Source organism: Melopsittacus undulatus, chromosome 2, assembly GCF_012275295.1.
Source record: "Melopsittacus undulatus isolate bMelUnd1 chromosome 2, bMelUnd1.mat.Z, whole genome shotgun sequence".
In the NCBI taxonomy this organism is placed as follows: Eukaryota; Metazoa; Chordata; class Aves; order Psittaciformes; family Psittaculidae; genus Melopsittacus; species Melopsittacus undulatus.
The window spans coordinates 76,104,507-76,176,595 of NC_047528.1; the positions used below are offsets into that span (position 1 = coordinate 76,104,507).

General features: G+C 39.5%; 1 protein-coding gene across 1 annotated transcript; it reads right to left on the reverse strand.

Moving 5' to 3' along the window:
- Positions 1-5,297: 5,297 nt before the first annotated feature.
- VEGFD (vascular endothelial growth factor D) lies at positions 5,298-35,559 on the reverse strand. Its single transcript, XM_005151458.4, has 7 exons — positions 34,951-35,559; positions 18,050-18,260; positions 14,377-14,567; positions 11,975-12,123; positions 10,579-10,676; positions 7,983-8,178; positions 5,298-5,959 (listed from the first exon to the last, which is right to left on the reverse strand). The coding sequence occupies exons 1-7, from the start codon at positions 35,038-35,040 to the stop codon at positions 5,833-5,835; spliced, it is 1,062 nt and encodes a 353-aa protein (XP_005151515.1). The 5' UTR covers positions 35,041-35,559; the 3' UTR covers positions 5,298-5,832.
- Positions 35,560-72,089: the final 36,530 nt, after the last annotated feature.

Genomic DNA, 72,089 nt, shown 5'->3' on the forward strand with positions numbered 1-72,089 from the left:
GAAAAAAGAGCAAAAGAGGCACATGAATGTGCTTAGACAGTGGGATCTGGGTTTTGGATAAATGCTTTGCCAGTGAGTCACCTAACAGAAACTGATGGGTTAGCCTTGGTATTTGCATCACAGTTTCAGCTGGACCTGTGATAAGTCACACATTAGAGGTACAGTGTTCATTGATTAAAAATATCACTGCAAAACAAGTTGGGCAGAAGAGTAGGGGGAATGCTTCCTACTCTGTTACTTTCTTTTCTTAATTAGTTTGTAATCACACTTAACAACTGGGTATTTTTTATGTAGCCACTGTTACATTTTAAAATATTTACTATGAACTAATGCAGACTGCATTTAAATGATTGATTACTCAGCTATAAGCATTTTAAAGGTAGCTTTTGATGTTTAATAAATTAAGAAATTCATACTAAGTCATGGATCCTCAATGCTCTCAACCTGGGAGGACCTTTCACATTTAGTAGTAAAGTATGATAAAAGTGGAAACAAAGAAGGGTGTTAATGGCATAGAAGTCAAAATACAGACCAAGCCCTGACAGCATCCCTTTATGTATTCATTTTGCTTTATTGGCTAAAGGAGCAGTTTCCTTTTAGCTTAATTTAAAACAGACTTTCTCCCCCCCCCCCAAGTGAAAATTCTTCATTGATGTTTTTGAGTAACTGCCGATGTAGGAGTCTGACAGGAATAAAATGAATGGCAGCACACCATTTGTAACGCCTGACTTGTTTGTTTTTTAAAGTACACTGTAATAAATGAGAACATAGATTCATTTCTCCTGGTAACCGCTTGTAGATCCAGAGAGACTAATTCACTCCTTAAATCCAGAATTGGAAGGTGAAAACCTCTTTGGTATTTTAAAGTGGAAACACATTTATCAGATATTGAGAAAATACAAGGGAAATGGGCATTTGAAGGATGATCCACAAATTTTGTGTTGGGTTTTCAAGGTTTCCCTTTTTTTTATACCACATAGAGCAAAATAGTAAAATAACTTTATTTTAATAGTGTAACTTCTGACTTACAATGATACAAGAACAAACAAACAAACAAAAAAACCCTAAAAACATAGATGAAATTTTTTCTTCTCCCTGGCTGGAAAACAGGGACCTTAAAAGTCAGCTGGAGTTGATGTCCAAAGGTTACATACAGATATATATGTTTGCAGTGTATATCAGTATGACAGATTTATGTGGTCTGTCAAACTTCCTATGAATAATGCTTGCTATGGGCAATGTCACAGTCCCATATATATGATAGTTTTTGAAATAAATGATAGCAGTACTTTCAGGATTTGCTTGAATTTCTTCATTATCACTGGCATTTTGTAGGATCACACATCCCTCTCTCCTTCTGGAAGTCAAGTATAATTTTTTGCAAATGTATAAATATCTAGTCTTTCAAATGCAGTGTGCATATTTTGCTGTTATTCTCATTCAGTCTTTTCTTTTGCCCCCTACCTGAAAAAGCACATGCAAGTGAAAACTAGCTGGCAAAACCGGATGTTTTTAACACTTAATGTGTATTCATTTAGAACTAACAATTACTGTGTAAGTATTCTCATTGCTATTATAAGCAAGAATATGTAGAGGCCATAATCCAAATATCACATTAAAGACTTCCCTCATATATAAAAATTTAAAAGCCACCATAGCAGGAATTTTTAGCGTTATTATTCTGGCTATGATGAAATCTGTAAATCATGTCCATATGCTTAAAAAGCATGTCATGCTGAACATGGTAATAAAAGGCATTTCAAACTTCAAAGAGACTATTTCTCTGCTCAATAACCTTCCCTCTGAGAAGGTCATTTAGCCATAGGTTAAGAGCTAATGACATCAGTCAAAAAAAAGATCTGCAATGAATTTTATATACCTCATTTAAGTCTTCTGAATTGTTATAGTAAATATTAAATTCTGATGTGTCGATATGAAAGATAACATAAAGCATTTCTATTTTAAAGTTTGTTGAATATTTTTAAATGGATAGAAGAATCTACAATTTCTCAAATAAAATAACATTATGGGTTTTTTTTTATATCCTCATCTAATTCTCATTTTCTGCTCATGTTTCCATTTCCACTCAGAGTCTCCTGTTAGCCCTCATTTTCCATGTAAAGGATTTATGGTTATGCCACAGTGTTAGTGATATCTGGATCTTCTTGGGGCTGTAGCAGTGAAGATCACTGAGCAGCACTGGCATTCACAGTGCTGTGCTTAAACTCTTGATCTTTTCCACATAGTATTTCAGTGAAATGTTACAAATATGCAGTATATACTCTAGCTTTGGTCATCTTCTAATCTTACAGGAGAGTAGGATGAAAATAGTGAAGTGTGCTGCAATGCAGAGGCTGCCACGGGGCCTAGGGAGTGGAAGATCTGCTAGGATGGGGATTTATTGTAAAAGAAAGAAGCTGTAAGATGCCTGTCCTGCAAACACAGGAGTACACAAATGCAGCTTAAAAAGTAGGTGGGTCAAGTTTTCCCTTCCATATATGTTTCCCTATCCTTTCTTCAAGAGGAGCCAACAGAACAGGAGGGGAAGAATGGCCAGTACTCATACTAAAGAAATTAGTTTACATAGCTAGTGAAAAATATTTTCAAGTTCCTATGCAGATTAAGCATAAATCTGGTCATGCTGATTTTCAGGGGAAGGCTACAGGACTGCAACACTGTCCTGATGTGTGTGGCATCATTGAGTACAGGATGCCAGCATGAGCAAGATTTTCCCCTTCCCATACCAGCTCTGGCACAGTGTGGGTGATTACCTCCATGTCATTTTGTGACCTCTTGGGCTGGAGGTAGCTGGGTGACAGATTTAATAGGTCAACAGAGAGAGAAGTAGCTGTGTGAGGTCCTGTGCTACATCGGGAGGGAAAGAGCTGAGGGTGAAGTTGTGTGTGCATATTCACACATGTGCATGCACACATGCCTCCCAAGATTGTTACCCTGCAGAGGTCTGAGTGTGCATTTCAGCTTTGTGTACTGGAGTTGACAATCCTATTTAAAGCATAAAAAAGTGCACTCATAAGGCTTCTGGAAATCAGGGCTAACGACCTCTAAGGAGCAATGAAGTTATAAACTAGATAAGTATTTAAGTGTGCTGGCTGCTTAGGTCACTCTTGTTAGTGAATGCCACCATGAGCACTTTCCTATCTTTGCGGTAAGCCTAAGACCTGTTCTGAATCCACAAGCTGTCTGGCACACTGCTGCTGCAAAATGGAAATCCCTCACTGGTAAAAGACACTGTAGGGGATTAAATATAGAAATACCACTGGATTTTATGTAGACCTTCAGGTGTGTTTTTGAAGATCACACTTTCTCTTTTGAGCATGTTTCTACCAAAAATATTTGCACAAACATTTAACAAAGTTAAGCACAAAATGTTGCTGTGCACAGTAAGATCTCACTCTTTTCCCTTGGGATCTTCAGTCCTGAGTTAGACGTCGAGGCACAGGTCTGTTTTTCAGTGGACTAGGCATGAAAACCTCAGAGGAGGGTTCACGGTGGTGGACGGTGATGGTACCTTTCCAGCCTGAGTATCCTAATGGCTATAGCACTCTCCTGGGTGTAAGGTGGCTGGTGTTCAAATCCCTCTGTGCCTCAGTGAGAAAGGTTTTTGAACATGATTTTCAGCCTTTTAGTAACTGCTTTATCTAAAAGTCTTCTGGACTTGAAGCATATTTATTTGTCTCTCGTGTTGGAGTCATTCTGTTTTATAAAAGAAGTTAATATTAACTAGTCAGGACAGAAAAGTGAGGAAGCCTCCACAGATCAATGCTGATGAAACTCAGGTATGATTAATACAGGGTTATAGTTGATGAATTCCAATATAGTAAAAGCTTGGAGATGCAAAAGCTTAAGCTCTTTCCATAGAATTTAGCTGTGCAAATACTGTTGTATAGTTTCATGCAAAGGTATATTTTTACTCCATATGCCTCTGGAGCCACAAGTTAAGTGTCTGGTTTACCTCTGCAGTTCCCTTACATTTTGAGGAATATCCTAATGGTTTAGCCTGTTATCAATCCAACCACAAAACTGGGATGCCCCCAGCTGAGCTGGGTGAGAAGTGATGGGCAGTTTGTTCCTTTTATGCACCTTTACATAGCTCAGGGACTTCACCCGCCATGTACGTGTGTCAGAATTTAGAGCCTCTCGGAGGAGGGAAATGTGCGAGGGTGTACTGTTAACAAGCTGATTCACCTGGGTTTGTACTGAGGTCACATTTCCCTCGTCCATGCAAAGTGCATGCTAGTTGCATGTGGCCTTTCCCCTGGACGAAAACCCTCAGCAGGCAAGCCCAGTGAGGACCAGGAGGTAACCTTGCTGCAGGGGCTCCACCTAGCATGTTCACAGGGCAGACTGTGTTGCTTGGCCAGAGGAACCCAGGCCAGTTCCCACCAGAGATAAGAAAAGCAGCCTGCCAGTGTGTTTGCACAGACCTGGATCACTAATGGCTTAGGAAGTGCTCAGAGCCCTCATACAGGGCCAAATCCTAAATGGCTTACTCAAACAAAAGACACATTAAATTACTTAGTGCTTTGCCCAAAATTCAATCAATTTTACAGGACTGAGTCTTATATTATTTTAAATCAATCTATTTTTTCCCTATAGAAATATAAAGAAGAAATCTCAGGGGCACATCAAAACCCCATTTTCTGTTCACTGTATTGTGTCAAGTTTTCCATCTCTGAAGTGGTTGTTTCATTTGCTCTATTCCCTCCATTCACAATGCAATGTAAAACAGGAGAATTTGGCAAAGTGGAAAAATTATTCAGTCATCAGACACCATCCAGTTCAGGATTACTGCTGACAATATTTTCTCTGGGCTGGCTCAGTCCTGACTTCAATGGCTCAGAAAATAATTCTGTCCTTGTATTTGATTTGGGTAAAACACTGTTACTCAAGCCTCACACTGGTGGAAGGAATTTCAGTGCAAGAGAGATTTTCGTAGCATGGTAAGCTAAAAGCAAAACCATCTTTTAGTGAAATATGTGTTTCTAAAAAACACTGAAGAGTTAGTACTAGTGTGGCTGTTACCCCCTTATGGAGATTAACACATTACAGCAGAAACAAATAAATAAATCACACATGACTGTCAAACAGACGTGGGAAAAATGACTCTTTTTTACTGAAACAATTTGATCAAGTGGCCTTGGTTTGACCTGGGTTTGGGCAGAAGCCAGTCCCAGTGGGACAAACATAAGAAGGCTGTACTTGAGATGGCCTTGGGGTTTTGCTTGTTTTCTTTTTGTTGGGCAGAGTTTTAAAGTAACAGAGGAAGATCAAAACCATTCGAATAACTGATGTATTTATTTTCTTATATACACTTAAATATGGCACATCTGACAGTAGTTGTACAATAAACTCAAAATGATAATCAAAGCTGGACAGTAGATCAAATAAGTCAGTGCTGAACCTACTAGAAGCCAAATCCTGTACACTGAATTTCTGAAGAATGTTTCACCCAGGAACTGCATTAGCTAAGGATTCAGAGGCTAATATTATCTAGTCTTAATCTCTGAAAAACTGACTAGTGACCGTGACTCTTTACCAACAGCTTCATCTTCCATCATGTAACACTGAACAAGCGCTTTCCAGTCTTTCTTCGACACAGCCAATACTTCATTGGTTGTTGCTGCCTCTTAGAGAACAATTGCCAATGACCCAAAGGATTCACCTGCAGTTAGTGATTAATAAATAAAAGCAGACTGGATTCATTCTTCTGCTAATAATGTGGAAGATATTTGTGTTTACTATGGTTTGAAAGTCAGTCAGTGACAGCTACTTTGCAAAGCAGTGTATTTTCAGAGAATAGAGGGAGCTCAGTCAAGGAGTTTCTCTGCTTTGGGACCCATGAGAACCCCTCTTCTCCTTTGGACAACGACAATGCCTGGGACACACTGGTTTTGCAGTTGGGCATGTTCTGGGTTGGGATGGACATTTGTCCTCACAGCTGTTTGATAAAAGAGAGAAAAGCAAAAAGAGAGAACATTGTAAAATGAAAATCCTTCACTGTCACATTCCTCAACTTTTTAATCTTTGAACACTGCAGTGCTGTCTAGACAACATTTAGGAAAGCGTCAACACCCTTACAACACAGGAAGATAAGACTGCTGCCTGACAGTTTTTGTCTACAGCAGTATGTCTTGCTGTTGTCCATTTTTCCACATCTAAGCAATTCTTTCATTTCTTGAGATCAGTGAAGTCAAGAGTGTTAGCAGTGGATAGTGCTCCCCTCAAATTCTATGAAGGACCTTAACTCACCTAACACTTCAGCTTTGGTTCTCCAGAAACAGTGGTCATAAAAGTCCTCTGTCCAGATGACAGTAATTTCTAGAAGCCAAATTCATGGCTTCTAGAAACAACTGATTTCATCGATCCCCTCCCACCTGTCTTAAACACAGAAGTGACTACATCTCATATTCTCACTTTGAGCTCTGCTGATTCTTTTAGCTATTTTTATACTTTTTGCCAACTATTTTATGCTTGTCTTTATTTTCAAAGCTGAACCTAAAGATGCAAAGTTTACTTCTTCCACAGCTTCTTCTCCATACATGAACCTCTGAAGTTAATGAGAATGGACCTTGTAGGTGACCAGGTACTCAGAGAAACTGCATGCTGACTATCCTTACATAAACTTTCAGACCAAGTTACCGCATGCACCGGGCTCTCTACATGGGACCAAGGCTTTCTGAGAAATTTACAAACTAAACTAATGCATCCTGGCTTGTATCAGAACTAGCATGGCCAGCAGGACTAGGAAAGTGATTGTTCCCCTGTACTCAGCACTGGTGAGGCTGCACCTTGAATACTGTGTTCAGTTCTGGACCCCTCACCATAAGAAAGACATTGAGGTGCTGGAGCGGGGCCAGAGAAGCTGGTGAAAGATCTGGAGGACAAGTTTTATGAGGAGCAGCTGAGGGAACTGGGATTGTTCAGTCTGGAGAAGAGAAGGCTCAAGGAAGACCTTGTTGCTCTCTGCTACCTGAAAGGAGGTTGTAGTGAGATGGAGGTCAGACTCTTCTCCCAAGTAACAAGTGATAGGACAAGAGGTAATGGCCTCAAGTTGCTCCAGGGGAGGTTTAGATTGGATATTAGAAAAAAATTATTCACTGAAAGGGGGATCAGGCACTAGAACAGGCTGCCCCAGGCAGTGGTGGAATCACCATCCCTCCAAGTGTTCAAAAAATGTGTAGATGAGGCCTTTAGGGACATGGCTTAGTGGTGGTCTTGGGAGTTCTAGGGTAATGGTTGGACTTGATGATCTTAAAGGTCTTTTCCAACCTAGTTGATTCTATGATTCTATGAAAACGTGTTTTTAAGAGGGCATTTTCTACTGGAGTTTTGTCAAAGAAACCTCAAAATTAGTTACACAAATGGGTTAGGGAAAGGCATGTAGTATAACATCTCCAGAACAATTTTCCCGCTTCTCAGTGGAATCATGGCTGGTTGAGTAGGTTTGTATGTATACAAAATTGCATTATCTCTAGACAATCACTTGCTCTGAGGACAAAACAAATAAGGAATGTATAGTGTGGGTACCAACTTCGGGAACCTTTGTCCCTAGATGTTCATGTGACTGAATTCAGCAGTCACAGAGAACATGGGATGGGTTCTACCTACCAACAAATGCAAGACTCAGTATCTCACTCTAAATCCTCTGTGTCACACAGTAATTTCAGTTATAGTACAGTTGCACATCATTCCCTTAAGAGTGGGGAAAAAATAATAAATACTGGTAGTTGAATAGCATCCTTGTCCAGATTTCTTTAAAACATGTTAATTAAGTAAATCTTAGACTATTTCTATGAGGTAAATACTGTAAATATCATCTCTGCTGTTATTATCTCTCAAACTGCAGGAAGGTATTTTATTCTGGGTGGAGCTCCTAGGTAGTTCAGCACTTGCACCTCCAGTGTCTATGCAAGATAATTCAGCTCTTGGAGTGTAGATACTGAATGCCGAGGAACACTTACCTGCAGGTTTCAGCATGAAATATCTTGTGTTTTAGAGCGCAGCTCTCCTGGCTCTCCCTACACAAATAGCAGCTGCAGTTCTCTTTACTTTGAAAGAAATCAGTGGGACACTTCTGTCTACAGATGCATTCACAATTTTCTTCATCAAATTCCATATGTTGCCCACACATAGCCAGCTCAGCAAGAGGGGGGAGTCCTGCAATAGCACATACCTCATTAGTGGTAAGCTTTACTTATCTAAATCCTGCTTTGGAAGAGACTAACTCTCTCTTTGTAATCACTAGGATTCACAGGTGTACTATCTGACACATTCTAGTCTTCAGAATTTCTGTTGTAGTTTACTGTGCAAAAAAGGACTTGAGAGGATTGGACTGATTATTTCACTTACTCTAATACCGCCATTTATTGTGGGTTGAATCCTGCAAAACAAAATTTGGGGGCCATATATTAAAAGAGTCTAATGTTAGGTTTTGGAATGCACAAATCTTTACTGGACAGCAGGTTTTAAAAACAAAATCTCAAAAAGGATTTAGTCTGTGCCCCAGACAAAAATGTACATCCATGCAAACTGTCCCACTCACCATGAAACGTACTTCACTATTCATATACTGGGGAAATTTTGCAAAAGTAATGCTGTATCTAGTAAGGTGCAAGCTGGTCGAGCACTTCGGTAAGGAGCATAAACACACTTCTCAGTGGAATATGGAAGAAAATACTTTGGTTCAGAAACAAAACCCCAGTCAAATGATCGCACTGTCTAATACCTCATTTATCTGCTCTCAAAATACACATCTGGAATACAATAAGAATCTGATCCTTACGAAATGGGACCACAATTTATGAAAGCTTTATTAAAATGCTAGCAGCACATCCCCAGTTAAAGGTCATGGCATATAATGTGTCATTGGGAAGGTAATTTCCTGTAGTTTTACAATTAGCTTTTAGATTTAACCTATGGAATGTGGAATGTAACCTGTGTCTGCGACCTCTGCAGCCTGAGCTCTGATCTCAGTGGCCAGAAGAGGCTTGCACATTACTTGAAATAAACCTTCTTTATTATTTGCTTAATGCTGGAAAACCAATATCCAGACAGAATAAAACCCATGTCCTATTGGAAGGGAGGAAGGAATCTGCCCAAAATTCTTGGAAGACAAACACCTTCCTTGGGGTGATAAAGTCTGGCATGTGTGAAGTGGTATAGAGTGTTTTGGTCTCACTTTGTTTCAACATCAAAGACAGATTTTAAATTATTTTGTCTCAGTCACTGCCAAACACAATGTACTTTAGAGAATGATATTTAATCTGGGGAAATATTGAGTCTGTGTCAACAAAAGCTATAATTCAACAAGCCACAAATTTTAAAGCTCCAAACTGACCTTACAAAAGGCTAAGAGTTAAGAGGTCTTGGACTATTCACAGTCCTTTGGATTTACTTATAAAGTACTAATCCTTTCTGGAGTGAAAAGTCTAACTTGAGTTTAAGTACCTAACCTGATGTTCAGATGATCTAATCCAGAGTGAGAACAGATCCTCCAGAAACCACTATGAAACTGATCTCTTGCTTATTAAAATTAGAGATTATAATCAACAGTCCACTTTATAAAGTTATTTAGTTTTATTTTAGTTTGCTAGTTAAGGAATTGCTTGCCAGCTTGCATTTACTGTTGCCTTGGATGGTTTATTCTTTTGCTTGCGGCATGTAGGTTAAACTGCAAAAGCAAGGCTTCCTTCTGTGTCTGTCTGCTCTAGTGCTGTGTTAATTTTATTTTGACCAGTACAATTTCCTGAGAAAAACAATTTTTTAAAAACCTTTTACAGGGCTTGGAGAATTTTTATCTACTCTTAATGTTTACTGCTAGTATCTTTAGACTTACACAGTTACCCGCAGAATATTTCCTACAAACTTCTTTAGCAGATTACAGTTTTCCAGGAAAAGTGGAGGGATAAGGGAAGTAGTCTATACTTCTATAAATTTTACCATTTTGCATATCCTTCCGCAGACCTGAAGAGTTATACATGCATACTCCTGAGTATGTATGGCATATCAGCTTGAAAGCTTCCTACAGAACTTATTATTATTATAAAAACTAGTCAAATACTTTGAAAGGTCATATAATCTTTTGCACTGACTACAGCTAACAGGCAGGATGGATTTTGCCTATCTTATTCCTGGTTAAGTATGTTCTTAAGAATTTCCCACAATAAAAATTTAACACCTTCTCCATGCAATATATTCCAGGGTAATTCTTTTCAACAGTTCAAAAGTTTTTGCTAAGTCACGTTGTGCAATTTAAGGCCCATATAAAATAAAAAATTATCCAGGGTATCTACTTCACTTTTTTTAATAATTTTCTATTTCTCATTCAGATTGCTTATACAAAGAGAATAAAACATCCAAGCAAAAAAGTAGGAGATGGGGATAAGCAAATACAAGTGTTTATTTTCAGATGAGTTTCTACACTCTAAGCCAAGTCTGTCTAGGGATGTGGAATCAAAACTTAACCTTCTCAATTAAAAAATAAGACAAAAACATAATGAAACAAAATCAGCATGAAGACAGTAAGGCATATGTGTCCATCTGTAATTTCATCTTTACCTTCTCTTCTGTTGGGGTGCTGTACATCTACAACACATTCACATTTGTCACTATCCCAGATCCATCCATTATGACAAAGTTTGCTGGTAAAGGGGCATCTAGAAAAAAGGGGGGGAAAAAAAATAAACCAAAAACCCCAAACCCCATAGGAATTAAAAAAAAAAAGGAGCATCAGTGTAGTCATTTGGCAAAATGAGCCTGCTGATACGCAGTGAAGCTATGGCATCTGTGTGTATTACTGCTACAAAAAGAATACCTTGGGACTGGGTGGTTTTGCTGACAGTTCTGAGCTGTCTGGCTCCCAGCAACTAGAAAGAACAGGTACAGCACCTATTTTAGATTACATCCCTAGGAAACAGCTACAGTTTTGCAGCTCCCTTTTTCGGTAAAAGAGCTCTACCCCACCTAGGGTAGTCTTTGTCTTACACTGTTTCGGACATGTAACTGTATTCGATTTTGTCAAGCTGCCAGAAAGTGCAGCTCCAGCTTACAATTTGCCCATGCTTAAGGATGTGCAGTGGACTTTTCCCAGTTTTGGAGGGACCAGTTTGACTTTCAGGCACTTTGCTCTGGAAGAGGAACTCACAAGCTGGAAGAAGAAGGCTGAGGTTTATCTGTATTCATGTAGGAAGAGGACTCTGAGGGGCCAGCAGTCTGTTTGAGCAAGTGTCTTTCCTGAAATGCCACCTCTCCCCTAGTCCAGATGTCTACCTGAAGGGTAGCTGTGGTGGCAAGCCTATATGCAGAGCTAGACAGACATCTGACTTTCAGTGAGTCACTCAAGCTATCTGTATTTCTAGAGTCTTTGTTAAATTAACATAGCCTGTTCTCACCAGGACTACAGGTATTTTATAGCATATTTTGGATTAGATGTGAGATGACTTTTCTCCAGCCAACAAGCCTGAAAGATGCAAACCAGGACTGGACTAGAAAGTGAAAAGCCATGATTCACACTGACTCTTACCTGACATGCAGGTTTGGCAGAGGGCTTTAGTTTGAGCACAGCACAGCACTCAAGCCCACTTGTGCCTTGCCTAAATAATGCATGAACAGAGTTGCTCATGTCAGGTTGAAAAAGTATATGCGCACATACCTAAATAGCCCCAGTGGAGCATAGTGGTAATATGTGCACTTGAGCTCCCACTCAACCACCTTTATGTCTTAATGCCTCCAGATGCTGCTGAACTAGCCTGTTGTTGAATTCTGGTGTCCATTCACTTCTAATTCACAAGGTTTAGTTGAACCTTTCTAACTGAGAGTGACAATCAAGTTATTTATAGGTACTGTTAGGATAACATGAAGTGAATGGACCATTATAATGACCAAACCAGAGCAAAATAATTTTCATACTTTGGACTACACAGGATGTGCAGAAATTGTAAATGAGGGAACTTACCCATCTTCTTCTGGGTACTGCACAGATCTTCGTATGATGGCATACTGATGGCGCTGGGTATTTGATAGACACTTACAGCCTGTGTGATTAGCAATTTTGACTGGTACGGGCTCAGGAACACTTGTCAAGGGAACCGAGATCTCAAAGAGCTAGGTGGGTGAAACAACATTTTCAGTTTCTATTATACAGTCAGAATTTGGAGTTTTGATTCAAACCCTCTTATTCTTTGCTACCACTTTTCCCATCTTTGCTCTTTTTCCAGAGGTAGTTACCATGAGCAAGTGGGCACTGAGGGTTTTGAAAAGTAAACAATGCCCACCAGGAAAGGGAATTGCCACAATGCTGGTTCCAGTGCTGTATTACCAGCTGTTAAACATCCTAGAGCACTCAAAATTATTTGCAAACACACTCAAAAGTTATTCTGAATGCTCGGGTCAAATGGAAAATACAGGGGTTGGAAACTTTGTCCTCAGTTATGTCATCAGTTGAATCTCAATCGCTTATGGAGACAGCTATTTAACTGTCCTAATTTCACCTCCACTGCCTCTGCAGGTTGGTAAAAAACAGGAGTAAATAGAGTTCATTCCACTTCAGCTGTGTTCTTGCAGGGAATCTCCCTGGAAACATCTCTCTCTTGATTATAGCAGGAGCCTAAGAAACCAAGCAGCCTAACTGCAGTGCATGCAGATTGCTTAGGCTGATCTCTGTTTAGCCTTGTGGAAGCTCTGGTTCCTTGGGCAGCTACGTGTCAGAGCTGTTGAAGTGACCCACCCCCTGCCTGTACCTCCCTCAATCCAGCTTTCTTCCCATGGAAATGAAGGCACACATAGGGTACGTCTTTGCGTGCCAGCATGTCTTGGCTTAATGCTGCAGCCACATGTAGGCATTGAAAAGTATTCCTAAGACAGACTGCTTGGACATTTGAATTTAGGTGTCACAGTGCCTGACTTCAAGTGGCATGAATATCCTTCAGAGGATATTTTATGACAAGGAAAAAAAGATGCTGTTACTAATATGGGAGTAATTCCATTAATTTTAGAGGAGTAAATCTGGACTGACAGTGGTGTATCCAGGAGTGGGACTTAGCTGGGGACTTTTGAGGGAATGGTTATTTTGAAGAATGCTGAAGGAATGTTACACTCTGCAAAACTGCAGTTTTTCAACAAACTTATAAACTGCTGCTTCAAAGCCACATATATAAATAAATACATTTTAGCCTGACCTAGCTCCCTGAACTGACCAGATGTCTTTTGTGTGTGGCCAACACAGCTTTCTCCTTCTGGTGTGGAATGAAAGCAATTAATGAACATTGGCGCAAGAAAGACAGGCCCTGATTTATTTTACTCGAGCTATATTCCAGTACAACTAGACACAGTGGAATTAGATTCCAACAAACCTGAAACCAATACAGACATGAATTTGACTTGCTGCCCATGAGGACTTCAATTTTCATTTTAAATCAACTGCCCTCCATCTTTCTTCTGATTTAAAGAAAAACCTTTTTCATAATTAAAATGTTTTACTTCAAGTCAAAAGGTGTTATCAACTATAAGTAGGGATGCACAAAATGAAGATTAATCAAGGAGGACCAGTCTCTTGTGCTCCTTCTGCAGATGTGAACACAGCTGGTTTCACCTGTAGTACTGACTGAAAGTACTAAACTTGAAGCTTTGCTCACCTACCAGAGCAAGATATCCCTGTTACGTAGACACTACAGGGAGTCTACAGAAAGAAACTTTCTGACTATTCTCTTTATGCTCACTTTTTGCCATTGGTCATTAAAACTCAGGTATTTGTCACCTGTTGTACCTAAGCAGTAGTTGACTACTGTTTTAAGCCTTTGACTTACAATTTGGCACATTCAGATCATAAGGCATTCAGATTGAGAGCATCTGGTCTCTCCTGATGAAAATGTCTCCTTTTTAGGCTGGCACAACTGTACATCCAAAATTATTAGCCAGCGTTTTTGGCACTAATGGTAATTTTGAAAATGCAGCACTTAGACTCCTGTCTCACACAGCAGAATTTTCCAGAGTCTCTCTTAACCTTTTGGTGCAAAGGATTCCCATGAACTAATATGCTCCAGAGGTCCCAGGTCCAAGTGACAATAAGCTAAAGAAGGATTAAACTTCTTAACATCACATGAGCCTGCAGTCACTTTCTCAGGGCCTGATTTTCCATCTCTACACACATATATCCATTTTTAACATTGCAACATGAATGTAAAATTGCCATTGCACATGCCTGCATTCACTCCATATGGATAAAAAATTAATTCTACTGTTTGTTATGATAGTGCAGACAGATCTTTCATAACAGGATCCCTGAAACCAAACATCCTCCTTCCCCTCCCTTTTTGGATGGCTAGTGTAAAAAGAAAACAGATGAATAGCCTCATTTACCGTTTTCGACACGTAAGTTGTACTTGTATTCATGCAGCTCAGACTCTCCTCATTGCAGCAGCCCCCACATCTGAACACGTTCACACAAGGAGGCTTGAAAAATTTGTTGGTCGTTGTACCCAGCTCTTTGGCAACTTCCACACAGGTTTCCCTTGGCACACACTGAGTCTTTTGCCATTCCTCATCTATGACTGGAGAAAACACCATTTTTATGAGCAATCATGGCAAAGTTAAACCTCTGATTAGTGAGGCAGAAGCATTATATACATAAAAATTAAGTGCTGGCAGGTCATTTTTACTTACTTGGATCGATTTGCACTTACTTGGATCGATCTAAGGACAGGAGAGTCTGTGCAAAATTATCCTAGTAACTTACACCAGCTGCACTGGCAGAGAGGTTTTTGCATGTATCTGCCTTTAGCTTTCAATGCAGAGGACCAAAATCTCCATTAATTCCAGTGATTTAAATAGAGCTGTATTGATTTCCCCTGGCTGAGAGTCAGCTCCATGGTAACTGACAAAGCTGGCCATCACCCTGTTCTTTTCTTCAGGGTAGACCTCTTTATTGTCATTTTATCCTCTCTTTGTGTGTACCCCACCACAGACTCAGCAGAGCCTGGGCCTGACTGCAAGAGCACATTAATGATTAACAGATTCTGGTCAGATGGTATTAATACTCTTATTGGATGTCAGCCAGCGAACACTGTTTCCAAAATGTCTAATGAAATCCAAGACAAACACTCTCACACCTCAGTACCATCAGGGGGTTCAAGTCTGAATAACAGGAATATGAATTCAAGCATGATTTATCTATTCAAAACACTGTGGCATCTTTCAAATACTGAGTTGTTGTAGACTAGTAATTTATTTTAGATTGATCTGTCAAATTCTGACTGTGAGAAGGAAAAATGCATTAACGGACTGAACCAGAGAGAGAAAACAGTGACATGTACATAATATTATCTCGAGTCTTGTTAAGAGGTGGCCCTGCTTTTTTTGGTTTTTGCTTACCTGTTATGGAATTACTCAAAAGTCACCAGTGCTTATTCTTTAGTCCCTCTTAAAATCACAAAAAAACATTTTTCCTGTCTGCCCCCCTCCATCAGGCTTCTGAAAGATCAAAAGCAACTTCTATACTATCAAGACAATTTCTATCTCATTGCAGCCCACCACCCTACTATTGTGCAAGCAGTGGATACATTTACAGGGAAGTTCTGAAAAAGAAAATGTAAAAAAATCTGGAGCACTTTTAATCTACGTGCTATACTTTTTCTTCAGGCGAACATTTATTTCTATCTTTCCTACCTGCCTTTCCTTTTATTTTTAACTTTTTCTTCAACTAACTATGTATATTTGAATCAATTTGTTTATTCCTACGAAGTCCTTCCTGAAAGTTGATTCACTCCATTTTCTAGTTGCACAAAAAACACAAGAAATAAGAGCTTGGGGTCTGAATTATGATTTTACAATAAATTAAGAGAAGAATCACTAAAATCAATAGAACTTTGTGTAATGTTTTAGGTAATATTAGTCTATCAAAACAGCAATCTAATACTAGGACTGAAAATAGAAAATAAACTGTTTGCCAGACTCATTAAGGTATGCATGTAATCACTTCAGATGTCACTTCAATGAGTATAAGCAGTGATGACCTTTCCAACTGCACACATCCTCAGTTTATTAACCACTTCTTTAGCAGAAGGGCTGTTATAGGAAGGGGCAGTCACAAAGAGGTGGGTGTCACGTTTTGTTCAACCTGATATTTTCGGTGAGCAAGCACAGGGCAGCTGCTGTGATATTTAGCTCTGATAGGGAGCCCAGCTTGAAAGCACTACAGTCCTAGGTGAGCTGAGCTGCTCAGGGAGGCTGTGGTTAGACACAGTGACATGAAATTTCCATGTATTTATCTTTAAAGCTCTAGAAAAGAGGAGGAGAAACTCCTGAATTTGCCCTGCAGGAGTTTGGGGTGCTGTGGAAGATGATCTAGCAGTGAAGCAATGAGCAGCCTTGACCCAGCCTTCTTGTCAAAACACTTTACTAAAACAAAACAGATGCCCTTGGCAAAAAGGTCATTGCTTAATGACTGGAAAGGGTGTGGGGAAAAAAAATACATGTTTATAAGCTTGTTTTTTAAAAGGAGCTTTAGTACCCTGAACATATTAGGTTATTAGAACAAAAGTAGTTTCTGTTCTGGGGTAATTTCACTTTGGATGGCAGAATGGAGAAGATGACCTGTTTGGCTTTTTTTAACCTAACTTTCAGTGCCTTAACTTTGAGAAAGCTAACATCTCTGTGTCTAGAGTTAGACTTCTAAAGGGAAAGCAGGAAGTGACTTAATGGCTGTTCCAAGTAGAAAATTACACCTATACAACAATAGCCATCTGACTTTATTACCTGAACAGTTAAATTATTCTGCCACTGAAAAAAAAACCCATTGCAATATGCAGTTCCCCAGTAACATTTGATAACATCCTCTGTTGTCTTGTTGTTTTGACAATAGGAATATTTTGATTTTTCAGAAATGCTAGTGCTCACTAAATGAGCAGTGGTGGGTAGAGAATTACAGGACCTGACACTGGATAATACTTCTAATAACTCAATAAATTGTTAATGTTGCTGTATAGACTTCTACAGCTATGTAAACAAAACATTTCTCATTAATTAAAGCCTTTTTAATTGTTATTCCAATGTGTACTTGATTTAGTTTTTTTCTGTACAAATTTCTATGAGAAGTTTAAAACCCTTTTCAGACTGGCACTCACAGCTACATTTCTGCGCTGTGGCTCAGAGAAGCAAATTAAGGCCTTTGCTGTGCCATAATTTAGCTGAGTAATGGTGTGCAAATATGGCTGTGGTTATTGTGAAAGTGTTTTTGGAACAAGATTAGCAATATCTGGTTTCCCCAAAGGAAATTGATATGATGATATCACTTCAGGGTAAAGACTGAACAAAAAAATTACTAGCTTGGTCTATCCTTCATTAGTCTACAGGGTAGGTTTGCTGTAGGATATCTATTTGCTAGACCAAATTGTAGTAGCTGATTATGTCTATGAATATAGAATGCATCTTGAGTCTTTCACCTAGAAGGAACAATATTAATTTCTGCAGTAGATGAGGGAATAGATTGTGATTGCCTGCATTCAGATGTTGGTTTATTGTTTCAAGATTTACTTCTTTCTGGACATACTTCCTCAAATAGATTGATATTAGGGCAATACCTTCTTACTCTGCAACTCTGATGCTGATGCAGCGCCTCATATCAGAGCACACCTAATAAAACAAGGGATTTCTATGCCAGTGGTAAAGCTTATGTTTCTGCCTGCAAGCAAATTCTGATATTTAGGACAATGCTGCTGGCTGGTCCCTTTGTCAGCCATTCCAACCTGTTCTTTGCACATTGACTTCCCCTCCATTCTTTGAGCTGACAAACCTATACATAATGCATCTTCTCTTTGGAGAGTATACAGAGAAAAATAAGCCTGATTTGGACAAAAAACAGGGAGGCATACTCAGGCTGCTGCCTGACATTTTTTCATACAAATTCATTTTCCATGAATGCTCTATTGTTCCCAGTACGGGTGTATTCTAGGAAACCCTGGTACTTAACACTTTACTGCACAAGAATCAGTGGTCCTGAAGCCAAGATCAGACTCAGCTGCAAATGTGCACCTACCTTTCAGTGTATCAATATCATAGAAAGCAGCAGCAAATCTGGTAGAGCGATGTGATGCAGAGCGGGAGTCTAAATTGGCCAGACTCTTAAGTTTTAGCCTGCATTTCCACAGCTTCCAGTCCTCAGAGTGAGTGATGCGAAGCAACTCTTCCAGGCTGGATGCTCTCCTGATCTGCTGTTCTGACTGCTCCAATGCTGACAAAGATGTCCTCTGGAAGGGAAGGGATAAGTTAGAAAGCCAGTACCTTTACAGCCTTCCACCAGTGCAGCACACTGAGCACATGCAGAAAAAGGCAGCACATTACTGAGAGCAGCTGATAGTACTTAGGAAAACAGTAGCACACAGAGATGTCCCAGGGTTTGACAGTGCCCAGCACCACACTGATCTGCAGGATTTGTGCCCATGTAAAGTGTGAAGGGAGGATATCCACTTCCTCACCTTTTCCATCACAGCCCTCACAGCTATTTGACAAATGCAGGGTTTGCTGTTCCCTGGTCCCCAGGGAACCTGGCAGACATCAATGGCATTACTGCTGATGATCAGCCTCAGCTGGCTGGCCATGCAAGTGTGAATCCCAAATCACCCCTATAGACAACCTGAATGAGTTCAGCTGGTGAGCACAAGCCACGTGCCTTTGCAGCAAGCCACCTCCGGTGCCAAAACTATGGTGTCAGCCATGAGGCATTACTGTATGGTGATACAGCTGGAAGCTACCTGAAGTACGAGGGCCTATCCATGTGTCAGGCAAACACAACATTCAACGTGCTGTAAAGTGCAGGATGCACCTGCCATTCTCCATCTGACTACTGTTTGGGTCATGCCCAAGTCAACCAAAGTGGCCTCAAGTCCAACCTCAGCACTGTGGCTGCACAGCAGCATTAAGCATAGTCATTGCCTCTTCCGCATGAGTGATATATGTGACCGTTCCCTGCTCCCAGGGAAGAACACTCCCTACAAAGACCTAGGCCATCAGTTTAACATTACTGTTCTCTTAAAAAATACCTTTTTAATGAAAACTTAGTAGTGCACAGAACAATAGTGGTGTCTTTGCTTCTGCTTTCTGACATCTGTGTTTGTGTGTTTATCAAGACATTGAGTATTTATTTCCACTGACTCACCCAGATCTGCTGAAAACTGTTGCCATCAACCCAAATACAAGATTATCATTGTAAACAGCTGTGTTGCACTGGTCCTGTGCTCCCAGCTATACTCTCTGGTCATGTAGTTGACTGTACTTTTTGACTTGCATATAAAGAGCTGCAGTGCCAGTTATCATAAATGAAGTGGCAGTTCTTAAAGGCAAAGCTGAACTATAGGAAGCTGGCAAGGAGCTGTGTAGCAGTCTAAACAGCTAGCAAGTAAGTGCTCTGTATAGGACTGGGGAAAGGGTGGCGGAAAGGGTCACCTATAAGAGGAACATTTTTAGATGAGATCTGAAACCCAAGCACTGACGGCATCTGTTGTTTGTTATTGAAATATCTGTGGCATTTATTTTGCAACAATACAGATGTTAGCCTGTACATACAGGACAAGTTTGTTTTTGGGTAACTACCTTCTACCGACCTAAAATTCCCTACGTAGTTAATTTAGAATAAGTTATTTGCTCTTTTTTATGCTCATACAGATCATTGTATTGTGCTCTAGCAAGCTGCCACATTTCATTATAGAGATGGCTGGTTTTCATAGGTGAATGGTGTCTCGTGCACTTCATATGTGGTGAAAACTGGAAAACCCATTTCAACAGTTTTGGACAAATGGCTCAGAAGAAATGTGAATAATTTTGCTGATCTACGAAAGCTGAATTTCAGCTTGAGGTCAGTGCATGAAGACTCATTTGTTCTAAGAACTGCAGCTTGTATTCACACCCATTCACAAACTGTCTCCTTGACCTTGCAAAACATGTGAATATAGACCTGGCACTGGCATGGTAATGGGAGCAAAAATATTAAAACTGAAGTCTAATAATCATTAACAAGACTCTTTTTCTCTCTTTGAGGTCAAAAAGATGTTCTAGCTGAATCAGCATCTTCTGAACTAGATAGCATTCACAGAGAACCTGTAAAATGAGATGACGGTATTCTCTAAATTAGAAGATACATCCCTGCATTTGTTGTAAGAGTCACTGGCTTAGAACTAGCTTTTCAATTTCTTTTACTCTAAATATCAAGAGTTGTTATTAATGATTATTATATGAGCAAAATAAATTTTAAGCCTAAGTAGAAAGGGCACAGAAAAAGTACACACGCCTCTACATGGTCAGCAAACATCTCTGGGTTTATCTAAAGCAAGAATGTGCATTAGTTTAAGGATTTTTCTGTTTTTAAAGCTGTACAATTTCCTAATGTGGACTGAACACACTGAAATTAACTAACTCATGCCTTTAAAAGTACTATTGTATAGAAAGAGGAATGTGTTATATTAGTAGAAGTAATTTTTATACCAAAAAAATGCATCTCCAATAGGATTTGAATTCTAGTAATAATAAAAAAAATACCTCTGATATTGATGCATCATAGTGGCATTGACAAATTTCCCAGCCAGCCCAGGCTCAAAAGATCATGAAAGGTATCAGTGTGGTGGATCTTTGGTCAAACCAATCTCACCACAGTTATCTGGGGTATAAAACATCTGAAGAGAAGCACCTAATTTTGTTCCAATCTACATAAGAGCCAAAACAGGAACAGTAAATACCACCCTATGTCTTTGGTTTGACTCTTCTGAGACTACTACAATAATCTCACCTAAAATGTTCTTCTAAACACTTGTTAGAACACAGACTGCTCAGCATCCAAAAGGATGTCTCTCATCTTTATACACATTAACTATAAAAGTAGCTATGCACAACTTAAAGACATTCAAAACTAAAAGCTTAGAAAATTAAAAGAATGTGCGAAGTGCAGCAGTCCCAGTCAGCAGGGCATGGCCTTACTACCTCAGACACCACAGACTGAACTGCTCCAGTTGGGCACCCTCTTGCTACAGCACAGCAGCACTGACTAGTATGTTGTCACAAAATCTTCCCAAGGCATCAATTTCTGGTCATCCTGCAGCATCAAATGAAAACACAGAACCTCTTACAGTCTCAGATAATAAAGATAATCAGAGGGCTAAAGCACCTCTCCTACAAAGGCTGGGAGAGTTGGGATTGTTCAGCCTGGGGAAGGCTCCAGGAAGACCTCAGGGCAGCTTTCCAGTACATAAAAGGAGCCTACAAGAAATCTGGAGAGGAACTTTTACAAGAGCAAGTAATGATAGGGCAAGAGGGAATGACTTTAAACTGGAAAAGGGTAGTTTTACTCTTTTTTTACAAGTTTAGTAGATGTTAGGAAGAAATTCTTCACTATAAGGGTGGTGGGGCACTGGAGCAAGTTGACCAGGGAAGTTGCAGATGCCCTATCCCAACTTGTGTCTTTGCATGCTCACAAAATAACCAAATTACCCTTGGAGATACATCACTGGAAAGCTCAAAATGTCCTCAACTTTGGGTACCCATAAATGTGCATACACCCTTTAATCAAACAAATACATAATGTTATTGCCTACAAGAAATATTCACATATAAATCAATAACAAATATCAATGTAGTAAATTTAAGTAGTTCATTCTTACCTCTTCTGTTTACTGCTGCTATTAATATAATTTTTCTAAATATCTTGTCTAAGAATGGATTCCATACCCAGAGATAAGTACCAGATTCATACTTAAATGAAGTTGTATGTTTTTTGTAACACTGACCTCTCATATGTTCCAGAACTATTCTTCAACTCAAAGAGGAGTATTTGTTTTCCTCTATTTGGGCTATGAGCAACATCATTGACATCAGGAAATGATAATGTGGGTTAGCACTGTGATTTTTGGATAATTACAACTTTTGTCCTTCCAAAAGAAACCATAATGGACTATCTATCTTCTTCCTAGCAATCTCAGATGCCAGAAAAACCCTAAAAGTAGTTAGCATTGGAAAGGAGCAAGAGAAAAAGCAGTAATACATTCAGTAGCCTTTCCCACCTTGGACGCTGTCTTAAATCAGACACTGAGTTCATTCCCCATTGATTTATGCTAGTGAAATACATGGATGTACAATCCCACACATAGTCTGCACTGTTTAAACTGTGCCCTTTCTTGAGAACTAGTCCTGACAATCTCCTATCAGGTGTTGAGAAGTTTGCACCTTTTTCTCCACGCTGGACGAGTTCCTAGGTTTCTTGCCTGAGAAAAAATATTCTACCCTTTGGAAACTGATGTCTACAGAAACCACATTTGCCAATACCCATTTTTAGCATGTGTGGCTCTTTGCAGCATGACATAGATGGCCTTTGAATTAATGCTGTGTTTCAGGATCTCCTGGAGGTATTTTGAACAATGGAGGAAAGTTTTGTGGAATACGATAGTGAAAGAAAGACCCACTAAAGTTCTAAGTTTATTTCAGGACCTATAGCACAAACACATGCCTAGGACTCAATATTAATACTTTTATTTCTTTTTAAATTAATTTTTCTTTAATTTTCAAAATTCATTCTTCTCTGCTTCGTAGTCTTTATCCACAGTGGGATATAAACCTTGGCTTAAATCTGAACACATGTAAAAGCTCTTCTGAAAAGGAATGGTTTTCTGTGTTAGGGTCACAGATACTATTGTGGGAAGAGCTGCAAAAATACCAGTGGAAATTCAACATTATCGCTGTGTCTGAGGCCAGGACAAATGATTAAGGAACCTCTCAATAACCTTGCACTGTTTTATGATCCATCCTCTCAGCTGTTAAACAATCAAAGAAGGTAACAGCTTTATCTTGCCAGGGAAAGCAGATTGTAACTACGTAACAGTGATGACTCTCTTAATGCCCTTGTAAGACAAACATTACCAAAAAGGTTGAAGCTAAGTTCAGACTAAATCTTTCCAAATAAACCAATGTGTGTGCAGGAGTTCATCATGAAGTGAGGGCACCTGGACATCCTCAAAGGGTGCTAGCAGCATGTAAGGGCATTTTGAACCTTTATATGAGTGTTTTGTGCTTAATGCAGCAGTAGCCGATGCATTCAGTTTGACAGAATGCATACAGAAGACAAAGAATTGACACAACCAGGAGTTCAATTCCCTCTGTTCCACTGATGCCCAAAGGCTATTCTCAGAACTAGACTCAAACCAGTTTAAATACTAAGTAGATGATTCATCACCACATGGAAATACCAAGGAACTTTCCTGCTGTGTATGCTACATTTGAAAATTACCTCCTTTTCTTCCATGAAGGCATTTTCTTCCCAAGGTGCTCTTATGCCATGAGCTGATCATAGTCATGGGCTCATCTTGCAGAGACAGAGTACCTACAGCTCCCTCCCACCCCACAATCATTATAAATAAAAAAATAGGATCCTATGAGTTTTCACCTGATTGAATATGAACTGAATATCTGAAACCCCTATTCTAGTTAATGGAGAAAAAATAGGTCTATTGGGAGCACGCTTATCTCATTGTAAAGTCTGTTTGATAAACTTTTCCTCCAAACTGCCTCTTTTTCTCTGTTGATGCTGAAGGAGGAGCCAGCAGGTCACTAGCTCAGCAGTAGTTAGGTGACCTGAATCCCATTCAGCTGAGAGCAGCCAAATGAGATGAAGTACCCTGTCCTTATCCAAAGCACAAGCAGTTTATGAGAGACAGCAGTTATGCATACATTTTTCTATTAAACAAATATAAATAGCCAGGAAAAACAACTGCACCAGGGTCTGAAGGACCTGGGACTAGCTGAAGGCCAGCAATGGCAGCTGCCTGAACTGAGGAAAGAATTTCAGTTCCTGCCTCGAAGCCATGGGGTGGTTGCCCAGCCATGCTGAGGCTCACAGCACACAGACTGTGAGCTGATGTGGCCAAGGAACTGCAAGGGAGTTCCTGTGGAAAAGTCTTGTTCTCCCTTGGCAGGAAAACAGGATAACTCCTGCCATTGGGAGGCCAACACAAAGATCTACAGGGTGTCAGAAGGTCTCTTATTTGTCCATTTCCCTGGTGAGAATGACAGCTTGTGTGGAGTCTGTGCAGTAAGAGGAGCTCCTTTTGAGAATTTTCATCATTCTTATTAGAATTTTTAGCATTGTCGTGACTCCTAGGAGTATGGGGTCAGGTACAAACACAGAATAAAAAGGTGATTCCTAACCTGATGTTTACAACCAAAGTAAAGAATGACAGAAAACAGAGGAAGGCATTAATCCAAAGGGAGTACCAAGGAAACACAGAAAATACTGCTCAGAGTGATGGGCCAAGAATCTGAGATAGCAGGGGCTCAACCAAATTTATTATTATTGCCAAATTTTATCATTAAAAAATATTGTCTATAATCCAGCATCTTGTATCCTTGGGGTGTTGCATAACGGGTAATAGTGAGAGAATCTGCAGCTTGAAAACATCAGGCTTGCAAGAGTGACTTACTGCCTTATCAACAAGCAACTGAATCACCCTATAAACATTTAGCATGAGGTGTCTTACTCTTCCACATGTCTGACACATAGTAGTTTGCACTAATTCTATCATCACCATTATATTTCATTTCTGAAGAGAGAAAAAACATCTGCTTTTCAGCAGTCCCAATAAAATCAGAATTTGGATTTTCTGTCAGCTATGAGCTTCTGATATATGAAATCCCATGCCTGACTGTATCCCCTCTGTAATCCTGATTATCTGTGCATATAAGTGCATAAATATTAAGTTATTTTTAGTTATGGTGAGCATGACCACAAAACAATGAGGTATTTTGACTTCCTACTAAATTTTTTCCCTGAAATGGATGGGTTTGTCATGGGATTTTTCAGAGACTATTACAGTCTTTGCCATCATTATCAGAGGCATGGATGAAGTTTCGGGAGCATGTAATACTTCATTCCACCTTCAAATAGTGATTTTGTTTTTAAACAAATACCAAAATCTCTTCTGATACTTAGAAAACAGTTTAGGCTGTCTGGGTGCATTGCCTTATCCAGACTGAACATTAACTTGATTATCACAGTTACAGCGTTAACAGCCTGGAGGGTTGCATTAGATGTATGATAGTCAAAAGAAGCTGGGGTTTGGGAACTCTAAGGCAGATTACCAGGGCAGCACCTTTTGTTTTCCAAAGCTCCCTCAGCAAATGATTTTCCTTGATTTTCCTGCTAGTATTTTCAGCTGTGCCCACTACTAGAGCATTTTCTGCAACTGCGCCAAAAGGAGACTCCATGTAACTCTCACCAGCAAAATTATACATCAGATGTGTCACTTGGCTGTAATGCCCAGACAGCTACTCTTGCTGTGTGTGTGGAGGAGGAAATGACACTTTGAGTGGAAAGCCTGAAGCTCACATCTCTACCCTCATCAATGCCTGCTTACCCAGAAAAAAGCTCAAGGACTGAATAATAGGTACAGAGAAAAAGTTTTGCTTCCCTCACCCACAACCTAAGTGAAACCTCTCCCCTGTCTGACTCAAGAGTTAAAGAGTATTAGCCCTGGCCATCCATCCTCTCAGGATGGGTGGCTTTGTGATCACACCACTTCATTCTGAAGTCTTGTGTGTCATGGCTGCTGAAAGAAAAACTGCATAGAGTCCTGTTCAGTAAGAAAAGCAGAGGAGAATTGCCAAAGCATGGAAAGAAGGAGTGACAAATATGTTACTTGTAGGTTTGGGAGAAATGTAAAATGGTAAAATTAGTAGTTTGACCAGGTGTTCTATGAGGGGGCAGAGGGCTTACAGGGAGACCTTTATCTGAGACTGTCGCATTTCTCAATGATACAGATGTGAGGTTTGTGGGCCTCTTTTGCTAAAACCATGTCAAAACAGCATTTGACCAAGACCCAGAAATTGTGAAGCAATTTTTAGATTGTTCCACCTCTGATGTTTAGGATGGTAAAAAGGTCCTTCCAGTCTCCCTGAGCTCCAGTCTTTCTTCCAGTGAAGACAGGAGACTTACCCATTTCCTAAACTTAGTAATCAGGGTGGTGACAAACACTTCTACTTTAGCTGAAGGTGATATGTATTCATAAGTAAATCACATCAGCTACCTTATGGCTTCAAGAGAACAGCTATTTTATATTTTGAATGGCCTTTTGAACTAGAGTAGATCTTTTGTGGTGCTACAGCAAACAAATCAGACTTTAGCAGCATGCTTACATTACCAAAATCCTCAGATATGAGAAATTTTGGATGCTGTATTCTTGGTGTGAATGAACCAAAATACTCATAGCAAAGAACTGAAATTGTTTGAATTGTACATGATTTTGTCAAAGCATAAATCTCAGAATATTTAATATTCTTTTTCACACCCAAGCAATCATAGATTGATAGTATTTTATCAAAATACCTCTCACAACTATAGACCTTTAGCCAGCTAAAACTTTACACTGAAATGAGGGAGGCTTTTCCCCAGCCATCAACCATTTTGAGAATCAATTACAATTGTCATTAAAAAAAAATATTTCTTCCCATAGTCAGGCCTTTTGGCTCTTGTTGAAAACATCCTCACAGCAGCTGAATGTCATTTCCAAGGTAAAAACATTTTGTGGCAGAGATGAAAAAGCCAGATGGGCAGATAGAAGAAAAGAGTAGGTCTGCTATGGTATGGAGTTTCTTCCTCTTTCAAGCCTAGTCATCTACATTGAGAGTTTACCTTTAGAGCCCTTGCATGGTGATCACACAAAGTATATTTGCTTGGTTTAGTGAAAGGTCACTATGATCGCTGATGATTGTCATGAAAGACCAGGATGGTAAATCCTTGATGTATCCCAAATGTTACTGATGGCTTTGGAAGTCTTACAGTATGTTTTCTGAGCCTCTATTTGTATGTTTGTTCATATTGTCTTGCATAGCTGCAATCTGTTCAGGCAGCCATGATGCTTGGCACAGAGCATGACTAGAAATATTACATAGCAGTTACTTCATCATACACAATATTAGGTGCTAGTCTAACACTGTGATAGCGTACACATGTCAAAAAATAGCATATTGTATGTCTTTACAAAGAGTGTGTCTGGACTGTGGACACTTTCTTCTGGTATTTGTTCATTCTTTGGAAGTCACTGGGGTTTGGACAGTGATTTTGGAATGGCTCAGCAACAGAGACCTGAATTAAATCAGATGACTATGTGTGTTTTAATACTTGAAAATATTTTTTAATGTGATGAAGATTCCTTCAGTTAGTGCTTTCATCAGTTTCTGGGTTTGCCCCAAGACACTTTAATAAATGTTTTGGAAGTGTGACTAGCCAACTGGATGACTGGGTTTTAAAATGTCACTTCACAAAGCAAAGCCATTGCCAGTACTGAATGAACTTATGTTACCCCAATCCCATGCACACAATTTCCTGGAATTGTACTTTTTCTTAAGTAATATTTCCCTAGCAGTTCAGGAAAGTATCCTAACGTGGTTTCTGAGTCACATTGCTAATTAAAGTGAAAAGTTTTGCCTGCTTGTATGGCACATTCTCTACATGCATTGGTGATATATGATACAGTAACATGATGCAACAGTTTTGCAATGCAACCCGACTCAAAAAGAACTCCCTCCCCAACTGCACGCAAATAGTGACCACACTGCAGTTGGTGACTATGAATTCTCAAAACTAACCCAGCATGCTTCCCATCTAGAAGCACGGCTCAGACAAAGCCATCTGACATCCTGATGATAAGGAGAGCAGTCACCCCGCTCCAAATCCCGTCTTTAGCCAAATCCCATGTCTTTAGCTGCATGTTCATTATATTCAAGTATGACTCTGCTGAAGTGGCAAGAACCCTAGACTGTGTTCTAGCACTAGTTGAGAGGTCCCACATTTTAGGTCACATTTGCAGAAAGAAAATAAAACAAATATGCAGGTGTCCTTCAGGAAGCTGATTTTTTTTCTCAGTGCAAGCAAACTAAAATACCCTAATCAACTGTTCCGCTATTCATTGATACAGAAGCCCATTTATAGCTCATTCACAAGGACATAAAAAAAAGAGCAAAATCTGGTTGGTCTTCCCATAGGTTCTCTGCAGCTGTAGTGAGGACATGCAGAGTTTTGTCTCTATTCCTCAAATCCCAACAAGAATGATGAAGATTTGCAAAACATGCTGGGGAGGTATGAAGCAGGCAATGAAGTAGTTAAGGGACTGGCACATAGTGGGAGGAATAAGAAATTCCTAAAGAAATAAGGCATTCTTGAGGGAAAGTATCACATCAGATTTACTTCCATGCAGCAAAATATCTCAGGTCATTTCTTTCCCCCCAGGGAAACTGAGCAATACAGTGATTTTGGGACTATATCTCAAAGCCAAGCCCAAGAAATCTCAATGGCCAGTTTTGTAACTGGACATATTACTTCTGAGAGAAAGGTCTGAAAGAAACACAGACCCCAGTCATTTAGTGATAACTATAAAAGGTACTGTACAAGGTTTATAATGGGAATAAGAATAAATGTGTTACCAGTTACAACAACTGTACTTTACTTATTTTTTTCAAATACCAATATGGTGTCCACAGGAGATAAGACACAGGTAAACCTCACTCAGATCTAGTGTGGAGTAGAGACAGTGTGGATGAGAACAAAATCTGCACATGCAGCAGCAGAGGTCTTAAAAGCCAAAGTTTTTACCAGGTTTGTTTTTCCTCATTTTCAAGCAGACTATTTCTCTGTTTGCCTCCGGTGGGAGCCTGCCTCCATCCCACCACATTAGTGGTTAGAAACAACTCAAATGCCTGTGAGGAAGAAAGCACAAGTAGGCTGCGGAAAACAGACAACCAGCACTTGCTGAGTCTGAGTAGATTGCTTGTTTCGGTTGCCTTGAGACCACAAATTAACAGAAAGTTGGTCCCCTGCCCTCTGAACCTGCCTTCCTGCCACCCCTTGGTTTCACTGAGTTTCAGATGTGAGCCATGACTGATGTCAGAGTTTAATTAGGGCTGATTTAATTTCAAACATCTGACCATCATAATGGATTTCTTAAATGCTGCATCTGGTTAATCTAAACAGCCTGATGTACTTTTCAGAGCTCTGATCTATCCCCAGACATTACAATCCTATCTGAGATGGACTGGGCTGGATCAGCAGCTGGAAGGGATTTTTTTCTATTTCTCACAGGCAAGAGCTTCTCTTGATAAAGTAGCAGCGTATTAGAACCCCTTATTCCTTTCCAGCTTGATAAGAGCCATGTGTTATGAAGACAGTACAGAATTGTTCTCTTATCTTTCACTGTACCTTGTCAAGGCAGTAGCAGATAAGTCAGAACAAGCTGGATTTCCTCACAACCTCCCTGATAGCTTCCCATTCCTGAAGGAAAAGCACAATCATTTCTGCAGGAATGTGGCAAGTAAATTTTCAGATGTTTTTGGCTCATCGTGCCTATCAGAGATGGTAATCACAGAAAATCAAAAGAAACAGTGACAAAGTGAGGATAATAAAATACTTCTGAAAAACCACAATTTCATAATCTTAATTCAAAGAAGTTTGCTAACTTTGAGAGGAAACTGGATATGAGGACAAAACTCCTGGTTCAAACAGAGACAATGTTTCCAACAACCTTTAGAGTTGCTTTTTCTAGCTGTTTAGCAGTTTGCTGTACTTTCAGAAGTTGACTTTGAGGAAGTTATCCCACGAGATAGAATCTCTCTTTTCTGGAAACTGAGCAACATTTGCAAGTAGTTATAAGAGAGCTGCATAGACCTATGTGAAAAACAACATCAGTAGTAATTACAGAGACAAAAGGTTATGTCCAGTTCTGCTGCTCAGGTTTCTGTGCACAGCTCTGTTTTGGTTGCACAGACAGACTGCAGCTGGCTCAAGGAAGGGAGAGATGTAAAGAGCTTCCTGATTCCTTCCGCTCATGGTGTGATGGCTCTCCAGTATTCCCATGCTTTCCCAAGGGCAAGGCATTCTCCACTTAGGTGGTCGAGGGCCTGGGGATCATGCGGAAGTGCTGTTTCATTCTCACCAGTGAGCAAGGGCTATGTACCAGCTGTGTTTGAAAAGTGGCTTCCACCTCTGTCCAGCTAGCAGTGGCAGTATGAGATTGCTGAATCTAAGAAGATCTGCTAGAACAAAAATGACCACTCTAGGCTGTATCAGTGTTTAGTGCAGATGTAAAACAGGCTTAGCTGTGGAAAATGTGGAAAACGAGTGCATGTAACAGACAGCAGCTGTGTTTACCTCCTGGGCTAAGCAAATCTAAGCCCTTGGTCTTCTGATCAGAAAGATTTCTAGTTCGGTGATATACCTAGCAGCTGTGGATTTCTGATTTTCTAATGAACCAAAGGAGGCTTCACCATGGGGAGAAGACCTCTGCAAAAATAAAAGGCTGTGAGTCTGTTATAACTTGGGCACTACTAGTTGTCCCATTCTCTTGCCTTCCTCCTAACACATTATTAATAAGGGACAAAATAGGGTGGAAAGCAATGAGACTCCAATTCTCAGAGATCAAGGCCTTTCAGCCTCATTAGAGAGGTGATTTTAGTGTTTGGAGGCAGAAGCAGCACTGACAGATTGTTGGCTTTTCTTTGCAAGAAATTCACCTCAGCTCTGATGAATATAGGACATTGCTCTTTGCATCTAATTTTGAAATTCTGGAAAATGTAGCCATGTCTGTCATTGCTCTAGGAGAGGAAAAAATGTGTGGGGGAGAGACAGGAAAAGAGACAGAGAATTTTGTGGTTCCTTGGCTGAGAGGCTTCCAAAACATAACAGGCCATCAGAACAAAACTTTAACAAGGAATTTTTAAAGCATTTCCTGAAAAAAAAAAAAAAAAAAAAAAGATTAAGTAAGAAATGCTCAGTGTTCAGAAAACCAGTACAAATAGTACTTCACAGGTCAGGTTGGCATCTGAAATTGAGAAACTGGTGTGTGAGGCAGAGGGCTTGCTGCCAGCCTCAATATGAGCCCTGCCTGACACCTGCATGGCTGAGTCTGCCCATCACTTCCCACCATGAGATTGTCTTCCAGTTGTTTCTGAAGAGCTGGGAAAATGCTGCCAGACATTAGATGTTAGGCTGAAACTTTCCACGCCAGATGTCTGCCTTAAAATGATTCTAATATTTTTTCTGCTTTCTCTGCCAAAATGGTCTGACTGCAGTTGAGGATGAAGCACCTTCTTCATCCGTGCAAAAAAACATTGTATGGCAATCTTGTATTTGCAAATGTTTGGCGTTTCCCTGCTGTAGATCACAGATGTGAATTTTGACACCTGGGGAACCTTTTTGGCCCAGATATGTCTACTGCTGTCTCTGCAAAAATCCACCCAAATGTTAAAACCTCCAAGCGCAACAGCAGGGACCTGCCAGGGCTTAGCAGCTAGACATTTAGCAGATGGAGCTTGTGCTGACCCCACTCCATTCAAGAGCAGAGCCACAGCAGGTCCAGCCCATGGGAATTAGAACAGAGCAACTGCCCTTCCTCTCCTTCAGGCCACTGGGGTAGGGCAACCAGGGAAGGGAAACTGCTGGATTTGCTTGTGGAAGAGGACATGAACACTGATGGAAGAGGGCAAGACCTGGCTGAGGAGATTGAGAGCATCCAAGGAGATCAGGACCAGCAAGTGAGGTCAGGAAAAAGAAAGCTGGGAAGTTGTTACCACAGAGACAAAGTGAGAAGCTAGGAATGGAAGAGCAAAGGGGGAACCATCGTCAGAAATGACCAGAAAGCAAAAAGGTCTGGTAGGGCTGTCTCTGAGAAATTTGGACAGACCTCCTAAGAATCTGAGAGAGAAGCAGGACATCCTCATCCAGAAGAGAGTAGGAGGGGGAGCAGCACACAGAGAGTATGAATGGGAGCCCAGTACGGAAACAGAGCCCAAGTCCTGGAGGTGAGGGAACACGATTCAGATGCTGGGACTGGAACAGGTCAGGAATGGAGAGAGAAAGGAATCGGACCTGACAGGCAGGGAAAACCAGCCTTGGTGTGCACATGTTGAGGGCAAAGGACTCCTGTACCTAGAAGAGGATGGAATTTCTGAAGGGTGGTGTCCTGGTTTGAGCAGTAGCAGTCATTTTTCTCCTTCTTGGTAGCTGGTGCAGTGCTGTGTTTTGACTTTTGGGCTGGGAACGGTTGCTGATAGCAAGTATGTTTTGAGTTACTGCTCAAATGTTTGGTTTGTCCAAGGCCTTTTCTGAGCCTCATGCTCTGCCAGGGAGGAGGGGAAGCTAGGAGGAAGGAGGGACAGGACACCTGACCCAGGCTAGCCAAAGAGGTATTCCATACCATAGCACGTCATACCCAGGATGTAACCGGGAGAGACCCGAAAGGGCTGGAGCTCTGGGGTGATGGAGGAGGTATCGGTTGGTGCTCAGTCGGGCAGGGTGGGGTAAGTTATGGGTCGGTGGCTGGTGAGAGGTTGTATTCTCTTCACTTGTTATTTGCTTTATCATTATTATTTGTAGTAGTAGTAGCAGTAGTGATTTGTGTTATACCTTAGCTATTAAACTGTGCTTATCTCAACCCGTGGGGGCAACATTGTTTGGATTCTCCTTCCTAACTCTCCGGGAGTTGGGGGAGCAAGGGGGGGAGTGAGTGAACAAGTTGTGCAGACTTGGTTTTAAACCATGACAGGTGGGAAAAGCCAAGCACAACAGAGATACTTGCTGAATCACGGCAGCTTATATGTTCACTGCAATAATAAGGACATTTGCAGAATATAAGATAATATTGAAATCCTTAGCCCCCTGAAACTCTACTGCCTGATACCACACTGACACCACCTGATGGTTTAAAGCATCACCACGTTTAAAACTTCAGGTGTCCTGGGCAGAGCTCAGCTACTTGAACTCACACAACAGGGAGGAGAGCAAATTGCTGGTGGTTAACCTTTCTTGGGTCTCATTAATTGCATATTACCTGCATTCTGACACAGTGGTTTCTATCCAGGCAATGCTGCCACAGGTCTTAAAGAAGTTTAAAAAAAATAAGGTGTGGTAGGTGAATACAATTCATAATTTCTGTGTTCTGCAAATTCAATTTCGGATGCAAATGGTAAGAATAGGCATAACCCTCTATACTGTTAAACACTGCAACATGAAGGACTTTATGTGGAATATATGCACGCACTCAAAAGCCCACAGGTTGTTCATTCTGGCTTGGTTTAACAAACCAGAAATCTAACATACTATGTAAAACATTAAAAGCAATAATCAGTTTAGCCAAAATTCTCTGTCTACACAAAAAGAACCAGAACAAGTGGAAAACCAGAATTTCCCTTGTGGCAATCAGCAGCCAGTGATTGTGAAACACAACCCTTTTTAGTATGATCTACATAATACCTTCTTATATGTAACAGTGGCAACTAACAGTGATTTGTTATTATATACAGCACCCTGTGACTAAGTTGGCTTCTTGAGAGTGGTAGCCAGATTTCAATGAAAACAATTACAGATGTACATATGCTGGACAATCCTATCACAGTGAATAAACTATAAACTCTTTTAAATTAGCAAGAAGAGCTCTTCCACTTACTCTAGGCAAAGTGGAAAAGATTCAAAATTTAATTAAAGGACTAATTAGGAGTTTACTGTTATGTTGAATAAACTTGTGAGGACAGAACTATAATCACTGCCAGTTATACAATAGGTAGTATTCTACATTAGAAAGTGCTTTCTTGGTTTAAATAAAGTGACAGGTACATAAGTGTGGGGTGTCCCTGCCCATGGCAGGGGGGTTGGAACTAGGTGATCTTAAGGTCCTTTCCAATCCTAACTATTCTATGATTCTATGATTCTATATAAGAAACCAGCGATTTGTCATGCAATGCATAAAGGTAATGTATACAAGGTTGGATGAAGCCTTGCGTGGCATGGTTTAGTGTGAGGTGTCCCTGCCCATGGCAGGGGGGTTGGAACTAGATGATCTTAAGGTCCTTTCCAGCCCTAACTATTCTATGATTCTATGATTACTCTGGTCCTAATACCTTCAAAGGACTGATTGCTAAGGTTGTAAATTAAAAGCTTGTGAATGGTGTGCAGGCAAAGTGGTTAGTCATTAGTCATTCTGAGGAACGCATCGCTCACCACTACTAACTTCTTGGGCTAGCAACAGCAGTCTGCAATTGAGCACATAACTTAGCATTTCTTTTCTAAAACACAGGTCAGCCTGCAGTGCAGTTCACAGGCTAGTGTGTGGTCATCTCTTGCAAGCAGGAGGTTTTTCTGAAGTGAAAACAAAAATATTAGCTTGTTTTGCTCTTTTAATGAGAAACAAATAATTTGTTCTGGACCACACACAGAACTAATCATCTTTGGACCCACTGCACATGTAGAAACTTGTCCCAGTTTTTATTCTGATTTTTCCAAATGATTGTCCTGGATGTTCTCACATTGTCTCAGAAAGTCAGATCTGAAGAATCCTACTCTCAAGGTGAGGCTTCAGCTTAAATTTTGTGGCATTTATTGTATTTAGAAGAAAGCTTATTTTCCAGGCAATGTGCTCTATTATTACTAGTTGATGTTTATTTTAAGCCCTTGATAACATCTCCGGATAAAACAGAAGAAAAATATTTCACTGATTTCTGGCAAGCAAGTGAACAAGTGATGAACACGTGGTTTTAGAGGAAAATTTTCAAGGATACTAATTCCTGCAATTATAAATACCTGAAATAAGTGTATTTAATGAGTATTCTAAATTCTCTGGTTTGCATTTTTGTTTAGATTTTGCTTTTATTTTGCATGACTGACACTAAAAGTTTAAATAAGAGCAAAGTATATGGCAAGTACTTAATAATAACTAGTTAAGACATAAAACATTAAACAGCAAATATGTCCTTCATTATATATTCTCTTTCCTCGATGACTGCTAAATATTTGTGCAACTAAGCCATCACATAAAAAAAACCCCAGCCCTTAAAACAGCAAAAAGACCACCACTTTGCACATTGAATGTGTATAATTCTGGCAATTTGGATTATTAATAATGACAGTAAGTAAAGATCACCTACCTTCACAGATCCGTTCTCATAGTCAGATCCTTGCAGCAGATGTAGAAAAGAAACTATGAAAATATTCACAGTTGCCCACAGTTTGTACATTCTGATGTTTATAATCCACAAGTTACTACGCAGATGTTGTCATACAGCTAGAGGCATCTGTTTCAAAATGCATTTCTCTATCACCAGTACAGAAAAGAAAAGCTTCCAGAATTTCTCTTATATACTCACAAAAGATTCCAGTATCCAAGAGCAAATATCTGGCTCCTTACTGCTGAAAAAAAATAATTGTAAGTTCATCTAGAGAATGTCATTTCTTAGAGCAGATTTTAGATACACTTGAAAGAAAATCATGATAAGGGTTTATATATATCTGTATGTGTACACATATGTGCTCACAAATGATCAGGTATGGATACCAGTTAGTGAAGTTCATGTATCTTCCATCAACACACAAAGAGACATTCAAAATCCACCTGTGGTCCAGAAAATGCAAGAATTCTGCTCTATTCTGTGCTCCGTGTTACAGCAGGCTTTTAAGATGGTAGTGTAGTGGCCAATGTTTCGAGCTCAAAAGCTGTAATCCAACGCTGTATTAAAACTTTTTTCACAACCTTCATGGAAGCTTGCAGAAGCATGTGTCTTAAATCTGATACAGACTTTGGCAGTAACACAGACAAATTTTGGCTCTAATCCCATTTTGTTCCTACCAATAGCATAGCAGTTTTTAAAACTAACTGATGCAATCTAGACTCTCATTATTTTAAAGAAGATTACCTGAAACATGAAACTTCAGCACACTTCAGAACACAGCACACGTATTTTATGTTACCTCTTAAAAAAAAAAGAGGAAGGGAAAGATAAAAAGTCTGACTTTCTTTAGTGTTCTGTCTTATGTTGCATAGGGTTTTCTGGATAGATTTTTTAAAGGAAAGTTAAAAACAAGACTTTTATTTTTGTAATGAAACCTTATAAAGCTACAGATATAAAGGAAAAAAATCTGTTGTTATTACAGCAAAACAAAATAATTTTTTCTGCCCCAATTTGTGCATGCATTTTCTCTGTATATTCCCACAGTTTATAATGGAGATTCTAAAATTGGAGATCTAACATTTAAAATTGTAACACAGATGAAGGCTCTGATAATTATGCATGTTAAATCTATATTGCTCTAATAATAATACTGTGTTAAGGAGAGTAGTTCTGCTCTCACATGGCTTAGTGTTTACAGAATCAGACTGTACAGTTGTTAACATAAACCAGTCACATATCTAAAATTTCAGAGCACCGATTTTCTACTTCTGTGACATCCAAGCAGTAGCTCTTAAATATAAGTCACACTTCTGTAACTATCATTAGCTTGCATAATTTCTCCTTAAATATTTATCATAAAGGGACATTGGAAAGAAAATTATTTGAACACAGTTAACTGAGTCATTACCTTTTAAAAACATATGTAAAAACTGTATGATTTTTTAGCTTTGTCTTACACCTCTTGTTTTGTGAAAGCGATCTTTTTCTTATGTTTGGCCTCCTCCCCCACCCACCCCACACCTTTTCGTACAAGGTCAGCAGGAATTTCACCTCTTTGAAATCTGTTTGAAAAAGCTGCTCTCTTTGTGTACCTGCTTCTCCCCTTCAAACCTTTCCTGCATCCAGGCTGACAGTCAGAGGCACTTTTAGAGGCCCCATGCTAAAAGGGGCATTCTGTGTTTGTACTTTGGTTTGCCATTAAAATACTTTAACTATTTCATTCATCTCCCCCTCAAACCTTTCCTGCATCCAGCCTGACAGTCAGAGGCACTTTCAGAGGCCCCATGCTAAAAGGGGCATTCTGTGTCTGTACTTTGGTTTGCCATTAAAATACTTTAACTATTTCATTCATCATTTTAAATTAACATGTTACCTAATGCTTATGTATGGTCACCTTGACCCTTTTAATGTCTGTTTCACTTCTGATACTAGCATCCATCTCTTTGCAGGAGCTGAAAGCCTGTTAAAATAAATGAATAATGCTTTAGCCTCTGATGTGCTGCTTAAGCATAAGGGATCAAACACAAATAACCACCATCTTCTCAGGACTGTGCAATAATAATTTTCTTTGACCTGCAGAGTGTCTGGCCATCAGCGTCTTTCATGTATGGAATCATCTGAAACACAGACCCAGATTCACAAAACAGGCAAGAAACAATGTGTCCTCATGCCCTAAAGCCTGGTGTGTACGCTACTCATACAGCCTGTGTGCAGCACCCTTCAGGGATGAGCTGCTCTGTTCCCCTGGCAGGACTGGTGCAAAATTTCAGCAGCCAGATCAGGAACACATAGCCAGCCTTCCCTCCAGCCGTCAGCCAGACTGCTTCTGTCCTTCTCACATCCATCAACTCTCCACTTCATAACTTGGCAGAAACAAGGGAAAGCCCAGGAGCCATACTGAGGCTTTTAAATACCAGCTATGGAATTTCTCCCATCAGTTCAGCAAGTGTTTAACTGCTTACATGAAGCAAAACAGTTTTGGTGGGGAGAGCGAAGAACACCTGTGGTGGCATGTTCTGCAAATCAGCAAGGAAGGCACGTTTCTGAAAACAAGAGCATAGCTCTGGCCTCTGCTCTAAATCAAGAAGCAAAGTAATTCAAACCTGAGGGGTCTCACTTCCTCAAGCCTCACAGTGAAGCTGGTGATTGCCTTTCTGCCCTGTGAGACCCACAGACTGTACGTAAGGGACTGTTAGCAATCTAGCACTAGAAAATCAAGGCTGCTTGTGCTGGAAATATCAGAGATAAGAACCTTAGTAATATTTTGTGTGTATTCTAGTTTGTCACTGTTACTTACCAAATTCAATTCTGGATACATTTGGAAAGTTGAAACTTGAATCTTTCTCAAAGTAAATGGTTGATCAGAAAGCTTTACCCAACTCTGGCTTTTTGGCAGAAAGACTGAACTTAGCCTGAGGCACTGAATCAAAATTGTTTACAAGAGAAAGTTAGATGCTGCAAGCAGAGACAAAAATACCTATTCTCTCCTTTAGGACACAGATACAGACTAGCAAAGAAGAAAAAAAACCTTCTGCTAACTGCAGAAGACTTTAATTCAAAGTTTTTAGTGAAAGCAAAAGCAAAGCAAGACTAATCAGTAGACTGAACAGCAGAGCAACTCTTACGAGGGATTGTGGGGAAGCAGGGTTTTCACCATTGGCACCACTGCCCCCATCCCTTTCCCAATTGCTCTTGCTCAGGATACAAATCAGTGCTCCCTCCAGCACCATCTCAACCCTGCTTCTCACACAGAGTTCTTATGACTTTTCCTGCCTACTGCTGCACTGAGAGCAATTTAAATGCTTTTGTGTTGGAACTCAAAACTCAGAAGTATGTTGAGATTATATTGCAGGCTCCGTACAGCAGCAGAGAACAGAAATCTGTATGACCAGACACCTCCTAGGACTATGCCCTTTGTTTTCATTTAGTCTATGAACAGAAGTCAATAATACTTACGTTCTAGTTTATTGGTTTATCTCAGTTTGCTATTGTAGAACTACCTGATCAGTTCTGTCCATGGGCTGGATTAGTATTTCTTTAATCTAACACTGTATGCAAAAGTGCTTAAATAACATTTACATGGCTATTTACATGACTTTTCCTTTGAAGCTGAATAAGCAGCTTCACTGACATCAGCAAGGCTAAATACTGTGTATTGAACCAATTCAAACATTTATATCACATTTAGGTGAGCAGCTAATAGACTGTGAGCAATGAGTCAGGTCTTTGCAAGAACAGCTTAAGAATTTAGTTTAGTCAGGTCTGTTTCAAATATTGATCAATAGTGATGTCTCAAATGGGTGAAAGAAGTTTAAATCTATTAATCTGCAAACATGTATAATTTATTCAACAATATTTTAAGCATGAGTCTTATTTCAAAGTAACGGTCTCAGAATACATTGGAAAGAAACCCTGATTCATTGATCCCCATACTCCTTTTTTGTGACGGAAGAGAATATATAAAAGACCCAGAACTTGCTAGATGTCCCTAGGAACATACTTAATCATACTTTCTTGGTATTTTCCACTTATTTTTAAGATAAATTATGAAGACCATGTGCAGTTTATTTACCAGAGCTGCTTATTATAGTGCATTGCAGTTTCCATACTTGGGCTCCAGAGCACATAAAGAGAAAAAAGGTCAGTACAGATGACTAGAACCTGAAAACTAGTGCCAAACTTAGCTTACATGTTTCTTGCATGCATACACGCACAAAGAACAGAAGAATTTATTGAAAATGCTGAACAACTCATATTCTTCAGGCTGAAGCTCTTTCAGGTAAGATAGTAAATTCATTTGGCTATCTGAAAACAACTTATACCTGCAGATAGGTGCAGACTAGTGATACTATTTGCCTTATAAAACCAGAAGGGAAATACATTAAACAAAAACATCTTCATCTGGAATGAAACATAATGTAACAAAACACAAAAGGAAGATTCTTCAGGCCTTCTAACACAAGAGTAAGCCATAAATCAATAGGACTACTCAGATCACAGAAGATTTGTGAGGCTAGGCCCTAAATAAACTCCAATTTAATCAACCAGTCTCAGATTGCAAAATTAACATTGGAGATCTATAAAGGCAGTTCATTGCCTTTACTTCAAATAAAACATTGTTTCACCCAATACCTCACAATTAAGAACTTCCCACAATTTCAGTCTTAATGTCAAGGAAATTACATAATTCCCAAGGCAAGCCATTAAATAAGTATTTTAAAGATGATTCTATGAGCAGATTTGTACATTCCCTCTAAGTAATTCACACACAGAGAAACTTTTTTTTTCTTGATAATTACATAGAAAAAAGAAAAATTGTGTCAGCTATCTAAAATAATAGATTTAATAAGATGCTTATGACAACAATTATATCACAATTCAAGGTCACTCATTGCACATTATTAAATTCATTATCAAGTAACTATTAAATCAAAAATGTTATTTTAAATAAAGTGATGTTTAGTATGATAGCTACTGACATCAGAAATTTCTATCAAATAGCAGAAAGCTTGAAAGATCACACCAAATGCTAAGCTGGATTGATAACATTTAGAAAAATATGCAAAATCTGATCTGTAGAGTCTCAGACTCAGAGCCTGATGGGAATCTTCTGAAGCTGTGCTAGTGGAGTGCTGGGGCAGTACCACCCAGCTGCCCCCAGAGCCAGCCCTCACAGCAGCCAGCATGCTGCTTCATCTTACAAGGTTTCACTTTAGCTACCCTTAAATTAGATAGCATAATCATCTACTTGCTGCAGCAAACTGAGAGCTCAGTGCAGGCTGAAAAACCTGCCAGAGAAGCTGGCCAGCCCAACTGGGTGCTGTGCCTCTACTGCTCTCCAGGCTGTGGTGGCTGAGCTGCTATCCATACCTCAATCTAACTAGCTAAAAGGTCACTGGGGAGCATCTACACAAGCTGCAAACACACCCTTGGCTGAAGGGCAGGCATACTCTTAGCATCAGCAAACACAAACCACCATATTCACCCATTCAGCTGTCAGCCATGCTGCAGCCCAGCTCAGAGGAGGGATGCTGCTGTTGAAGGCATGCAGCAGGAGGAGAGCTGTCAACAAAGGGCAGATAAAGATCACAAACAAACATTTCTAGTTGAGCTTTTGAGAGATGAGCACACCTTTAATTGCTCTATCTTTGGAAGGCTCTGCCCCAGTCTTATGAAGAAGAGCACAGCTGCCTTGTTGTGCTTCTCTCTAGTTCACACTGTAGCACCTAATGCTTGAAAAGATGGAAAACCACTGTGGAGATGGCTGCTGGGATGAATGACAGCTTTAGCTAGCCCAAGTGTGATGAAACTGGTGTGATGCTTCCTTTGCATCTGTTTTGTGTTTTTCTAAGGAGCCTAAACTATACAGCCCCTGATCCAGAAAGCAAGACCTCCCTTTGGGTTCCTGCAATTAATATTTATCTGCAATAATGAGAGCTCTGTGTCTGCTTGTCTTCACATCCATCTGTGTTTACATAACCGTTAATGAGAACATAACTGGAACAATAATCAAACTTTAATTACAGAGGTATGCAATAACATTGACAAGCCTTTATTTTGCTTGTGACTTTTGTAAATCCTCGCTTCTTTCTACAGAGAAATGAGGCAAGCTGAACAGAGAGATAAAAGGCATCTCATAGTTAAGGAGGAAAAAGGGAAGGAAAAAAAGAGGGAGGGAGAATAGAAGAGAACAGGAAGGAGAAAAGGATCTCTGACGAGGGAGCAGAACTCATTCTTCATGACTATTAATATATTATTATAGCAAACACATTGCCTCCAGACTGACTGCAAAACACTGGCTGGCTGGTGTACATCTGAGAATCACTACCTGTTCAAGTCAGATGTCAGAACAGCTCACAAACATCTCACACACAGCTCACAGCTCACAAAGCCAAGGAAGGAAGCAGATACCAAGAGGATAGATTCAACATCAACAGTTCAATGTCTGCATTCACACTTTACACGTCTGACATTTCACCCTCTGCTATGGTACTAGAAGGAAACGAAGTATAACTGCGAGGCACAGTGAGTATCCAGTCTGTTGGATACTGGTTTGTGAACAGAACAAATGAACTCATGGGTTCTTGTAAAGAAGAAAATGATAATAGGTTCTCCAGTTTCTTCGGTACACGTGGCATTGTTGCTAAATCACCCTTGGTCTTGGTGTGTGCAGCTTGTACCAACTTGTGTAGCTGGATAGACATTTGTTGCATTATGCACATCAAGCCTAGAATTTCTCAAGAGAAAGATGTGACTGTAGGTGATATGAACAACCTTAACCTTGCAGTCTCTGGTAATGCCTTGGGTGATTCAAGAGCCTTATCTGCTCCTGCTGTACAGACTTGAGTATTTCTGCTGCAACGGACAAGGTAGCACCAGCTGAAAATCACTTTTCAGTCAGAACAAAAAGCTAGATATTTTCATATGGAAAAGCAACAGCGCAACTTTTACTTTACACATTTTCTCTTTTCAAGCAGTAGCGTAGAGTCCTACAGCAGTATAATTCAAGTGGCTGTAGGGTAGACTGTGGCAACAGAGCAGCTACAACACATCAGGCAGATCTGACACAGCCATATAATGATGAAAATAACATCATAAAACATCTGTTAGGTGAGAAAATACTCATTTAGTCTAGTGAGTGTTGCATTCTCAGAGCAAATACATCTGGTCACTTCCAGCTGAATTCATGGAAGGATGTTTTCTGAAGTAGCCATTACCACAGGATCACCTCTATGTGCTTCTGGGGAGCTTCGCCCAACTCATCACAAGATTTTGAGGCAGGCAGACTTTGTGATATAAGAGGAAAATGCAAGATTGATTTCATCTTTGCACTTCAGACATTTGGCTAGACTTTAGCAGTCAGTGGAACTGTAGGTATGACTTAGTCTATCATAACAGGAATACAGATAAAGCTAATTTCATAATCAAATGCATTTGCCTAAAATGCAAATTAGCCTTTAGCCTTTTTATAGACATGTTAGTTATATCCAGCCTACTCAGAAAAGTTCTTAGTTAAAAGTAATACAGAATAGCTCAAGTTCAAGTGCCTGGCCAAGTTCCAGAGCTCAGATGTTTCTTGCTTCCTAGTTCTGATGTCCTGTCAGGGAGATGATGCCTTGAAATAAACAGAAACAACCCCTGGGAACCACTTCTGTGCCCAAGTCCCAAATTCTTGACCCAGTGCACCTGGCCAGAGTATGTGAAAACATCCTGCCTCTCAAAGCCAACAAGGAACTCCAAGGCCAAACAAGAAACATGAGATAGCTTAAAGATACCTGTGTTCACACTCCCTTCCTTTCCCTGTCTTTGTCAAAAACAAAGCAGCTTTTTGCAGAAACTTTCAGCAGTAAAAATTCCTCGGAACAACTGCCTTTACCCAGCATTTCTCCCAGACTGAGAATCCCACTCTCCTTACAGACATTTTCACAAATAATGTCAGCTAACAAATCAGAGGTAACAGGCAGCGAAGTATAAGCAAGGAGGTTCAGAGTGAGCAAATTTTGACACAAGTCCTAGGCAAAGTGATGCCATATAGTGGGATGTATAACTGCAAGAGTGTGACAATAGAGGGATTTATATTTTTATTTTCTACAGGTGATTTCCCTTCTTACTTCTGTAGCACCCTGAAGCAACAGCCTTGGAGCAATATATGTATATATAACAGATGGTCTCAGAATAAGCACAAGGTTCAGTGTAATTGACCTTGCAGTGAACACCCTGAGAATATGCACACAGTGATTTACAATGACAGCAAAACACCAGAAGTTAATTTCCAGATTTATTCCTATTTGAGGACATGCTAGAGTAACAGGTCAGTAATCTGAAAATAAAACCCATCTGGTGAAACTTAAAATTTGGGGATTAAATGTTTATTATTTACATTTCACTGCTTTAGCATTCACAAACACTCGCCCAATAAAAGGATAAATCAGCTCCCTGAAATCAGCAGGGAGGATTAACCATCTCTCTTGAGCATGTTTAAAGAAATAAATGTATACTCTAAAGTATGTATATCACAGAGTTAATATTTAAACCTAATTATTTCACACTTAAAATTTTAAGGTACTTCTGTGGTTTTCTGTTTCCTGTTTCTATTACATCCTATTGCTATCAATAATGTACAAACATAAACACAGATTGTCAACCTCACGCTGCATTTCCTATTGAAAACAAAATAAAAGATGGCCTGGCCAAGTGGCTTTTGTAAAGAGTTTCATCCCCAGGCTGGTAGTGCTACCCCAGCTGTACCTATACAGCAATATCAAATGAACACTCCAGAGCCATCATCGTCCTATGTGAAATGATCTACTTATCTCCCATGCCCAACCATTGCAGACATCAAGGTTCAGAAGACCAGGTGCTGTCAAAGCTTCTCAAAGCACAGAAGGACTCCTAAAGTGGCCCAGTTTCCTGGCATTCATTCATCCCTGAGCCTGCTGGTCTCATATCCAATGCAACCCTTTTCTTTATGGATCAGACTGCTGCCTGCTGTTCCCCAAATCTGCTCTCAAGTGTAAGATTCTGCAACTGTGTTCAAATAACACAGAAAGCCTGATGGATCACCCACTAGTCATGGTGGTGTAGAGTAGAAGAGTTCACTTTGCCATATAAATCATAAGGTTTTCCACTGAGCATTGTTTAATGTCACAACAACTGTGAGAGACCTCCTCATCTGTCTGGGAATTACTCTGTTGGTGGTATTTGATGAAAACACGATGAACTTAAGATTCTAGTACTGCTTTTGGCCAGGGTATTCATAACAAAACCCTCTAGGTTCAGAAAGGCAGTCAGGGAATGGCAAGCCAATCTATGCTGTTTAAAAGAAAAGGGAAAAGCTAGAAATAAGTGAAATAATGAGATAGTCTGACATTCATATTAACTGTGAGGTTAATCTGTAGATGCAGTTGGAAAATTAGATGGGAGAATTTCTAATATAAGAAGTGAACACTTTAAATTTTGAAATAACATATACTTATTAAAAGGAATAAAAAATAGTTAAGAAATCAGACAAACATGAGTCTAAAGGAAATTAAACCTTAATTAGGTAAAAACTGGGACTACATCACTACTGTGACAAGTTAGGAAACAGTAGTTAACCTAATATCAAATTAAAAAAAATTAAAACACCGCAAAAAAAAAAAAAAAAAAAAAAAGATCTGTACCTAAATGTTCAATTCTTGCTCTTGTGATGCCTTCACTTTGAAAGAAAGCCCTTCAGGAATAAGGACAGTCCTTATCTGTCACATACCAAATCTTAAAGAACTGGAGATGTAGTAAAATATTTTCAGGTTTCAAAAAATTATTGTCAGTGCTCCATAAAAGACACTAAGAAATAGATTTTAATCCAATAAGCAGGTTTTAATTTTCTTTTTATTTTTTTTTTCAGGATTGACTAGGAGCTGAGGATATCTCTAGATCATTAAAAAGAGACAGAGAGTTTTGAGTATTGAATCTCTGCTCCTCTGCCCTAATTCATTATTACCTTGATTCCTTGTCCCCTTTGAACCACTGTAGTTAGCTCACTCCAAAGAAACATCACTCAGGCTCTGGCAAGAGCTCTTTATCAATAATAAGGCTGTAGCAAGGGGATTCCCTGATTCCCTTCACACAGAACTTTACTATAGTCTTCAAGCAGGCTTTGCATCTTCCAACATGCACAAATGTCTTCCTGCCATGCTGGAAGGCATGGTACATACATAATTATGATCTAATAATTCAGTCATTAAGGATAATAATGTTTAAAAAGTCATAAAAAGGGATAATTATTACTTAAAGCCACAGGAACATCACATGGAGCTTAGAGGAGATGTTTGGCCAAATGCTACATAGCCTAGATTTGGCCAACCTGCTCATAAATATAGCCTAATGAGTTGGTTTGAAGCCATCTGGACATAAGCCTCTTGACTTTAGGGAGGTGGCCCCTCCCTTTTTTATTCAACATTATACAAACAGTCCAAGGGACTATCCAAGCCTTAGAAAATGTATGGTATTAGGAATGTTTTGTGCAGATCTGCATTTTCTATGACCTTTGATGCAGGGAACGTTGACTTCCCTGATTTTAATTGTCTTCTGCTACCGAGGGACCAAAGCAAATACAATAAATGCATTTCAACAGATAATTGCTTGGGAATCTTTCTGCCAAGCTGGACTCCACATTTACAATATTTCTCTGGCATGCATACCATCCCACCCACCTTTGTTCTGAATACAATAAAGACCACTTAGCAGAAGACAGAAAAAGATCAGATGAGACACACAGAGAATGAGAGGATCCTACCATGATGCAGATTCATCAGGACTTCATGTAAGAGGTATTCTATCTCCTATTGTGTCTCACAGAGGATCCCCAAGGCTGGAAAAGTAGGCAATACATAAGATAAACTTACATGGAGAATAGTCAGCATGTTGAGTGTAACTACAAGCCTGTTATTGTTGTCTTATTGTTCTATTTAGGGAAAAAAAACTTTATTCTGGGCCAGTTACCTTTTTAGAATTACAGAAGGAATTTAAAAGGAATGACCAGCCCAGGTGAAACTGTTTCTGCTGATGTCAATGGAAAGGTTCCCTTTCTAATTCCAGCTTCACAATTAATGAAGAGTTTGAGGGATTGATGTGTATCATGAAAATCAAGAAAATTTGGACCAATTAATAAAAATACAAGCATTATGGAATATTTAGGATCTTTCAGATCTAAAATTCTGAGAGTATGTTTGCAATCTTATACTTTGAAGGCTGCAGGGAGGTGTAAGGAAGGTGATGAGCAGCCCATATTTATAGCTTATGGCAACAATGTCAACAACCCTCATCTTAAGTCTTATCAAGAAGTGCCCTTCAGACTGCAATTATTAGGGCAGAGGTACCTGGTTCTCAAACTGAACAGTACCATCAGTCAATACACTATGGTGAACTTCTAATTTTTGTTTAGCATCATCAGGATCTTTGAATAAAACAAACATTTAAATATGAAAAGAAATTATAGGAACCAAGCTGTATATTCTTTCTAAACACTTCTGAAAATTATTTTGCTCAGAAACATTTATATTTCTCTTGTAATCAGCTTAAAATCCTTACAAGATTTTTTTTTTCTTGAACACATTCAGATTCACTCTTTGTCAGTATTAACTCAGAATGCTTCTGCCATGGCAGAAAGTCATTTCCCCTCTACTTTCAAACTGGATGTGTGCAGCCATACTTTTCTCAAACACTGGATATGAAGGATTGCCCCAAAATCTTTTGATGTTGGATGGACTGTGAATAAGAAATGGCCAAAATAGTATATATTTCAAAAGCAGAAGAAGATGATACAAAGGAGTCTGTAAAAACTGGATATTCCCATTCAAAGAAGATCTTACATTCTTGTGACATACATTTCATTGCCTACACAGATTTGTCCCAAAAGGTCGTTGCTGTCACCGTGCCTTCTTTTAAGCCTTGAATACCGTTTTGCAAAGCGATGTGTAGATTTATTTATGAAGTAATTTGCAATGTGAACATATCAACGGTGCCTTTGTAATAAGGGACACATATACTTCCTGAAGAATTTGTTTTCTAGAGTCCTTTCTGTGAATTTTGATTTACACATCCCTAGTACCAATTTGCCAATATATTGAAGTTCTGACTTTATATGGGATAATTTTTTCTCTTGTTTTCTAAGGGATGGATAGAAACAACAAAGATTGTGATTTCAAATTACATATAAACATAAATATAGCTCTTATGGCCTGTTGCTGTATTGTCAGTTTCTGGCATCATGGTTAAATGGCAGAGCTTTGACTATATCTGCAGACATTGAAGTCTGTTTGTAATATTGGAGAAAACTAGCTATATAAACCTAGATTATATATGTAAAATATGTTGCTATTTATACATAAAATGCTAACAAAGAGTTGTAGAGCAGCATCAAAGACAACTACATAAATGTTAGCAGGCATTTTTTTTGATACATTATGAACCTTGTTATATTTTGTAAATCAAAAAAGTTTCAAAAGACAAAATACATTTTACATGTCTTTCACTTATAAATACTGCCAAATCAGATAAGAAATATTTTCCATTGCTAACCTGGGCCAAGAATGCTAACTAACAGTACAGTTCACAAAGGCTTTACTGAAAATAGCTGTTCTAAATATGTGGTTAGATTAGGCTGTCTAAACATTTGTAAAAGCTCAAGGAAAGCTATCTGGAAAGGCTATCTTTCATTTGTAATTGTAATATTTTCATAGAGTATGACTTTTATTGGCTACTGCATTTAATCCCCTTTGGGTCTGCTTCCCTTCTTCCAGTAGTGAGGATTAAGCAATAATTCCCTGTATCATGAAACATACAGACCAGGCCAATTAAAATATAACATATATATTAAAACTTTGATTACTGCTTCTTCTTTTGGTTGGACATATTGAGCAGATATACAGATCAGTGTCCTCTTAGCAAAGGAATCAGGACTGCAGACATGAACATAAGAAAACTGTGTCTCTATACTCTGATTAATTCCATTATGCCTTTAGTACATGGAGAGTATAGGAGAGCTAGCAGTCAGATGCTGTAGCAAAATATATAGGTGACACTGCTGGAAAGCATACTGTCAGGGGCACAGCTTTGCGCCTCATGTTGCTCTCCATGGGTGGCCCCTGTGCTCCCCTAACAGTGTGAAGGTGTGTAACCCTGATGAGATAAAAGGGTGGAGAGCATTGGGATCTAAATCAGTTCCAACAAACGGCAAAACAGATCTAATTGATAGATGACATTGAGCATGTGAATAATAAGCTTGTAATAGAAACCTGTTCTTTGGGCATATTTTCTTTAAAGCACAGTAGTGTCAGTAATATTCAGAGACTGAAGAGGGAATGAAAGCAGTGAGCTGTCAATCCACCATACATTGTTCTGCTCAACCACAGACTTTTGCTGTTTTTAAAAGCAGCATCTCACATATTGGCAAATCTTGTCATCTTGTCATTCACCAGAATGCCATTTCTGTAGAGCTGAATAGAAGCTTCAAGGAGAATCACATACAGCTTTACCAACATTTCCACTGCCAGGCTTGATGTGAATAAAAGGTGTCAGCACTGAAATACAGCTAGACACAAAATCACTGTACCAAGTTTTAAAAAATATATAGGATAGGCTACACTGAACAGGAGTGAGGGATTTCAAAGTCTTGAACAGTGAGCACAGACACCTCTTTGGATAATGCCTGGAAGCCTTAGGTACTGTTACCATCTGAAGGACAGACAAAAAAGGTTTACATAGGTGTCTTTTCTCCTTGTTTCCAACCTCAGTGGCAGAAACGAGGTAGCATAACAAATTTGGAGTATTCTTAACATGGCATTACAACTCACTTGCAGTCAGCAAGGTAATTTTGGACAGTAACCAACTTTCCAAGGAGATTATTGCACCTCTTTCAGAGGCAGTACTAAGGAGACATTTGTGTGTGTGTGTGTGCGTGTTTAAGCCCTGACAGACAGCTGCAGCTCTGTATATGCTACTTCTAACTTTGGTGCAAATCTACCCATGTACACACGTGCTTTGAACAAGCACACTGGAGTAAATATCAAAGCAGTATTTCCAGCTTTGGCTGTGGGGAATCTAGCAGGCCTGTTCATTGAAAATCTGAAGTCTAACTTAACCTCTGAAAATATTTGCACTAAGCCAAATCACACAGTATCCAAGGGAATAACTGGTACCTATGACTGGATTAATTTCCTCTAACTTCGGACTTTTACAAACAAGTACATGGTTTATCAGACCAAGTACACAAAGCATGTGCTTTGAAATAAGGACTGTCCTAGCAACCCTGTTTGCATCCTCTACAGTGAGGTCAGGGTGATTCACTCAGGTGCAGATGGATGCTGTCTTCAGGGCTGCAAGCAACTCTCAGATGTCCTTCAGCCACATGGTAAAATCAGAATGTTTTCCAGATACATTTTTCTTCTGCTTCTCATATATTGCCTGGAAAATGTCAATTTCCTAGAAACATTTTAAGCTATTTTAAACATATAAGGCAATGACTTCCACTTTTCACAGAATTCACAATGTATTCCATCTGGGGTGGTTGCCTCACCTGAACTGAAATATTTCTACTCTGCGTCTTTCTTTCCTCAAGGTAAAATGTGGTCTTCTGAAGTTTTCTGCAGGTTCCTTAAGCTTTTAGACACACTGTCTGTTTCTTTAATAACTTCTAACAAATTCCTTTCTGCTTTAGTTGCTATCCAGTAACATTAAAATCTAGCAAAGGATTTCTCTCTAGATCAGTTCACTCCCTTTTGATTCAGTCTCTGTTTTGGCAAAACATATTGCTTTCATCTTTAGAAGCTTCTCTCCATTTATTAACTACAGTTGTTTCAGAGTCACACCTTAACCATGCAGGCTGCAGCAGGGATTGCTTTAATGTAAGGAAACAGCTTTTGTTCTCTATTCAACTATCCTGCACTACTACTGGGAGAAGTAATTGCATTTAATAGAAGATGTTGTTTATTATCTGATACGTATAGTAGTCTCACTGGAGATGCTGTACCAAATATTGCATATACATTTGTTAAATTCCAACACTCCACAACTGGTGTATGTTTTTTAATGTTAGAAAGTATTAGAAGGACTTTCATTTTAATTATTGATCAAATTCTTAAGTGTGGTGGGTCCTTTGCACATTGTTCTATTCTTTAATCTTCAATGCAGCCAAGTTAATATTGCTACCAAATTGTAACTTTGCACTGAAAGGATTTTTTTGATGTGTCACATTTTCAATGAGTACCACAGTGGGAAACATTCACATGTTTCCATACACACTCATAGACACTCATTCACATTTCCTTTTGGGGAGCTACCACTGAACTAGGAATACATCTGCAGTAAATCATCTGATAGGAATTCTGCTAAATTACATGACCACGTTTTCTACATTCCCTTCACTTGCTATGTTCAAGGAGTCATTTGTCCTTGGTGATCACCTCTGACAACAGAGAGAGGTGAAGTACTTAAGTTCTGAAATTCTCAAAAATGTCATGTCTTTTATTCTATACTTTCCAAATCCCTATTTTTCCCCCTTCCATCCATTCTTTTCTGCTATCACTTAATCAGCTATAAAAATGAAGGGTATGCCTCTGTTTTTTTTCTCCTAGCTTTTAAGACTAGAAATAGATAATTAAGGAAACCCCCAAGACCCTTTAAAAATAACTTATTTCCATCTGCAGTTAGATCTTAAATCAAGGCTTGATTCCTAAATAGCACTATAGACTATAAATACCTCATCCAATTCCTCACTTATGAACATCTGTGTACACCAGGTCTGACTCACTTTCATGCTTACCTTACAAATTGATTTTGGATGCCACACAGTTTGTTCCTTATGCCAAACTGCAAACTGTTGGTTTTGGCTCTGTACAGTAGGCTGATACTGTTCTCTTTTGTGACTGAAGAGTGTGAAATCAGCTCAGATCTCAGGGATGGTATTATCCTAGAGAACAGTACCACATCCTCCCAAAAGATTTATTCTTAGAAAGGTACTTCAGCTTAAAGGAATTTCTTCCAACTTCCCTATCAGATGAACAGCACCGTTGCTTATGAAAACTGAAAAGACTTGACATGTTTGTTTTGCATGGGATTGCTTAATAATTTCACCTTTGTATCACCTTGAGGAGTGACAATAAATCAGCTTTAACTCATTTCTCTTATATTTGTGTTTTTGTAATCTGCAATTTTAAATCTTCATAAGTGATCTGCAAACTATTATATTTTGACTGCAAAGAGATAGAAAAGTCTTCTCACCATAACTTTTCAAATTTATGGGATCCTGTTCAGGCTTTTAGGTATTTAAAGAAATCATTTTAAAAATCTCTCAAATCCTGGAACTAGGTTTTCCAGGACATTGTACACTGAAGAGTGCTTGTATCAAATGGAAAGCAAAATGCTTCTCCCCTTCAACACATCAGGTCCAACATCAAGGTAACAAGCATGCTGAAAGTACTGCAAGAGTGATAAAATTGCAGGGGGAAACTTAGACCAAATGTAAAGTAAGCTATCACAGTACTGCAAAGTTGTAATATAAAGAATGTTTGAGTACAATTTCTTTTTAAGAAGTTTCAGACAAAATAACAATTTTAGCTAGAATATGCAAGACAATCTTTTAAGAAACTGTCAGCCACATCAAACATTTCTCTGCTTTTAGGTTTTGTAAAGGTAAGACATGCACCAGTTCTTACTCAGCTTTTTTTTAGCAATTATATCTCGTGGATACTGTAATGTTCAAAGACAGAAGCAATACAGGGTGACTATTTAAAACGATGAGGTGTATCTACATATTAAATTCAAAATCCCCATGACATTGAACTTACCTCAAAAAACAACAGGTCAAAAGTGACTGGTTTTACATCAGCTAGAACACTATCCACCTATCTCCACTTACAACATTTGTGCTTTCACAAAGGGCTGGCTTAAAAACCATAGTTCTCTGTACAAATTTGCATGGTAACATCACTATGCAAGAAGAGATAAGCAAGTGTTTTTGAGATTGAAGTGATCTACTAAATCAGAGCCACCATCTTCTAATTCATTTATGACCACAAGGTAATTCATGGATCACCATGTTACTCTGGCCCTTTGCTACATTTAAGATATTTCCTCACTAGGTTCCTATTACTTCACATGCTATGACCACCTCCAATCATTCTCCTAGCAATTCAAAGCCAAGATCTGGTATGCTGATTACAGCAGTAATCGGTACAGCTGATTACAGTCCTGACCACTCAACTGCAGGTCTATTCCTACATACCTGTTATGATGCATATAATGTGTAATTTGGGGTGATTCACTAGGCCCAGCTTCCCACCTTTATTATTATTCTAATATGTAAGTAATTAGTAACCTATGCCCTATGCAGTTCACTGGTGGTGTTACATGGTTGTAATGCTTGATACTATCTTATTCCTCATCTGCCGCTTTTATGTGAAAGCAGTTAACAAATATTATCTTGTACTGCAACTGAGATAAATTTCTGATGCACATCAAACCCACTGCAATAGATAGTAGTGAATTCCCTTTTATACAGCTAGCAGGAAGAAATGTGTTACAAATGTGAAAGAATTATGCAATGCTGATATTCTGCTAATCCTGAGGGCAACCCTTGAGTGCTGTGAGGAGAACTGTTCCCAACAGGAGGATTACTCAGATGGGTGAAGGCTGCACGATGTGGACCCACATTCTTTCCAAGCCACATGGAACATGCTGCTTTCAAACCCCCAGACACCTTTCCACACTGTGCAGAAACATGTTTTCTCTGAGTGCAAAACCACTGATGAACCAGTTAACTCTTAGATGTGCCTAGTTTAAAGGAATCACCCAGGAAATTAAAACAACTGGTTCCTTGAAAACTCATCTCTAATGGATGTGTGTCACCCTTTATTTATTGTTTCTGTTCACTCCATTGTAAATTCTCTGATGCTGATGAAGATTCTTAGTGACCTTTTCCCTCTGGTTTTGAGGCACCTGCAATACCCCCTCTCACGAGGACAGGAAGAGTAGAGTTCATATTGCAGTCTTCCCCAGTAGAAGGCTCACAGTAGAGGTTCCATGCCTCCATGTTTGCAGGAAGCTTGCATTATCACTTGTATAATTGTTTGTGAGCAACCTCCATCAGTCACTCACAGAATGAACTTTGAAACATGCTGACACGAAAGACACATTCCACATGGTAAAGGTCTTTCCCTACTACTTAAAAGAAATGCAAACAAGATATTGTTTGCAGTACATTGTTTGCATATATTATTAGATACTTCAGATCAAAATAAATATACATTACAATCCTACAGTTTCTCTTTCAAAGTGTCTCTAGTAGATTTATGCACGAAAATATCTGATTAACATCTGTGATTAATCTTCCAACAAATCTACAGAAGCCAAACAAAAAAGGAACACTGAAACAACACATGTGAAATACCACATGAAAAATGTGTTTGAGATGTCTGTGTTTAATTCTTTCTCACAAATACATACTTATTCATTCATATTAATACAGAGGGTTTGTACAAAGGCCTTTGGAATACCTCTTCAATTACAAGTTTATATAGTTGACAACTTCACTTTTGCTTCTTTTTTTAACTCACACTAAGTGGAACTCTTAAGCTTAATTAGCACTAATTAAGCAGCATTCATTCACCAAAGCCATCAAAGACCCAAACTCTCAGTTGAGGGTGTTTTCAACCATCAGAGAGCTCACATGTTATCTCTAGAATAAGAAGGCCTGCTTTTCTATAAAAAGGACAGTTTCTTCTCTCAGTTAGTGCATCACAAGTTGTCACAAAGAATTTCAGTCCTCTTGCTGTACGTTTTGACCCTTCATTATCCAGAAAGCTACGAAAACCTTACAAAATCAGGTCCAGTGTTAACTCATGGTTACGCTTCCAAGGGACCAAGTTCTTTCCAAACAAGCCAGCTCTAGATCATAGAATCAAAGAATCACAGAATAGTTAGGATTGGAAAGGACCTTAAGATCATCTAGTTCCAACCCCCCTGCCATGGGCAGGGACACCTCACACTAAACCATATCACCCACGGCTTCATCCAACCTGGTCTTGAACACTGCCAGGGATGGAGCATTCACAACCTCCCTGGGCAACCCATTCCAGTACCTCACCACCCCAACAGTAAAGAATTTCTTCCTTATATCCAGTCTAAGCCTCTGCTGTTTAAGTTTCAACCCGTTACCCCTTGTCCTATCACTACAGTCCCTAATGAATAGTCCCTCCCCAGCATCCTTACAGGCCCCCTTCAGATACTGGAAGGCTGCAATGAGGTCTCCACGCAGCCTTCTCTTCTTCAGGCTGAACAGCCCCAACTTTCTCAGCCTGTCTTCATATGGGAGGTGCTCCAGTCCCCTGATCATCCTTGTGGCCCTCCTCTGGACATGTTCTAACAGTACCATGTCCTTTTTATGTTGAGGACACCAGAACTGCACACAATACTCCAAGTGAGGTCTCACGAGAGCCGAGTAGAGGGGCAGGATCACCACCTTCTACCTGCTGGTCACGCTTCTTTTGATGCAGCCCAGGATCTGGTTGGCTTTCTGGGCTGTGAGTGCACACTGAAGCTGGCTCATGTTCATTTTCTCATTGACTAATACCCCCAAGTCCTTCTCCGCAGGGCTTCACTGAATTTCCTTTTTGCCCAACCTGTAGCTGTGCCTGGGATTGCTCCGACCCAGGTGTAGGACCTTGCACTTGGCATGGTTAAACTTCATGAGGTTGGCATCAGCCCACCTCACAAGTGTGTCAAGGTCCCTCTGGATGGCATTCCTTCCCTCTAGCGTATCAACAGAACCACACATCTTGGTGTCATTGGCAAACTTGCTGAGGGCACACTCAATTCCATTGTCCATGTCAGCAACAAAAATATTAAACAAGACCGGTCCCAACACCGATCCCTGAAGGACACCACTTGTTACTGGTCTCCAGCCAGACATTGAACCATTGACCACAACTCTTTGAGTGCGACCATCCAGCCAGTTCTTTATCCACCAAGTGGTCCACCTATCAAATTGATGTCCCTCCAATTTAGAGACAAGGATGTCATGTGGGACAGTGTCGAATGCTTTGCACAAGTCCAGGTAGATGATGTCAACTGCTCCACCCCTGTCCATCACTTTTGTAGCCCCGTCATAGAAAGATGATAACCATCTTCCTGTACTTCAGTTTAGCACTTCAAAATCACACTTACCAGGCTGAGATTGTATTTTCCAGTTCCTGTTGATTTTTAGTCAGTAAAATTTGAACTGCTCTTGAGCGATCTTTTAGATCAACAGAGATATTTTGCTCCCATATACAGGAACCCAGCTCTCATTAAACACTGTGCTGCTGTTTCCTGGAAACAGAATATGGGAACAAGTAACTGCCTTTTCAGATGTTTGTAAACACTGAGGGCCAAGAGCATTGCGAAATTAAGATGTTTTTCAACCTATAAAGGTGAAATACTTTACCTTGCTATGAATCACATTAAATTCGTCCTCTTTTCCTCCTTCCCTCCAGCCCCCCAAAATCAGTAAGTTCATTACCATTAGTAAGTGTTGTGTGCTTGACTTCTTTGTGCATCTTGAAAGCTAAGTATAGATCTTGTACTTGCATGTGGCTAAGGAAGAGAAGGAAAGTGTTTATATATTTAGAAGCTATCGACCACTGTTCAAAACCAGTTTGCTTTCTTTTGTTCCTTGGCAGTAAGGTGTAATATCCTAGATAAATGGAGTAGTAGTTGGGGAAGATTTCTACATGAATAACATTATGGCTATAGAAATAGAAACTATAATGGCAGCTGTATAAATACAAGATGAAAACAGAGAAAAAAATCACGGTAAAAGACAAAAAAAATTCTTTATAGAAATCAATAGCAATTATGAAATCTCATCCATGCAAGTGATGTGACTAGAACTTGAGTAAATAAAGCAATGAAAATATCCACTAGGAATAGCAATGCAGTAAAATAATTTTTCCAGTGGGTGTTTACTTGGCTTACCCTTATTTGGAAATATTTCTAGTTAAGAGGCAATTCCAGATGTACATAAAAAACCCCATTTATTTCACTCCCTCAGACAAATAAAAAGACAGTGTAAGTGCATTTACATTTTCAAAAATATATCAGTCTTCCCTAAAAGAAAAGCAATGAGGATTCTCTGGAATACAGTATTGTATAACAGCCCCAGGGCACCTCTGTGTTCAACTCTCTGCAGCTGAATAAAAGCACAGGTAGTTCCTGAGAGGGACTGTCACATTATTAGGCTATTCAGCTGTAATGAACAGGCTTAGGAGGTCATCAGAAGCCTGCCTAGGTTTAAATGTTGACAGACATTTCTCTGTGGAATGCAGCTGCTGCATTTGATCACCTTGCAATTCTGGGAGAGCTTTCTTCTTTTCAAAGTTAATAATTTAGGGATTATTCCTGGAAAAATTGCTGCAGAGCTCATGTGCTTTTTCGAAGGCCTATTGAATTTAACACACAAAGAGAAAGAAAATCCTTGAGACAAGTTCAATTAGCTTAATAGAGAATTACATTTCTTCATAAGAGTTCTAAAACCAGGCTAACATCTATTCAAAGCTTATGCTACTTTGCAGGGAGCCCTCAGGCATTATGGTTTCATCCTCATGCTATCCCCCAATGCAATTTCTTCACAAGATCCCTCACAGACTGCAGGAGACCTCACAAGGTTGTACTCTCTCCACACACAGCAACAAGCAAAACCTGATACTGAACTGGCCACAAACAGCAGGTGATAGCGAAGCAGGAGCACTGTCTTTCTCTGTGCTCACAGAGACTATTCAAATACATGTTGCATGATCATAGGCGTGACCTTTTCCAGGTCTCTGCTGACTAACTTCAGCTACTTATATGTCTGTTCGACAGGAAAGTTAACTGTCCATTAGCAAACTAAGTGGAGTTCCATGGGTGCCAGGCTTCACAGTGCTTACTGGACATATGCAAGAAGTCATCTTCCAGCAGAGATTCTGTATTCTGCCTAGACAGGACAGCTTGGACTCTCTAACCAGACAGCTTCCTGGGCTGTTACTCACTTGATCATATTGTGATTGCTTTGAGTTGGCTTTTTCATCAAATATTTAGTCAAAATACTGCAGTGATAATTTTACTGAAATCACAGAACCAAAATAACCAATATAACAAAATAACAGAGCATTTGTTGTAGAGTTCTTCGCTGTGAGGGTGGTACCCAGAGAAGCTGTGGGTGTGCCATCCCTGGCAGCGTTCAAGGCCAGGTTGGATGGGGCTTTGAGCAACTTTGGTCTAGTGGAAGGTGTCCCTGCCTGTGGCAGGGGGTTGGAGCTGAATGATCTCTAAGGTCCCTCCCAACACAAACCATTCTATGATTCTGTGGTTCTATGATTCTATGATTTTATGATTCTGTGAGTCCTGTAGAACTTGCCTGCAGTACACTCTTTATTTATACACATTGGATAACAATGAAGTAAATGGAGTTTAAATATCGTAGTGGTACTGCTTTGTGAAACATAGACTTAATCTGGTACTACAAACATACGATAAACGTACGCAATGGATTCCAGTGCAATTAGGTAGGGTTTATTATATTTCAAAATATGTTAACAGCTGTATTAAGCCTGTCTACTTTCTCCACAGAAAGACAGTGCCTACAAAATACAGAAATGTCAGTAAGTTTCTGGGTGTCAAAGTCTCAAAAGATGCGAATTTACCAATAAATCCCAGTGCTATTTTATTATGCTAATAACTTTCACCTGGCTTTTTCAGTGGCTAAAGTTCAGACACTGATGGTGAGCAGAAATGATAATTAAAACCTTGAAAAAAGACACTGGGGAAAAAAAAAATCTATGAAACAACCCAAACAATTCCAGTATCTTGAATTATTTGAAACAGTAACTTTTAGTTGCACTTCTAGACAATGGAGAGAAACCGACACTTCAAAGGATTATTAATCATAGAGTCAGAATGGTTAGGGTTGGAAAGGACCTTAAGATCATCTAATTCCAGCCCCCCTGCCATGGGCAGGGATGCTTCCCATTAGATCAGGCTGCTCAGGGGTCTGTCCAACCTGGGCTTGAACACTGCCAGGAATGGAGCATTCACAGCATCCTTGGACAACCTGTTCCAGTGCCTCACCACCCTCACAGTAAAGTTCTTCCTCATATCTAATCAAATCTATCCTCTTTCAGTTTAAAACCATTACTTCTTCTCCTATCAGTATAGTCCTTAATGAAGAGTCCCTATCCAGCATCCTGTAGGTACTAGATGGCTGTTATGAAGTCTCCATGCAGTCTGCTCTTCTCCAGGCTGAACAGCCCCAGTTTTCTTGGGCTTTTCTTCTCTTAAAATAAGCAACAAAAATATATCTGAACATAACCCTAAAAATTTATAACACTCTAAGGAGCATCTAGGGTGACCAACTCTGCAGCAGATGCCTCCTCCATGGACTTCTAAAATTAGGGGGGATAAATACCATCCTGGATTCACTGGATGCTTTTCATCTGAGCATAGACTACATGCATTTAAAGGGAAGTTTCAAAATGGAAAACAAACAAACAAAAAAAACAGGGAAAAACATCAAGGCAATAAATTTTTAGATTAGATTAGAATATTTGCCTTATGGCAAAAGATAGATCACAAAATCATTGTCTTTGAGATTGGAAGGAACGGCTGGAGACTGCCTAACGCAGGGGCAGCTACATCAGTGCTCAGGGCTACATCCAGATGGGTTTTGAGTATCTCCAAGGGTGGAAACCCAATACATCTCTGGGCAAGCTGTTCCAGTTCATACAATGGTCAGTTACATTAGAGCATCACCCCACAGAGAAAGGGGTTAGAGATTACCAAAAATACCGAGTATGGAAAATGTCAGATGCCGTCTGAGACAGCCTTTTTTTTTTCTTTTTAAATTGAGAATTTCTAGGTTTTGTCACCTAATTAGTCTCTGTTTTCAGTCACACATATGACAGTCATGAAATCAGTATGTCCTCATCATTCACATTGCAAATAGAAAAGGCCTTTTCTGATACTATTTTAAGCACATGCAGCCTAGTCAGCTTGAAACTGCTTACAGGTTAACACATTTTATTACACACCCTAAGAATTAATTTTACACACAGACCAAGGAAAGTCAGACTTGCATTTTTTAAGAGTGAAAACTTTTATAGTGACAACATCAGAAGAAGACAACATACAGACTTCCCAGAGCATTTATTTTGGGATGGGAATGATTGACAGACTTTTCACTCCTGACAGATCTCCTGGTCTGCTTTGGACTTGGAGCACCACTCGAGACTGGGGAGTCCACTAAGGAATAGAAGATGCCACAGAGCACCCTGGGGGAGCTGCCTACCTCCTAAACAAGTGTTAAATATTGTTAAGAATGGAAGCTCTTTGATGTTCTTTTCCTTCTTGTAATTTTACTAATACAATCTCTGTCCCCTCCACTCAATAGTTCCCTAATTAAGAACAAAGCCAGATGAGGAACTGGCTCTTAGCAATCAGTCTCACATTGTAACCAAATGCACTGGCTCAATACAGAAAACACATATATCAGAACTAAACTAAGCTTACAAATTCCCTTTCTGAGATTAAGAATTACCTGTATTGTATGACCTTCAAAGAGTTTCTGTTCAGAAGTCTTTAATTTTATCACCCCTAGCATTCCTTCCTTTCTTTCCTGGATTTTATTTGTAAATGTGTTCTTAATTATAAGGAAAAAAAAAAAAAAAAACCAACCCAAAATCAGCAACCTAATATTGCCACACATAAACTATGCAGCCTATTGAAATCACAGCTGCTCCAACAGGGAGACACTGACTAGACTTTCTAACACAAGTGTGAGAGGCAAGAGTATGCATGTCCACATTCAGTTCCCCTTTTACACATTAGAACTGATTTATGAATCTCTTTTAATATTTCCGTTTTATTGCCAAAATATAAAAAGTGAAATAAAAAAGAGAGGCTGAAATAGAGTGGGGTCTGCATACTTGAGTAGTCATAAATTTTTCAACATGTGGCTTCAAATGTATCCATAACTATTCTACAAATATATTTTATAAGATATTTTTATGTAATGTTTGAACTTGCTCTGGGTTTTGGATTTTTATAGAGTATTGTGTTTAATTTCCTGACACAATTATAGTTTGCAAATGAAGTATGAAACACTATGTCTTAAGACATTATTAAAAACAAATTAATCTTCCCCTTTATCTTTATTGTCTAATGGAAAAAAGAAACCAAAAAGCTTACATCCAGATGCTGTTTTAAAATCCTAGGATAGTTTGGGTTGGAAGGATCAATTATTCATAATTCCAGGAACACTACAGGCTATGCAGTCAAAGAGATTTTAGTGTGGGGATCAGCCAAGATTTTCTCCATGTTTGCTTCTTGAAATGCTCTGTACTGGATTCAGACACTCTTCAAACAGCTGCTTCTATGGATCTCATCTAGTCAGTGCATCTTCTAGAATAATGGCTGTTTTTTGAAAAAAATATATGTTGATGATTATCTGTGCTTTTGTTTTGCCTCACATGTTGCAACACCAAGTTTATTTCACCTGACACCTTCCTTCACCTACCTTTGCCTTTCTGATATACATCTCATCTGCCCAGTATTTGCCCTTCTCTCATTCCCCTCCCCTCAGCACCAATACATCATAACCCAAAGATGCTGTTCCACAAGCATCCTCTCTTTTTAATTTCTCTTTGCTCTCTCCTTAAATCTTTTAAGTCTTAGATCAAACTTTACTCAAGCAGCTTTGCAGTAACAGATCTAGGTCCTCAAACATCAACCAAATGCCACTCTGCCATCTCTTGTACAAATACAAAAAGAAAAGCCAAAACAACTTGGAGTATGCCCTCATCTTACTTTAGGACAAATATCAGCACATGGGAGAATAAAGGAGCCAGTAAGGCAATGTCATGATGGTAGGCAGTGGACTCAGCACAACCTCAATTTATTCTCAACCTTGCTGAAGCTGGCTCATGTTTATTTTCCCACTGACCAACACTCCCAACTCCTTCTCTGAAGGGCTGCTCTGAATCTCTTCTCTGCCCAACCTGTAGCTGTGCCTGGGATGGCTCTGACCCAGGTCCAGATACTTGCACTTGTCATGGTTAAACTTCATGAGGTTGGCATCAGCCCGCCTCACAAGCGTGTCAAGGTCCCTCTGGATGGCATTCCTTCCCTCCAGCATATCAACAGAACCACACAGCTTGGTGTCATCAGCAAACTTGCTGAGGGTGCACTCAATCCCATTGTCCATGTCACCGACAAAGATGTTGAACAAGTCCAGTCCCTGAAGGACACCACTTGTTACTGGTCTCCAGCCAGACATTGAGCCATTGACCACAACTCTTTGCATGTGGCCATCCAGCCAGTTCTTTATCCACCGAGTGGTTCACCTATTAAATTGATGACACTCCAATTTAGAGACAAGAATGTCGTGTGGGACAGTGTCGAATGCTTTGCACAAGTACAGGTAGATGATGTTAACTGCTCCACCCCTGTCCATCACTTCTGTACCCCTATCACAGAAGGCCACCAAATGGGTGAGGCAGGATTTTCCCTTAGTGAAGCCATGCTGGCTGTCACCAAGCACCTTGCTGTTTTTCATGTGCCTTCATTATAATCAAAGATAAATTTTTAAATGCTGCACTAGAATGTATCTAAACATATAGGAGATAAAGAAAAAAATGTGGGATGAAGGCAAAGATGGCCAAGAAAATTATTAGTTTTATGCCTGTTAATTTGTACTTTTCTTAGGACAGATCATTGTAATAATTTTTTACTATCATTCTCTTGTTGCTTCCTGTTTTTGCAATGGATATACTTTCTGCCAAGATCACAGCCTATCAGTTGCATCTGCAAACAGAATTCCTTTCAGCTAAACGTGCTTTCACGCCAGTTCAAGATTCTTCCTGTGTAGATACAAATACAAAGCTGTAGCCTTAGATTATAGACTTTTCCAGGCAAGGATTACATTTGTGTGATTCTATGAAGTGGAGAAAACACTTTGGACAGCTAAAAACCTTCTGCAATCAAGAAAAAAATTTACATTGGAGATAGTATTTAAGGACTACAAGCCAGTGGCATGATGGTAAGAAGAGTGAGAAGGGAAAAATCTATTTCATTTTTAAGAGCAATAATGACCTCCAAGTCAATCATTTCCTGGCAGTTAATGGCCAGATGGATTAAGATCTTCTCCAGATGGCCATTAACTGCCAGGAAATAGCAGACTTGTTGGCCATTAGTGCTTAAAACACCATTAGGATACTGCTCTTCATTAGTCACATTTACATGATGTTGCTATGCACTGAGGACATAAAAGCAGCAGAAAACCTTAGTTTGAAAAGACAGAACAGGACAAAAGAAGAAGAAAAGAAGAACAGAACAAAAATAGCATGTGAAAAAGATGGATAGTTTCACTAATGCAGGGCTGTGTTTCTGCTAGAACAGTAAGAATGTGATACCTGTGGAAATCATTGTTAGCAATGTAAGACTCCAGACACTAATCCACTTAGGTACCTTCTCTTATGTCCTGAAGGGACCACCTCAAGGGGTGAAAGGTTAGTCTCCATGTCAAATCAACTGATGGTTTCCCTGCTAAGATGTCCAAAAAAGTATGTGACTGTTGAGATTAGGTTACTTGACAACTATTAACAGAACTAAGACAAAAATTCCAAAGCATAGAAAGCACAACCATTTAGTTTTAGGGTACACACATACACATAAGTTAACATAATTAAGACAGACTAAAATTTCTTCCAAGCAGTCTATCTCTAAACACCGTAGTTTGCTGTAGTTTATCTATATCTTACTATATATAATGTTATATTTTATATATTCTATGCTATAGTTTATTTATATTATACTATAGTTTATATATCATTTTCTATGATTTATATAGTTTAGTACAGAACTATGGTTTTTTGAATCATGTTGCATATACATATAACTACTCTTAGCTATTAAAATATATGTACTAACTGATGAACTCACAATTAACTCGAGACCTATTTATCATAAAATTTCCAAAGTTAAAGCTAGATGATTAATCTATCTTTGAAAATAGGGTTTTTTTCTGATTCTTTTTATGTGTATGAACAAACATGAACATCTATGAACTGAAAAGGGAGCAATTTGTGAAGTTGTAGGTAGAATAGTTGTGGAAAAATAACCTGTTCATGTCACTAGCGCAAGATAACTAAAGAATAGCAAATTTAAGGAGAGCAGTCTTCAAAAGAACAGTGAGTACACCTAGAGCTGTATTAGTTTTACTAGTTTTAAAAATGAATCCAAATACAAATACTCCTGTTTGATAATCAGCCAACCCTTTTCCAAAAGAGATGAGGACAGTCACACTGTATCTTTGCCAAATTTAGATAGTATTTTTGCAACATATTTTATGCAAAGGGCATGTTAAACCTTATCTAGATAAAGCTAGTGATGAACTCACTGAAAAAGTTTTTCTGAAAAATTAAACACCATTGCTCACTTTGTGCTTGTGCCTTGAGGCTGACATTTTTGAGGTTACCCATTTTGAGAGATGTGCTATGTAATACTGTGATACTAAAAATGATTATAACACTCAGGTACACTGCAGAGGAACTGCTGGTAGGGTCTTCTTACCAAGATCCCCTGAGCTTTGTCTCCTAAATATGCTAAAACCTGTTTCTACCAGATGCTGCAGACATGTTATAAGCTTGGAAAGAGCTTGTTTGACTGAGTCAAAGCTGTCTTCTTGAAAAAGAAGGATTTTTCCATTACTTTCTTCTGCATTATTTTACTACAGCAGAGTATATTTTTAATATATTTGCTGAGGTCTTCTCAGGGGGTGAGATGCAATTCAAAGTAAGCCAATGCATTAAAAAATATATCTATATAAAAAAATAAAGTTACTGAAATGAGCATTCACAGAAGATTCTTAGATGCTTTCTGAAACACAGAAATACACAGAAAGAAATCCCCTCCCCAAAGGAATCATTCTCGAATTGCCTGAAACCAGAAGGCTTATAAAGGAGGAGTGAAGGAATATTTAGTAATGAGAATATGTGTAAATAGTAATTCTGGATGCAACTATTGTGAGCCCTTAAAATAATCCATCAATTAATGAGGGAGACTATTGAAAGCATACATGAACAACTGGGGCTGGCAACCAGCTTGGGTAGTCACTAAGTGTAATCTTAACACCTTCATATAACTTCTATCAAGCTGCTTATCTTTACAGGCAACATGAAAAAAACCCAAACAATGTAGTGCAGCCACAGTATGCTATTGTAGCCCAGTGGTGTATTAACACAGCATTTGCCTGACAGGGCAAAATGCGACAACTGAAGAGAGCAGGATTTCTTTTAATCCATACACTCTGCATTGGTATGCTAATGTCAAAATAATTTCAAACAAGCTCAGAACAGGCTTCTGAATGTCCTATATAGCAGTTACTGAACATGCCCAAATATGCTACACAATTTTTCACTTAGTTCCTTGTTCTAGTGATTTATATGCTTTTCTTCTGTATGTGCCTTGCTAGGCTCGTTCTGGTGAGCAATCAGCTGGTTTACTCGCTACTTGATTACCTCATCCCTTTTTTAGCAAACAAAAGTCTCTGCCAATTACAGGGTACAGATGTTTTACAGAGTTGGGTGCCAAAGAAGTAGACAATGCTCCTCTGTCCACAGGCAAGAGCAACACCAGAAACTCACTTTTTATAATGAGGAATGATGAATTAAGTTCCAGCTTTGAACAAGTTAGACATAAAGCAACCAAGTTGTATCTGAATGTTACCTGCCTCAGGCAGAATATACACATAATATTCTCTTCATCTGTTGATGGCAAAACATCTGCTGCCTTCATGAGGAACAGGATTGCACTCCAGAATTTTTCAGGTAATTTTTATCATTAGGAATGCTAATGTGGGGAAAAAAATGGCAATTTTATTTTTGTGGTTGATTTTATTGGCAATAACATAAAGTACCAATTTGTGCCTATTGTCACTGTGTGACTGAGTGTCCCTTTGAGGAAGCCTGTTGAGGATATTTTACAAAGTATCAAGCTGCAATGATAGTGCGAAAAGAAGGTGTTTCTGAAGACAGCACCTGGGACAGCAAATCAGAAGATCAGTCTCTATGTCCAGCCCTTCTACCAATTTTCTGGCTGGGTAAACACCTCCTTATCTCTTAACAAAGCTAACAAGTGGTGTAGTATCCTCCGTTTTACTCCTATTTTGCAAGCATTTTTTTCCCCATTACTGACTGGACGATACATGAAAGACAAACAAAAAGAGAAGGTTTCCTCCTTTTTTTTTTGTTAAAGGGAAGGGGGAGGAGGAGAAAAAAAATAAACCAACCACATGGACCCACTATGTTCTTGCCAGAGGGCAGAAAATGTCAACACTGTAGTATAATTCCTGCTTTGAAAATGAACCAATTTAATTCAGAACTATTAAACTTCACAACAGTGGTAACTCTTTCCTGTCTATGGTTATTCTATTGGGCCTCTTAAATCATTCAGCGCTGTGCCTGCTAGAAACTGAATCCTCAACAAACAAATCTACCCCTGAAGTCAGATTTCTGCAATAAGGCTATGCTTTGATCAGAGCCTTACTTCTTTCCCCAAGGATGAGTTAACCTCATAAAAATGCATATCCTGCCCAAATGTTTGTTTGCTCTGATTTATTTCTTCCTTAATACTAATAGCAAAATCACTGAACAAACAAATGACTGTGCCTGGGTATAAATACCCATCCTTCAATGGCCATTTGTCAAAAGTGATCAAGGCCATCCTACAATTCATGCTCTACTTGGAGGCTGGGCAGCTGCTGTTTTTCTTGTGTTGGTTCAAAGACATCCACTGAGAACAAGCACCTGGTCTTGGAAAGGGAGCAGGGACATGAAATCTGAACAGTAGGAACAGACACAAATCTGAGGATTTTTTTTAATCTGTCTGTAAATTCTTCTGTACTCCACCCCAGTATAGATAGTAAAATCCTTTTGGGGAATGTAGATATTTATGTAGCCACAATTGCCTACTACTAAAGGCTTTGTTCAACACCACCTTAAATTAGATCTGTTAGTACAGGCTCCTTCCCTTGTTTGTATTCCACTCATCAACAAAAGGTTTGTGGAGCAAGACAGGGAAGAGTCATCTATAAAAGTGTTTGGTCCTAAATCATAGAACAGTTTGGATTGGAATGGACCTTCAGATATCATCTAAAACATAGACTTATTCTCTATTTTATAATAAAATGCTGTAGATTGCCATCTGAGAAGTAGGCAGCCTAGGTTCTCTTTCTCAAAGTCAAAATGAATGATGTAGAGAATGTACAGGAGACAGCCCATAAGTGTTAAACATACTGTGGCTACACACAGGTTCTGTTCCCAGATGAAAGACTGAGACATATTATACGATAAAATACCTTATTACTAACTGGAAAAAAAAAAAAAAGACTATAAAAGCAAAGATACAAGGCACATGTAATGCAGTCAGATTCATGTTATGTTTGCAACTTTGTCCACTGTTATTTCCTCAATACTTTTACCCCTAAAGGACCTCTAACACAAAGCTCATGCTTTCCTTGTTATTTAGAGATTTAGATTTGCACTGGCTTTGTCAGTGATTCTGGTTTTTGAGAGGTTTTGGAGAGGGTAAACAAAAGCCTCAGTAGGAAAGGTACCAACATCATCCAGCCACTGTCACAATTGGAAATGTGCTGCCTGCTTGAACAAAAAAATCAAAAAAGACTGAGCTGTTCTCACATTCAGTGTGCCTTTCCTATGGATAAGGGAAAGCATTACAGCTTAGAACACTAAGAAGCTTGTGTTTAACCATTAGATATAACAGAACCCATGAAAAACTGAAAGGCATCTGATTACAAATGTTAGCAGAAGATATAGAAATGTTATTTCAACATGCATTCACCTTTTCTTTCTCCCCTAAAATAAAGATAATAAAATCACAGAGATGTGTATCTCTGCAAAACAGATAAACAGGCATAAAAATGAAGGAGCTACATATGACTGCCTTATGTCATGCAGCAAGGGTGTCCAAAATGCACTACGTCAGAGATAGTTATTAACTGGTGATGATTAGTTAGCAAACATTAATTCGGACCTTCCACTGAGACAACAGTTTAAATTGCAACAGCCTTATTAACCATGAAAAATGCAAAAGGCCATGTGCACTTTCATAAACTAAGGCAAAGCACCAATTATTTTCTGGCAAAGAAAGTCTCGCCTGGCGTTTGTACTGAAAATCTGGCTCCACTCTGTTGGTAATGAATAGCTGACTCTTATCTTGATTTGTTGAATTGTTTATAAGCTCCAGGACATGTCTCTGTGGCACCCAAAATACTGGCACAGCAGTCAGAAAGCAGTAAGATTTTGTTTTGGATGGACAAAACAGCATCAGAATTTTGGCTTTAAATGAAACACCAAGTAGTCTACACCCTCGTGTCAAGCTTACGGGACCTGGCAACACTGTCTACAGAAGGGAAGTAGCTGGAGAAGGCAATGTTCTTCTTGGTGACAAGATTTTCTTTAAACTCAGTTTTAGTGGCGTCCAACAAATCTGTGAAGAACATAGTTCCCAAGCTTTACCTTTTCATATGTCCACCCACATGAGAAGTATTATAGAATCATAGAATAGTTAGGGTTGGAAAGGACCTTAAGATCATCTAGTTCCAACCCGCCTGCCATGGGCAGGGACACCTCACACCAAACCATGTCACCCAAGGGTTTGTCCAACCTGGCCTTCAACACTGCCAGGGATGGAGCATACTTATTTTTAAGGAAGTTCATAGAGGTGGCAACAGCAGCTCCAGTTCTGTGTCAAAGGCCTGTGAAAGTGTGTGGAGAAACAAAAAAATCCTTATCTTCTCCAGAGACAGCTGAGACATTTAAAATCAGGTGAAATCATTGCACTCTTTGCCTTCCCAAAAAATCTGTCATAGAGCATAAAGCCCAGAGTCCTCCTATTCAGCATCCCTCTGTGATCTTTGACACTTCAGTCACATCCTTTTCTTTCCCTTCCTTTAAATATATAATTGCTCCACCTGGCAAGGTTGAACCATAGATCTCCTCTGACTCTACTTGCTATTTTGGCATATTTGCAGTAGTTCACACAGACAGAATGTATTTAGACAAATGGCAGAAGGAAAACACTTTTGCATGAGTGTAAGTGGAAGCCTCAGCTACAACCATATTTCTACTGTGTGTTCCTGGTGCTGCACATCTTGAACTCAGCTGCACATTCTGTCTTTCAGCACTACATTCACTGCTTCCTCATGACTGTTTCTGTCAGAAATACAAAATTAGTGGATGAAAAGAATGCAGCATATACCACCCTTGAATTATAGCGAACTGACTTAGAAAATCTCACTTGCAAAATTAATGTGAGCCAGCTAGCATGAGAACAGTAATGGACTGGAAAACTCCATGAACAAAAGCAAAGAGAAATTATAAATAGCCAAGTACAGAGGTCAAGGGTTGCAGCTAATGGAAGATTTAGGGATCAGTGTAAATATGGTTTTATTTAGAGTATGTATTTAGGATCAAGAAAAGTAAGGTGATACTACATAAGTGTTATTTTTTGACTTTACTAAACCAGAAGGAATGTCAGCCACTAGTCAAAAGGGAGAAATCATGCAAAGAGTCTTTAACCAAAAGTATAGGCTGAGAGCTTGGTGAAACCATTCTGGCAATATGAAATACTGAATGCATAGAGTAATAGAACAGTCAGGGTTAGAAAAGACCTTAAAATCATCTAGTTCTAACCCACCTGCCATGGGCAGGGACACCTCATACGATGTAGCTCAAGGCTCCGTTCAACTCAGCCTTGAACACTGCCAGGGATGGAGCATTCACAACTTACTTGGGAAACCCATTCCAGAGCCTCACCACTCTCACAGTAAAAAACTTCTTCCTTATATACAACCTAAACTTCCTCTTTTTAAGTTTGAACCATTACCCCTTGCCCTACCACTACAGTCCCTAATCTCCAGCACCCCTATAGGCCCTCTTCAGATACTGGAAGGCTGCTATGAGGTCTCCACACAGTCTTCTCCAGGCTGAATAGTCACAACTTTCTCAGTCTATCTTCATTCAGGAGCTGCTCCAGTCCCCTGATCATCCTTGTGGCACTCCTCTGGACTTGTTCTAACAGTTCCATGTCCTTTTATGTTGAGGACACCAGAACTGCACACAATACTCCAAGTGAGGTCTCATGAGAGCAGAGTGGAGGGGCAGGATCACCTCCTTTGACCTGCTGGTCATGTTCCTTTTGATGCAGCCCAGGATACGGTTGGCTTTCTGGGCTGTGAGTGCACACTGGAGCTGGCTCATGTTCATTTTCTCATCGACTAACACCCCCAACTCCTTCTCTGAAGGGCTGCTCTGAATCCCTTCTCTGCCCAACCTGTAGCTGTGCCTGGGATGGCCCTGACCCAGGTGCATATCCTTGCACTTGGCATGGTTAAACTTCATGAGGTTGGCATCAGCCCGCCTCACAAGCGTGTCAAGGTCCCTCTGGATGGCATTCCTTCCCTCCAGCGTATCAACCGAACCACACAGCTTGATGTCACTGGCAAACTTGCTGAGGGCGCACTCAATCCCACTGTCCATGTCACCAACAAAGATGTTGAACAAGTCCAGTCCCAACACCGAACCCTGAGGGACACCACTCGTAACTGGTCTCCAGCCAGACATTGGGCCATTGACCACAACTCTTTGCGTGTGGCCATCCAGACAATTCTTTATCCACCAAGTGGTCCACCTATCAAATTGATGTCTCTCCAATTGAGAAACAAGGGTGTCGTGTGGGACAGTGTCAAATGCTTTGCACAAGTCCAGGTAGACAACATAAGCTGCTTTGCCCCTGTCCATCAGTTCTGTACCCCTATCACAGAAGGCCACCAAATGGGTGAGGCAGGATTTTCTCTTAGTGAAGCAATGCTGGCTGTCACCAACCACCTTGCTGTTTTTCATGTGCCTTAGCATGCCTTCCAAGAGAATCTGCTCCAAGATTTTGCCAGGCACAGAGGTGAGACTGACTGGTCTGTCGTTCCCTGGCTCATCCATTTTCCCTTCTTGAAAATGGGGGTTATCTTTCCCTTTTTCCAGTTGTTGGGATCTTCACCTGTCTGCCGTGATTTTTCAAACATGATGGCCACTGGCTTAGCAACTTCATTTGCCTCCTCCTTCAGGATCCGCAGATAGATTTCATCAGGTCCCATGGACTTGTGCACATTCAAGTTCTTAAGATGGTCTTGAACCAGATCATCTCCTACAGTGGGCCTAAGGTCTTCATTCTCACAGTCCCTGCAACTGCCTTCCAAATCTTGGATGGTGTGATTATATTATCCCTTAACACAGATACTAGAATTAAAAAATATTAGTAATCCCATGTCCCATAAGGCATACAAATGGGAGTGGTGTATTCCATAACAGTTAGGCTCATCAGCCTCATGAATCAAAATACTTTTTCCACTGTCTGACCTCCTCCTGTTTTAGGGCACTGTTGATGTAGTTAGTGATGGGTCTAACATTGCCTTTCAAATGACAGATACAGATCAAGAGGTATAGTGGCTCATGACTGAAATGTAAGGTCAGAGAACACTCCTGAAGCATTACTTAGCTCATGCTCCTTGATGAGATTTTTATTGCAACATGGATGTACTTTATGGGAAATCTGGGACACCCAATTTATCATTTAATGTATCCATCAACCAGTTTCGCTGCCTTGTGTAGGTGCTCTGGCATCGCACCAAAAGCTGAGAGGATAGATGCCAGTGAAAGAAAGCAGAGCACACCCTGCAAGAAAAGGCAAAACAGGAGTAGTGACTAGCTGCTGCAAATGGCTTCAGTGACTTGCAAAAAAGACAGAAATCTAGCAGCAAGTAACAGTGAGGTCTCCACAGTAGGGGCAGGAAGAGATTTCCCTATGAGGACGGAGCTGGGAAAGAAGTATTAGAGTAATTTAGGAGAGGAGCCAGGCCAGGTAAACATAATTCCATACCTTGAGGAACAGACAGAATGACAAGTAGAAAACAGGCAGGCAATAACTTTTGGTTTATATTTTTAATAACCCAGGACTGATGAGGTCTATTCTTAATTCGCAAATGGGCCATGTCTGATGCTTCTAACTAGCCCACAGACACAGCAAAAGCGAAAGCAGAGACAGAGACTTCCATGAGGGTCCTCTGAAGTGTAGTCTGCTTCAGCTTCACGAACTTTGAGATGGTATTTCACAGGATTTTCAAAGCCATAAAAATGCAAAGAACCATCTGAAGAATAAGTTTGTACCTCAGGCTTTTGTCAGAAATCTTCAATCTTAGAGATAAAATAAATTACTAAAGCTTTTTATGCTCCAATTTAAATGCTTCTCATTACTATTTTCATTAGTGAGAAACAACTTCATACAGCAGCTGGGGATATGTGAAATAAGTGAATGTGTACAATCAATTATGATTCAGGAATTTGTTAGAAGTGGAGAAAAAAGAATTGAGAGGCCAAAACAATTCCGATGGGCATCTGGGTTTTGCACTGCTCTACTCTTTGTATATGAGATGATCTCTGCTCTTTAGTTTACTGTAACATTGGTCTGGCAAAGAGCAAAATGTTAACAGGAATATCACATGCTAGGAGTTACATACTCATATATAAATGCCCATAAAAGAGAAAGAACTCACATCTTCTGTCTTGAACTGTTTTAGGCATCATTTTAAATAAATATATGTGAAAATTATACAATATGTAGAGACACAGGGAAAAGGAATTATTAAATTAATATGCCCAGCATCTATCCAATTGGCCGGTATCCTTTTTAGAAATAGTAACAAGCACTCAGTACTTCAGAACAAAATAAGAAATTACACATTAAACAGATGTGGGAACAGAAGTCTTTCTGGTTTTTAACAGAGGCTGTCTCAAGCCCAGAAAGATGTGGTTTAATAGCATTCTGATTTTATAATAACCAAAATTTTATATAACCACCACAAGCTTGAATGTTATTAGCACTGGAATTCTGTCAAATGGTCTATGAATCTTTTTTATATTCTCAGCATCAACAGGCTCCTATGGCATGAGTTCCAATGCCTAAATAGAGTTTTGGTCAAAAAAGCATCAGCTTTCATCAGT

Bases quoted from the DNA above. Each gene is read 5' to 3' on its own strand.
- VEGFD (XM_005151458.4), bottom strand. From the start codon at position 35,040: ATGTACAAACTGTGGGCAACTGTGAATATTTTCATAGTTTCTTTTCTA. The intron at 8,179-10,578 runs GTAAAGATGAAA...GTGCTATTGCAG, and splicing joins GCACCCCAACAGAAGAGAAG to GACTCCCCCCTCTTGCTGAG. The intron at 5,960-7,982 runs GTAAGTGTTCCT...TTTATCAAACAG, and splicing joins TTTCATGCTGAAACCTGCAG to CTGTGAGGACAAATGTCCAT.